Source organism: the organism of the source record quoted next, unplaced genomic scaffold (genome assembly GCF_019419815.1).
Source record: "Pyrus x bretschneideri cultivar Hongxiangsu unplaced genomic scaffold, Pyrus_bretschneideri_v1 Contig66, whole genome shotgun sequence".
Lineage (NCBI taxonomy): Eukaryota > Viridiplantae > Streptophyta > Magnoliopsida > Rosales > Rosaceae > Pyrus > Pyrus x bretschneideri.
The window spans coordinates 305,406-376,436 of NW_025999805.1; the positions used below are offsets into that span (position 1 = coordinate 305,406).

The following is a 71,031-nucleotide window of genomic DNA, read 5'->3' on the forward strand; positions in this document are numbered from 1 at the left end:
CAAATTATTTATAACAATTTCCGGCGACGGCGCCAATTTCTTGATAAGAACAAGGTAGTTGTAGTATACACGGCTCAAGTAAGGTTGTTTTCTATAGGAATTATTTAAAACAATTTATGCAAAACCAAAATCTTAGTTAATTATTTGAAAACAAAGATTGGAAAATGTTGATTTAATTACCTAAATTTAGAAAAAACAAAATTAAATAAAAAAGTTAACTAAATCTGCAATTTAAAGAAGGAAAAAGGAAACAATTTTTAGAATTCAAAGTGAGAAAGTACTAGGGTTCTACAGTCATCTTAACAATCCTATGTAGTTTTACCAATTACTTATGAATTACACATGCATCTTTGAAGGTTAGGTTTTCCTTATGCATATTCTATTTGTGTCATTCAAGCTAGAATGTATATCAAATATACAATCCGTCTGTGGTATTCAAATCAAATATAAACATGCATGACTCATTATGCTTTGTAAAAATCCTTTGAAAAATCATGCAACCCCTAAGAAGTGGCATTCGCTCTAAGTGAAATTACAACTATTAATCACAAGAAGCAATACTCAATCCTCCAGTGGCATATTGATCAAATTGTATCTGATTACTTATCTAAACATCATAATGGTATCTAAGCATTAAGATATAGAGATAGTTTAAACACAGTGATTAATAATTCAAAGTGTGCATGTATAATATCATAAGCAATTAATTAAAGACTACATATTCATGCTAAGGCTCAAGGCATTACGAACAACCATAAAACAAAAGGAATTTTATTGAAATAGAAAAAGGATAGAAAACACCTTGAAATACAAAACGTTAAAGCCTAGCTGAGTTTTCCCAAATTGATGCGTACCTATTCTAAAGGCTAAAAAGCCTTATTTATAGTACTACAAAATAAAATTTTATTTAGAAAAGGTCTTCTAAAAACTAGGAAACATAATAGAATAAGATACATAAGAAATAAAAGGTTTCCTATTTGAACTGAAATTCGGACTTCTTAGAAAATCAGACTTTTGACCGATCAAATCAACTTCGATTTGGTCTCAAAAGGTCTTTTTGAAAGCTGAAAACATTCCCTACAAATCCTCAGAAGTAATCTTCCTCAAAATATGCCATCTTGACCTTCAAAATACCCAAAATGTCCAGAAGCGTCAATCTAGGAAAGCTCCGCACTGGGTCTTCTTTTCTTCGCCACGTTCAAACGGCTTGGTAGAAAATTATGAAACTTTGATACAATCATCTAGGATAAAATATATGGTATAATATCAACTCATCACAAACCCGTATAGTGGTTTTCTAATAGGAGAGGCTTACCCCGGCGAATTCAGAGAGCACACAAGGACGACGGATTACGACACAAAACATATTAGTGAGTGAGCATTTCTTTTCAAACTAGATAATACTAGAAAAATTGCTCGCACCCTGCTGCTGCGGGTTCTCATTCTCTAATCCATTTTCAATTATATGAATCTAAAAAATGCACATCTCAACTCAACCAATCTCCAAAAAAACACAGACTCTATGTAAAACATATCAATGTTATATTCCAAACAAAAGTATTCTTACGGTAGAAAATATAACTCCATTGCGTAACATTTAGAACAATGGGTGTAAAATCCTTTGCTTTTCCTTTTTCTTGTCCTGAAATTCAATAACCAGTTTTGCATCTTCGATTGCACAGGTTAGCAAATCATGAAACTTGAGTGGCAGTAAAGTAAATGCAATTAGAATTCACCAAACACTAAAAAAATTCAGAAAATTGCATGCATTCCCTAATCTTTATAATTCCATCCGATTCAAATTTATTTGAGATCGGAAGCTCCCGTAGTTTTTCCGCACCAAATTATATAAAATGAAGAAAATTCTTTGCGATTTTTTGTTCCTCCAGTTTCTCATGGCGGCGGCGTTCATCTATATCCAGAATGATACCATACCAAAGCACCTTTGGATTTGTCCATTATGCACAGCAAAAAAATTATAGAGAATAGTATGGGGAAATTAGATTTCGATTCCTAATCACCAATTTTCTATGACTGAAATCTTGTTGAATTTCAGTTTTTAATCAAAGTCCTAGTACTTTGTACACATCAGCATTTAACTATTTACATATTTTCATGTTAGGTTTTTATTTTATTTATAAAAAAAATTTAATTTATAAATTCTCTCTCATATCACTCATTTTCACCGTCAAAATAATTGGAGATGGTTGTAACTGAAATTCTGGGGTTTCAGTCATCCAATTCAAGCTATTCCATTTCTGATTTTTACCTTTGCATTCAAATTCATAATATTATCGACGATGTGTATTGTCAAATTCAGATTTCCTCGTACTTAGGTCATGTTTAGCATTTTCTGTATACGACACTTTGATTTTGTTAACGTTTTTGCGTAACCATCGTTAGACGTCACTGTATTTTATCTATACTTTTCCCAGAATTCAATGTTTTGTTCTTTTTTTTTTTTCAATTACCTAACAGGAAGGGCATTAGTTCTTTTCAATATGGTTGTCTTCATCTAGGGCAAATTCGCTAAAATTAGGTGATCGGGTCCTTTCGTGGTGGCCCATCCTTCAAGTCTAATGTCATCTTCAAGTGGAAAATCTCTCTTGGATGAATATAGGTGTTCGGAGGATTTTCTTATGTTTTAGATTTTTCCTCTTTTGGTTCATATTTTTAAGGCGTTTGAGCCAACTGATCTCTAATATTGATATAACTTCTTAGTTTGTACAATATTTTTATATAAAAATTTACCAAACACCCTTACATTTAAAAGCACTTTTATAAAAAATATTTTTTTTTTACCAAACACTCAACTGCTTTATTTTACAGCTGTTTATTCTCATAGCACAATAAAAGCAATTTTTTTAAAAAGCACAGCAATACCAAACTAGCTCTAAATGTGCTTTCATTAGGGGATCCTATTCTAATATTCTCTTTACTTTTAGGTTTTAGTTGTGGTTAGAGTAAAAATTAATAAAGAAATTACATAATTTGAACATGGCATGATGATGAGCGTCTACAACGTGTGTAGGGTTGAGTGGTTAATTGCTCATTTGAATGTATTTTTAAAATGACTAAAAGCGTTTTTGATGAAAATATTTTTGGATACAATCCTTAGTAAAAATGCTAGTAAATCTTGAAAAAATACTTAAAGTTCTTCTTGGAAGAAGCACATAACTGGTACTTCTTGTAGAAAGCATTTAAAGTGCTTTTGGAACCTAAAAATATTTTCTCTAAGAGCGCATTTAATCATTTAAAAAAAACATCCAAACGAGCCATGTCGTTGAGTGGTTTCATCTTTTTTTCTCTCAAATCTCTCTCTGGAGTTTGTTGATGTCAATTTGAATGACAGTCTCTTCTCTCTACCTTTAGAGTCTCTCACTCTGTCTCTCTCTCTCTCTCTCTCTAACACACACTCTTTGTCTAAACCTTTTCATTCCCAATGAAATATTTAAAAAGTAATTTGTGTGCAGATTATTTCATTCATCTACTCCATCTCCTCATTTATTGTACTACTCCAACTACTGCTTTTGCACCGCACGTTGGTTTTCTCTTTAGTTCTAACTCCTCAGTGTAAAAACTCGATTTGATCTATTGAATTGGTTGGCGTGCGCTTGCACGCGCTTTGGGTTGGATTAGATTTTTTATTTTTATTTTTATCTCTTGTCCTCATTGTTAAATAAAATTATCAGGTGTCTCTTGATTAAAACTTAAAATTATGAAGTCTTTTTTCATTAGTTTTCCCTACAACTTACTCGTTATTTTGGTTGTATTTTGATACGTTGTTATATATTTCAATTGACATTTCTGAACGTTTTGGGTATTTTGAAGGTTAAAATGACATATTTTAAGAAAGGTTCCTTTTGAGAATTTGTTGGGAATGTCTTAAGCTGTAAAAAAAAAAAAAAAAAAAAACCTGTTGGGACCAAATTGGAGTTGATTTGATTGATCAAAAGTCTGATTCTCTCTATCGTCCGAATTGGACTTTAAATATAAAGCCTTTTATTTATTATTTTATTATTTTACTTAGATTTCTATATTTATTAGAAAGCCTAGTTTAGGTATGGTACGGAATAAAGCACTATAAATATAATGTATTGTGTATTAGGGTTCTCCTGGCACTTCTTTGGAGAATTCGGCATTGAAAGCTTTTGACAATTCAAGTTTATTTACAAGGTGTTTTCTATTTATGATCTTAATAATATTGTGCTTTTCAATTATGATTATGTGTAACTAACTCTCTTTTGCTAGGGTAAGACCACAAGCCTAAACAAGAATATGTAGTTTTTTTTCAATTTGCTTATATTATGCGTGTAGGTCTTGAATTATTAATCACCGTAGTTAAACTTTCTAATTGTCTTAATGCTTAATCACCATTAAGATATTTAGAAAAGTAATATGATGTAATTTTGGTTGGAGGATTGTTCCCGAAATTGAAGAAGGCTTCTTGTGATTAATAATTGTAATTTCACTTAGGATGAATACCACGTCTTAAGGGTCGCATGGCTTTTCAACAAGTTTTTATAAAGCATAATGAATCTTGCATGTTTAAATTTGATTTGAATACCACAAATAAATTGCATGTTTGATATACATTCTAAATTGGGGGCTCCAAGTAGAGCATACTTTAGGAAAACCGAACCTTCAAAATATACATGTATAAGTCATAACTAATTGAAAGAACTATGTAGAATTGTTAAAGTGACGGCGGAACGGTGCTTTTACAACTTAATTTATAAAAACCGTTTTCTTTTAGTTTATTTTACTTTTGCCGTAATTTAAATTCGTTTTTATTAATTTAGATCGTAAAATCAATCTTTTCTAAACTTTGTTTTAAATAAGCAATTAAGAATTGGTTTTAAATATAAATTGTTTTCAATAATCTATGTGGAGAACGACATTGCTTGAGTCGTTTATACTACAACTATCTTGGAATCTTGTAAATATTTTAAGTGTTTTTACCCCTGCTTTTGCATGTGGTAAAAATCCTATAATTCTTCAATTGAGTCAACTCGTAGACTTTAATATAATCTGGTAATTAGTTTTAGGATTTTCTTACGTTTTATGATTTTGTTCTTTTTCATATTTTAAAATTTAATATATTTGAATGACAATTGTGAGTCAACTCAGGCCATGTTTAGCATTTTATGTATACGACGCTTTGATAAATATTCTTAATAATTCTACGTAACCATCGTTAATTAGACGTCACTCTATTTTAGCCATACTCCCCAAAATTCAATGTTCTAGAAGACAGAAGTTTTGGTTCATATTTGATTCCAAGCGTTGTAGCCCTTGCCTAGCCCAGCCATTCCATCATCAAGTTTGGACTGAGTAAGGGCATTCCGCTAAAGTGGTTGATCACAGAATCCCTAGCTATAGCTCCTGATCTTGATTTTGTTGGTTGATCACAGAATCCCTTACCTAGACGCTTGCCTAGACCGCCTAGGTAATCATCTAAGCATGCATCTAGGCCTTTGCCCACTGCCGACTAGTGTTTTGAATGTCTACTTCAAGTATGTTGAGTCATATTCTTTCTCAACATGATTTCCTATTTGTGGGGAAAGTTTATGGTTTAAAGTGTTAGGAAAGTTCTTGGAGGTGTTCAGGTTCATTTCAGTTAAGACAATTCAGGTTTTGGCATGCTGTAAATGAAACTTTGATAGTACTAAAGTACCTGTTTTTTTATAAAACCAGCTTTTGGTGTCAATTCATATTATATCTCTAAAGTACCTTTTTTTTCAATTACTGCGTAGAAACAAAGGGATGAGTGCTTCCCCTTCTTCCAGGGCAAAGCGCTAGCGAGTCGTTGTATGACATTAGCTATGGTCCTTTCATGGGGCCCCTCCTTAATTCAGAACAAATGTCTTCAAGTGGGAAACATTTCTTCAACGTATAGAGGGGTTTGGAACATTTGTAGTGTACAGTTATGGTTGTTTTCCACTTTCTCAGTTTGTAGTGATGTTTGCCTCTAGCGTACGTGTTCGGGCTTTATAATTCATCATTTTCAAACTAAAAGAAAGAAGACAGAAAAGAACTTTGGATTATGTATGCAATTAGTTGCTCTATATATACCCAAACTTTGAGAATCCGAATGTAAAGAAACATATATGCTAGAGCAACTTAATTCCTAACCTAATGGCTTATGGCTTCCTTCTCATCCTTTTATTCTCTCACATCATCTCTACAAATGTTCATGCATGCAACCAAACTGAGCATGGCTCTCTTCTGTCCTTCGCCTCCATGCTATCTTCTCCTCCCTTAAATTGGACTTCGGTTAACTGTTGTCATTGGAAGGGCATCACTTGTAATCAGGATGGTTTGGTTACCCATTTGCTCTTATCCTCCCAAGGTCTCAAAGGAGCTATTTTCCCCTCATCATCATCACTTGGAAATCTCACACACCTCATCCACTTGAATCTCTCTCACAATTCACTTTCCGGATCACTTGAAATTGAATTCTTCTCGACTTTGAATCGTCTTGAGATCCTTGATTTGAGCTTTAATCTTCTTTCTGGAAAGCTGCCATTTTCTTTGCCATCCCACCATATCCAAACATTGGATTTATCCAACAATCGCTTCCATGGTGCAATTCCATCACCATTCTTTCAACAAGCTCGAAATTTAGGTAGTTTCAGTGTCTACAACAATTCCTTCTTAGGTTTGATTCCATCCTCTATATGTCTTCATTCTTCTCCCTTGATCAGGTTGTTGGATTTTTCCTACAATGCATTCAGTGGCAACATTTCTCCTGGACTCGGAGAGTGTTCAAAATTGCAAATTTTTCGTGCTGGTTACAATAACCTCTCAGGGTTACTTCCAAAAGATATCTACAATGCCACCAAACTTGAAGAAATTGCATTCCCTTCCAATTCACTCCATGGAGCCATAGGTGAGAGAATTTTCAACCTCACCAACCTCGCAATCCTTGACCTTTCATTTAACCAATTGACTGGCGTGCTCCCTCTCCATTTTGAAGGTTCTTTGCCGCCATCGTTGATGAATTGCATGAACCTTGTAGAAATACATGTGGCAGCCAACAACTTGGATGGAGATATCTCCATGCTCAATTTCTCGAAACTTAGTCACCTTAGTAAATTTGACCTAATTCACTGGTACATTTCCAACAAGCCTTTATTCATGCCAATCCCTAAAAGCTATTCGTTTGAGTGCAAATAATATAAGCGGACAAATACAACTTGAAATTCTTGCATTGAAATCTTTGTCATTTCTCTCACTTGGTGGCTTAACCAACATCACTGGGGCAATGGAGATATTAATGCATTGCAAAAGTCTTCAATCACTCTTCTTTTCGTATTCGTTCAAAAATGAGGAAATGCCAGCTGATGAAGCCATGGTTGATTTTGGTCGGTTCCAAAACCTTCGATTTTTGAGTTTTTTTTATTGTGAGTTCACTGGTCAGATGCCTTTGTGGTTATCAAAACTCAAAAATGTAGAGATCTTAATTTTGATAGGTAGTAAGATTACAGGGCCAATTCCTACATCGATGGGCACTCTTCCCAAACTCTTATTCTTGAGCTTGGCAGACAACCAAATTACCGGTGAATTTCCACAAGAACTTTGTGGATTACCAAGGTTGGTACATGAATTGACCACAACTCAAGTAGACGATTATATTGACCTGCCTATCCTCACTGCTGCAGATCTATTTTAGCCGCGAAGATTGTCCATCTTTCCACCAACATTAGACCTATCACTCAATCACATTCATGGTAAAATACCTACTGAGATTGGCCAAATACACCTTGTCCACAACTTGGATCTTAGTGGTAACTACCTTTTCGGCACTATTCCAGAACAAATATCCAATCTAAAAAATCTAGAGACTTTGAGCCTCTCCATGAATCATTTGTCTGGAAACATCCCGCTATCATTGGCAAGCCTTAATTTCTTGAAATCTTTCAATGTCTCGTACAATAATCTTGAAGGACCAATCCCAACAAGCACTCAACTCCAAAGTTTCAATGCTTCTGCATTTGAGGGGAATTCAAAATTGTGTGGCTCTCCACTTCCGAATGAGTGTCTACCAATTAAGAGCATTGATGCAGATAGCAAGAACAACCAAGGTGTGGACAATGAGCATGAATTTCCATGGTTGTATATTTTCACCTACACTAGGTTTCATCGTAGGATTTTGGGGAGTGTGTGGTTCTTTAATTGTTAAGAAGACATGGAGATATGCATATTTTAAATTCTTAGACAATGTACAAGATAGGCTCTATGATTAAAGTGTATGACCATGATGAAAAGAAGGCTTAGAGGAGACTAGATTGTGCTTTTTATCCTACATCTTCGATTTTCTTTTCATATGGAAGACTGCGAGGATATGTATATTATCTTTAGCATTAGGTTTTACTTTAGAGGGGTTTAGTTCTGTGTCCCCTCTTATTTTATTTTTTTCTTTTTTTGTATCTTCTTTTTTAAGAAGGGTAAGGTTTATATCCCCCCTTTTTTCTTGTATTTTTTTATTACTTTATAAGGGGTAATGTTTATGTCGCCTTACTAAGTGTAGCCTTACTAAGTGTAACTTCATTTTTTTCATATCAAAATAAATTAAACTAGGAGTGCAAACTATGGGATGAACTCTTATTACAATGTATGCAGTATTTGAGCATTGATAAACGTGCATAAATGTAAAGAATATTTATACAAAAAAAAAAAAAATAGAAAAAACTTCCTACATTATCCGAAGTGAATGTTAGAAACTGCTAGTGATTCTCGTCTCCACCAGTGTACAACTACTAACTCTTAGAGGGGTGCAAAACAAATAGGTGTGAGTGGGCAAAAGTAAAAGTTTTCTAAAACCGTGCTTTTTGGAATTAGTAACCCCTCGCTATAAAGACCAGTATGGTGGTTTTCCAAATAGGAGAGACTTACCCCGGGGGATTCAGAGGGCAGGGCACGACCAGTTATGACCCAACAACGTATTAGTGAGTGGGCTTTTGTTTTTAAACTAGGTATTATATATAAGGCTTCATAACTGTTTTTATGTAATGTTTGTAAATCTTGCCATGACTATTATCTAGAAAAATAAAAATATTGTTGTTGTTGCGATTTATGAGTTTGTGAATCCAAATATGACATGATCATACATGTATCTTTATCTGCTCATCTAAACGTACTTTCACTTGTGCTGTACCTGTTTTGCGGCTGGGAGATGCTTCGCGTGTATGTTCAACTGGTAGTTTACTGTTTTTTTTTCCTGCTTTGGCTAAATTTTCTATCAATCGTTTTGAGAGGAATAAGAATATAGACCTGGCAATATCAGCTTTTGCTTTGCTTCGTGTGTACCCTTGAAGGTGATGTGCTTCAAGCCTTCAAGGTCCTGATCTGGCTGAATCTTCCTTGACAATTGCAGGCAAGTTCTATATGGTATGCGTGTTCCTTCATTACCTTATGTTGCTGTTGAAGACTGTTTATATATTAGTTAGGCTATCAATAACCAAGTAGAAGCATGCAGTAATAACCTGGTTGTGTGATTAAGCTTTCCCTTGGTTCATTTGCGTGTTCAGAGCTTTACGGATCTTGCAATTTAACATTAGTATCTGGATGTCAAAAGACATTCTTTTGTGTTTTTCGTGGTAAATTATGAAACATTAGCGTATATCTAGAGTTTTTGGTGAAGGCTTGGACCCATAGTCACGCCTAGAATTGTTATTTATGAGAAAAAAAAAGTGTACATAATCCAAATAGCAATGAACTATTGTGCTGTTATCCTACGGTAACAGATGTCCCTTTATGAGCAGTTTTATACGCTTGTCTGACGTGCAGCCGAATCAGAACCATGCATGGGTGTTCAAATTTTCCTTGGTTATTTGCGAAGATATTTCCACTTCGTTTTGCATGAAATATGTGAAAAATATATACAGAGAGACCATCAAGTCCAAAGAAATAGGGTGATAACTGTGTAGAAGACTGGAATGACATGGTGTTTGGGAGGTGAAATGAAAATTTAGATTGACTGGAGGATAAAATACTCGTTTGATCTCTCAAAAGTTATTCAGCAGGGTTCCAAATAATGCAGGTCTTGTAAGAAATAAGTGTCATAGTTTTAGCAATTCTATGTTTAACATAAACAATAGCTTCTGACCGTTTAGTCTATAGACGTTTTGAGATTATAAATCTAGTCTTAAATTAAAAGTTCCGTCATATTGGGGATTCTTATGTGTTCGTCACTCAGTGTTGTATGGGGTTGCCTTTTGCCTACTGTGGACGCCGAACAACCATGCGTACGTTGGATTTCTATATGAGCTTATGCTGGGTCCTTAGGTTTGGTTTACCCTGGTCCACCCTTGTCTGGGCCCGTACCAAGAGGAATCAATTCAACTTCAATGGCGTAGTCGTTGGCTTTAATTTAACATTGATTACTGGCGAAGCCAGGCTTTGCCGCGAGAGAGGTACGAAATTCAAAAGAGTGCAAGTTCAACTAGGTCTGGCAATTTCTGATAAGACCCGTTAATCTAACATGACACGACACGAAATTAACGGATTTTCGGATCGACACAATAACGAATCAGGTCGTTATTGAGTAACTCGATAAGCACTTGTTCAGATAACAGGTTGGTCCAGGTATACAAGTGGATAACCTGTTACACGATAAGAAAAATAGTAATTTAATAATTTTATACCACTAAAAGAAATACTATAATTAACACCAGTAAAATTTAATCCTGAACTGAACTGAAAGTTAAATATAATATAACGGGAGAGTTTAAAATAGGGTAATTTTGTATAAATTCAATAAAAAATTACAATATTGACAGTAGATCAACAATATTTATGTTAATTATAAATAGGTCAATTATGTATTATAATACTTAAATGCATTTAAAATAAACAATAATTACAAAATCTGTCACTATAGCTATCACCCACTTAAATTGACACACTCTTTCTCATATTTTTATATTTTGGAATAGGTCAATACGAATTCATGCAGTGTCTGTTTCCTGATTCTGTTTTTCACATTTGATTCAGACGCTGCGTTGCAATGTCTATTTCCTAGTTTTGTTTTTTCCATCACTCATTGTGCGACTATTGATTTTTACATTTGAATTCAGGCATTGCAATGCAATGTTCATTTCCTAATTCAGTTTTTGCATTATTTTTACATTTGGATTCAAACACATTGCAATGCAGTGGCTATTTCTTGGTTTTTTGTTTGTTTTTTTTTTTATTATTTTTTTATACATTTGGATTCAGACACTGCAATGCAATGTTCATTTCCTAGTTCTGTTTTTATATTTTTTACATTTGGATTCAAACACTGCAATGCAGCATTCGTTTCCTAGTTCTGTTTTTTTATTATTTTTACATGTGAATTCAGACACTGCAATGTAGTGTTCATTTCTTGACTCTATTTTTTTTTTTTTTTGACATTTTGATTTAGACACTGCAATGCAGTGTCCGCTTTTTTTGGTTCTGTTTTTTATGTAGTATATGATTTGGGCTTCAATTAAAACATGTCGAAAACCAATTTGTCTTTTGTTCTCCATCCCAAACCTCTAACCCAACAAAAAAAAAACCCAAAAAAATCAACTTGCATGTTCCAAAAACAAGACCCAAATTGAAAATAAACTGATTTAATTTGTCCATTCTTTCTCCTTCCTCCATCACTTCTTTATGTGTGAATTCAATCAACAACACTCTCCCCTCTTAATCTCTCATTGTTATTATGAACTCGATTGAGAACCACTTGTCAAGCCAATGATGCAATGAGATTAGCCATGGATTAATGAAATTCAGTAGCAAATCGATGAGATATAACAGTCGAACGACAAATTTAGTGGCGGCAATGATATTTTCGTGCCCACTGCTACAACCGAAGAGATTTTTATTGATGGCCTTTCAAGTATAGATTCATGTTCATATATCAATGAGAGAGAGAGAGAGAGAGATTTTTATTGCTGAGTTTTAGTTATGGATTCATGGCTTGTATTAATTCATCAACGAGAGAGAGAGGCATTTGGGTTATCTTCACATACATAAAAGAGGATTTTTGAGAGAGATGATCATAAACCTTTTATGATTTAATTTGGGGCAAAAAAGTAATTTTATAACTATTTATATGGGCTTGAAACTCATGTAACATTCCTCATTGACCTATGTCTATTTAACAAAAATATTTCATTGATTAAGTCTAAAATAAAAATCGACCATGGATATCTGGTTTATTAGTAAAAAATTTATTGACCTTTTACTAAATTTCCTGTTTAAGATAAATATGGCAGGGGTCTGGAGAAAGAAAAATAAAAGGAAAAATAAAACTTACAAGAATAAATAAAGAAAAAAAAAAGGGGGTAAACAAACCATAAAAAATGTGGGGTCAGAAGAGAAAAAAGGGTAAGTGGGGGCAGAAGTGTTAAAAAAAGGTAGGTCAAATTTTAAGCGAAAAAAAAGGTAAACAAAGGTCGGTAGAGTTAAATCCAATTTCATTTGTCAAATGACGCCGTGTAGGTGTAGGGAACATCAAATAGATAAGCCTTCATCTTTTTTGCAAGTTCCGCCACTCTGCAACTTTTTTTTTTTTTTTTTTTTTTTTTCTGATTTCGTTCTCCAAAAATTAAAACACACCAGTCATCAGCACACCAGTGCAGCACCGCTGCACAACCAAACCCAGAAATCTGGAAAGTTCAAAAGAACAAAGGGGCGGAATTCTTACTCTTCGTGCAGATTTCCAGGGCGGCCGCCCCTCCTTGTCCCTACGTAGTTTCGCCCTATACCCATGTATCATTCCTTAATTGATTGGTAGAGCTGGATATCTTCTGCACGTATGGGAATGATAAATATAATATATCATGTTTTAGGTGGCTTTGATAATCGTTTGAGAGAAAATGTTGAGTAATTAGAGGAGCTCACAAGTCTAGCAGAAAGGGAAGGAGTTGTTGAATGAATCTCACATTGATGGGAGGAGGGACTTGCATGAGCAAGTTGGGCTATTCTCATATTGCCAAATTGGTTTTACAATAGGACCTCAATTTCTTCATGATATCGGTGTCCCACGTGTGAGGCCAAATGGCCACACGCATTTCACGTCATCCTGTTGTGTTGTCCAAGTGTGTTAAATTCATCGTACGTGAGGGCGGGGGCGTACTGTTGAAAATGAATCCTACATGCTTGGAAAGAGGGAGTCGAGGGACCTTGCAAGAGCTTATAACTAAATTAGACTACTCTCCATATTACCAATTGATTTTACGGTGAAATCCTAATTTCTTCAAGAGCGTCCAATCAAGTTTAACTTCATCACCTCTTGCTAATGCACTTCTCTCCCAATGCCTATGCTTCCTTTAAACGCCAAAGGCGAAAATTACATAATTTTGTTCTGTTGTCAGATATTGTGGGGAATATGAAATTGATAAGATATTTCAAAATGTAGGATGAACACTTTGGCATTGTACGATCTGGAGGCAATGGCTTCTCATAAACCTGGCATTGCGTGCAACAGTGGGGGCCCTGTAGAGACCGTTAAGAATGGTAAAACGAAATTTCTATGTAACTGTAACGCAAGAGAGTTCTCCTTGGTTATGGTTAAACTCATAGTTCATAACGCACCCGCAGATGGCGTCATAGTTCATGACCAAGAGAGTTATGGTCTTGGTCATGCAACTTTAATAATAAACAGTGTCACATTATGTAATTTACAAATACCATGTCCAACATGTTTAATATTTTTCATAACAAACGACAATCAATGATGTGTTCAAATTCCTTTTTAGCAATATATAATCTTTTTTAGCAAGAATCTATATATATGATTAAAAAACATGTTTAATATTTTTTTTAACAAACGACAATCAATGATGTGTTCAAATTCTGTTTTAGCAAGAATTGAACTTAAGAGAAGGATGAGCTTATCGCAACAATAAGTTAGCAATGATGGAGTTCAAATTCTTTTTTAGCAAAAATTAAACTTAAGACTTTTCACTAAGTGAAAAGAAACATCATTAAACAATAATACTAAGGGGCTCTATCAGTATAACATTTTCACTCTACAAAATATGATTAAAGGATTCTAGTAGCTGAATTCTCTGCCACATATATAAGGATTCAATTCAAAGCATCCTAATCCAACGGTAAAATAAATACGATTCTTTATTGATCAACGGTACTAATGGGAGGATACAAAACACAAAAGTTATCCATATTGTTGAACAAAAAGGTTTAACATTAAACAACCTACATACTGCTGATAGTACTCCAGACTGCAAGCAAACCAGAGTGTATACCCCAATTTACTTCCGCCAACGATCACTAACCACCATCTACCAAAACCGAAAATCAGACATTCCCATGCCGACGGTCCTGATTCATCCCCCAACCACGGACCCCAAACTGCAACTCGGCAGCTGCAATCAAGAACTCCACAGCCTGCTGTGGAGTCAGCAGTTTCACAACTTTTCTCACCTTCCTCAGCCGCAGATCATCCGCCGTCTTCAACACACTCACCAACGATCCCATATTCATATCCAGATTCGTGCATGCGCCTATCATCTCAAACGCCCCGGCTTGCCACTCTGATAACTGCTCCGATATCGCATTCCCCTCTTTCACCTACATCAAAATAATGAAGCAGCTAGTTACTCATTTCATTACGCATGTTGATTCCAATTTTTTCTTTATAAGAATATGTAAAGTTATTATAAAATCACATATGTAAAGATATTACAAAATCACATTTAGAACACTAAGTGTTTACGTTGTTCACCCCGCCAATAGCTGCTATTTAGCTGTCCAAAAATGTCATCATGCAATCTTCTGTATCGTTCTTGAGAATGAAGAGTGTAAAATAAATTATTAGTGCTGATAACAATTTCTAGTTTCCTTTGTAAATCACAAGAATTAAGTGCGAATTCCATATTTATACTGACAAATCAATAAAATATTGTTGCTATCTGCAGACATTGTAAGAGAGATTTTTCAGTGTGACCAGCACATGAGATAGTATACACATGTCACTGTACAAATAGTGAGATATGTGTGTTAAATAGTTAATAACTTAAAAAATAACATGTACCACCCATGTTCCCGTTATACTGAAAAATTTCTTGATATTGTAGAATCCTTTTTTGGTTTAACTAATTTAGAAAGTTTTAGTCATTGTTGCGATTTATATATATGAATACTACAAGAGAGATTACCTATAATATTTTTTAAACTATATACCGTAATTGTTGATAATTAATGTGCTTATTTTTTATTAATTCACATAATTTACAAATTTAATCTAAAAAATTAGTCCTCAGCATTCCTCTTACATATAATTACAGTTTTATATGTATAAAGTTTCGCATTGGACTTTATATACTTACAGTTTCGCATTGGAGTTCGCTGACGCGGCCGAACTGGTAGGGGGTGAGGTCCCCGAGGTCACCGGTGCCGTTGCCCTGGAGGATGTCGAAGATGTGAGCCTCAAAGTGGATGGAGGACTCGGAGTAGATGAGGTGGAAGGCAGTTGTGGGGCGCCAGCCGCCAATCCAGTAGAGGGAGCGCTCGAGGGTGGTGGCCCAGGGAGCAACAAAGACGGAGAGGGTGTCGCGCTCCGTGGCAAGAGACTTGACACGGTAGTACTCGGCATAGTGGGCCATGACTTTCTGGACAACGTGGAGGAGGTGGTGGTGTTGGTCGGGGTTGGTGGGAGGTATGGGACAAGTGGAGAGCTGGTAGACTAGGTGGTGGAGCTGCTCAAACCACGTCTCGTAAAAGCTGGTGAAGCTGTTCATTGTGGTGCTTTTAGAATTTTTTGTCGAAGGTTGATGAAATTGGGTTTGGAGGTTTTTGGTTATTTGGTTTTGATGCTGCTAAAATGGGTAGTCTATTGGGACGTAATGGGAATGGGTAGTGGGTTTTATGCAAAAGAAGAAACGGTGTTGGAATGACAGTAGGGCACGTACATTGCTACGTGTAAGAAGATGGAGAGATGTTTTCAGTTTTGGTAGTAATGTTTCTAGTAATTTTATTGCCATTTGGGGCTGGTGTGAAATCAAATTTTTTGGTCAAATAAAAATCGAAAAAAATTGGAAAATTTGTGATTGGCGACAACTTGGTTTAGTTATCCTATGAAGAGTATGTAAGTTTCTTTTCAGTCTAGTTTGCAGCAGGTACAGTTTTAGAACGTAGACTGGAGGTTTTTCACTTCAATTGCATACCCTCACAAGGATGGCTTGCTTCTGTTTATAACAGTTTTCAGATTACATTCAGGGCCTGTAAACCCTATTTACATGGGAAGTATGAATTTCATAATTACAGCAGAATGGAAAGTGAAGCTAACAACTATCAAACAGTATAACAACATTTGAAAACCATCGTAGACCTAGCCAACTTCTTCTCAGATAAATCATAAAGATCAACACAACAAACTCTAGTAGTTGAGGAAACTGGTGCACCTTTTTTTTTCTGGAAAAAAAGGCACCTACGCTTGAGTTTGAACTCATCATCTGGTTATATACATTATATTTATGAATCTATGATCACGGCACTAAAGAGGGAAATTAGTGTAGAAATTAGTAACTGAATGATATGTTTGAGCGAGAAGCCTTCAAGTTTTAAACAGATTGATGTCAAGTTAGTAAGAAGTGAACTACACATTTTAGATAGAGATAATTAGAAATGAAATTGACAAGCATTACAAAAGCATATAAGATGGATATTCTTCACTAGCTGGAATGAGTCATTTACAAACTCCTCATGCATGCCTTCATAATATGAAAGTGCTACTCACACATCCGTTTTTAGGTCTCACACATCCTTGTTAATTTTGGCCATTGATTTTCGTAAATTCATTCGATCTGACCGGCTGAAAATTGAGAGGGATGTGTGAAGTGAAAATGGGTGTGGATAGCACTACCCTTCATAATCTTGTGTAGTCCAGTTTTAGTTCCATTTGAATTTCTCACACATTTAGCCTCAATCGCTTAAGATTTGCAAAGTACTCGCCTAAGCACATAGTCGAAAAGGTACTAAATAAGCAGCCTCACTTTCAAGTACGGTTACCTTGTTACAACTTAACTCCAATCTCTAGCCCTACTTTTGGCACCCCTTGCGGTAAATGGATCTTTATATAGTTGATCAGTAACAATTAAGTAGAGTTCGCGGTTAATGGTTTTGTATTGAACAAGACTTTAATGATGTGTTTATACATCCGTAATCGGAATGAAAATAAAGTGTTTAATTCTAATTACGAATCATTCTTGTTTGTATTAAAATGTGGATAAATCAAGACTGTGTGGCCACATGAAAAATGGAAGTCAACTCTCCTTTTGGAGGAATTAGATTCCCTGGTGGGAGGTTAGAATTGCATTCTGAGAGTTGGGGTGTATTTATAGCAATTTGGAGATGATGACCAAAACAATAACAGGTAGGGCAATTAAAGTCTGCGTAGCAGTTTGGAGAAATGCTTAATTGTAAAGCGAAATTGCAACGGAAGAAGTCTTTTTTAAGGAAAAAAAAAAAAAAATCAGGTTTTAAAGAGGTGAAAAAGGGGCAAACAAATTATGGTTTATATTATAAAGAGGTCAAAAGTTTCTATAATTTATAAGTATATGTTGTTGTGGAAATTGTTATTACCTAGCAAATAAATTAATTTATAAGTATATGTTGTTGTGGAAATTGTTATGACCTAGCAAATAAATAAATTTTTTTAGAACATAGATAGTTTGGTAATTATACTGGTTTTAATTCAAATTCAACGACGTCATGAGCGTTTGAGGTTGTAGCTGCACGCTTGCACCAAACTTAAGCTCAATGTTTGCATGAAAGGGCAGAACATTTTGAAAGATGAGAACTTTAACGAAAAACATCCGGTACTGTTTATTTTAACAAAAAAAATCACATTTTTACATTAAAAGTCAATCTTGATACTATTCATTATACCCTTTATTTTGTCCTCATCGTTAAAATTCAAAGTCTTCAAGTTTTTTTCATTAGTTTTCCTTTGAAAAATAGCTTGCCAACAGAATTGTGTGTTTCAAAAGGTCAATGTGCGTATGATGAGTATGATGAATATTTTATTTGGATAAATCTTAGTTTACTACCCTTATAATTCGTGGTTTTCAATATTTAGTACATCAAGTTTTTTTCGTCCCAAAATCATACCTAAAGTGTTAATTTTGAGACAGTCTCGTACATCCGTTAATCAAATTGTTAAATCTGCCGTTAATTGATAACGAGACGCCTATATGGATAATGATTGGAAGCCACGTGTCATTAAGTGGTTCATGACAAGTTCGTCGGGACTGGGATGAAGGCTGGCAGAAGCGAATGGGTTTGGAATATAAAACGTGGCCGGCGCCGGAGTTGGGAACGGCCGAGGTCGCGGGTGAGCCGCACACTCCAATTGCTCCGGTGGGCATCGCCAATGAGATTCAAGCTGCTCAGAGTCAAGGTGCCGAAGTCAAATTCGGTGGCGGCGATGACGGCGAACACAGCGGCTTTGGGAATGCAAAGAATCAGAATGTAAAGCAAGCAGTGAAAATCCAACATTGTCAATGGCGACGAAGAGAACCCATCAGAAAATTTTCTGTGGTGTTTGGGGACATGATCGGCGAGATCGAGAACCGGTCAGCAAGGCGAGATCGAGAACCGCGACATGGTGGGTTGGTGCAGATGAGAGAATGGAGGGATAAGGGAGGAAGGAGGAGAGAAGGGAGGGTGGTGCAGGTTGCAGAAAAGATAAGGGAGGGAGAGGGTGCGGGGGGACGAGGGAGGTGGAAGACGGATTTTTTTTTTTTTTTTTTAATTTTGAAAATTTTAATCCCTTCTAAAAAAAATCCACGCGGTCCTTTAATGACACGTGGCGTTCAGTTATTGTCCACATAAGCGCCACGTCATTAGTTAATGGCAAACTTAACCGTTTGACTAACGGATGTATGAGACTGTTCTAAAATTAACACTTTAGATATGACTCTGAGACGAAAAAAATTTGATTTACTAAATGTTGAAAACCACGAAACATGAGGGTAGTAAACTGAGATTTACCCATTTAATTAACTTGAAATCCAATGACCCACAATCTTGTATGTTTTTTTTTTTGACAAAAAACAATAGCGATATTTCATGAATTATAATAAATAAGTATAAATGTGTCAATTGGGTATATAGCTCCAATAATCAAGACATTTAGCATGAATTTTTACAAACAATTCAGCAAGCACAAGTGCACCAATATAAATTTGTCAAAAGAACAATGAACACAATAAACTTATACTAGTGCACAAACCGATCATCGCCGAGAGTGAGGAACAATCTTGTATGTTTGTTTGTTTGACTTCTTTTTTTGTCTGATTGATGCAGTCATACGCCGGAAGTGTAACATTATGATGCCAGCAATTGCACATGCTCAAGTCCATTTTTGTTCCAAAAATGGACAATCGTCTGAGCTCATTTCACAAACTATTTTAAACGAGAACTGTCCTTTCACTTTTTTCTTGTGATGAAAAGGAAAATTTATTTTTACCAAAAACGTTTTAGTATTCAATTTAGTTTTTATACCGATTCCTAATAGTTCGTAAATACTTTGTTGAGATTCAACTTTATTATTATTCTGATTCTTGATAGTTAGTAAACATGAGAATGCCCTTTATATTTCTTTCTCACGTTGATTTCCTTGTAACGAGATTCTTGCTTATTTTGATTCCACGTATGTAAACACGCTCTTATGGTTTTTCTTATCAGTTTGAGTGTAACTTGAATTTATTATCCAACTTCCTTAGACATTCAAACATGTCATGTCCTTATTGTCCATAAAAAAGGTCATATCCTTGAAAAACCAAGGCTTGAAAGGAATTTTAGGGGCCGTTTGGTATCTTATTTGAGAATTGGACACCAAAAATTTAGTTTCTTAAAAACTCATGTTTTGATTTAAATTTTTAAAACTCAAAAACATGTTTGGTAGGTAACTTCTCAAACATCTGAACAATCAGTATTGGCTAAACTATTTTATCTCAAAGCAGTTGCAGACCCTCTGTTTTTAACAAACTCCACTCTTATAACAGAACCGATTTTGACAGTTTTCTGCAGAAATACACTGAAAGTTTTGAAGAGAAGTAGCATTACATGTAGCCTTCGTTACGTGAAGCTTGCAGAACTTAGTAGAGTAACGGCCTCATAGTACACTGTACATTTTGTGAAATTAGAAGTTAAACTTGAAAAGATTAGCGCATAATCATCCGAGAACAGTTAAACGAGCAAATTGCCTCTTTTGGTGCTATCACTAGGTTTTAAGTTCACTAATAGTCTTATAGCATTCCCGTTGTTCACATATTCGAAGATGGTTTAACGTCTAACATCAAAGCATGTTCACAAATAAAAAGTCCACAAACATAAAATCCAATTTTTCAAGACTACGAGTTGTGCCTCCACCCAACGTTTTAATATAGTGCAATGTATGATCGTCGACTGTGAAAAACTAGAACCATGCATTGCTGTGGTATTTCTATGGGATTGCCTGAACTATTCCCTACCATTATTCACCGAGCAACAAATGGCGAAAACTTCATCTTTCAACAGTCCAATAGACATGCATACACAGAGGAAGTTTGCATACTGCATGAATCAAAGTATAAGCTCCAGAAAAATTGACAGAAAAGAAAGGCTCTTGCATTATGCCGAGAATTAGTCATATTCGGTACAATTTTATACATCGAAGGATACGAATTCGTTTACTATTCGGTCGTGAAATTCAACAACCAAACTACTAAAGTTCGATCATTCTAACTGGAGTTCACAAGGAGCAGCACATATAAACTTAAAAGCTGAGACAGATTGCCAAATTTCGCGGCGAAATTCGAAAATCCGGCTCAAAACACAGCAAGATTTCATATTTACGCAAAATTTCAGAACAAATCACTCAAATTGTTACTGTTTCACACATTCAGCAAGAATTTCAAACAAAAACCTGACATCACTCAAGGGCATTTGCAGCATTTTCGGGGAGCTGCTGCTGTTGCTGTAAAGCCATGGACTTGCGCTGCATCTCGCGCTACTTACTGATTCCAACGGTGCAAATAACTACACACAAAAAAATCAGCCAAAACTTCAAATTACAACACACACTCTCTCTCTCTAAAAAAGGAAGAAGAACACTTTCTCTCTCTAGAAACCAAATTAAATTGTGAAATCTGAAAGATTATGACTTACATCCGGCGCCGACGAAATAGAGGAGACGGAGGACCTTCGGGCCTGGTGGGTCCGCTCTTTCTTCTCCACCCATTTTTCTTCCTTCGTCACAAACTCTCTCATCTGTTCTGTTTGGGAGAATCAGATTCAGAGGGGAGAAACCGCGAAAGACGACTGCTTTGGCCCGAAACTGTAAACTTGGGTGCTATATTTATGCAAAAACCCATTTCAAATGGTTTTATAATCACACAGTTTAGGTCACACCCGACCCGTTTCGGCCCAACATGTTTGAAAAGGTTTCACCTTTTGAGACCGAGAATTCTGCAGGGAATTGGGGAGAAGGGAGGAGCTGAAAAAAATGGCGGAGAAGAAAGGAGACTCCAAGTTGAACGTTGCAATCATTCATCCAGATTTGGGCATCGGTAACTTCTTCTTCTTCTCCTTTCCTTCTGTTGTTTTTGAAAATTGTGAAGGAGTTTATGGGATTGAGCTTTTTATGTTGTTAGTGTGATGGGTAGGTGGAGCTGAAAGACTGATCGTCGACGCGGCTGTCGAACTTGCATCCCATGGCCATAAATTTCTCGTTTTCACTTCCCACCACGATAAAATGCTTCGAGGAGACCGTTTCTGGTGTGTGTGGCTTTCTCTACTTCAATTTTATGCTTTGATCAAGTAAATCATTTTTTTTTTTCATCAAAGTATTAGTAGTATGAGAAATGAAACGTTGTGATTGAATTGAGGAAATAACTATTTTTCTTACTTGCCAATCTAATGGATAAAAAGTTGGACTACCAGTAGTTCGGAATAGTGAAGACAAACCTTAAATAAATAAATGAAGTTGCAGAAAGGAGATTGTAATTTCTGTTTTTGAGTTTTAATGGAAGATTTAGATGATGTCCCTGTTTACATATACGAGAAGAAAACAATACTTTTTTGTTTCTGTGTACAGAAAATAGTATGGATTGTTTTAGGAAGAAATAATTTCAAAGCGGGAAGTCCTGGTGTGTGTAATCGACGAGACAAATGATTAAAAATACATACATTCCTGTTGAGGGTGTGAATCCCATGTCGGGGAATGAAAGACTTGCATAAATGTTTTCATTATCTTGGGCCTCTCGACCTGTCGCAAATTGTTTTTGGGTTGAATGCTCACATTCTAATATGGTAAATAAGAGTTTCATCAAATAGGGTACTACGTATATAGATGGATGTTAGGCCTTGGGTTAGAAGGTGGTTTATACGTTTCACTTTTTTTAGGCCCTTTGGGAATGTATAGTGATAGGATTAAAAGCACACCACAAAGTAGCACACAAATGTCCTATTAATTTTCCTTATTAACAATAATATTTGTCAATTGTAGCATATGAAAATAAGGGTCTTTCCTGCAGAAGATTGTTTTATCTAACTACTTAAAATGTCACAAAAACTGGGCTGTTGTCCCTACTGACTAGCCACCGAAAAATAATTATTAGACCGACTTATACTTATCTAAAGTCTACGAAATTTTATATGCAGATATTAGACACATAGAGCTACACTCACACAAATTTTGGGATTTTTGGAGTTGATTTGATATTTAAATTAAATCGAACAAAAACAAGACAGAGACAGATTTTTAAGTAGTTCACAAATTAAGAAAAACGAGTTAGGGGAATTGCTATCCACCACCAAATAATCATGCAAACATGTTATGTTTCATTCAAATTCCTTTCATTTTTGGATGAAGATGCTCAAGTTGGCTCAATGTTAGAACTCAACATATTACTCTTTCTTATGTAGTATGTTAAGAGAATGGCGTTTTCAACTTAACGTAGTCCCTAACATGCAATCTCGAATGGTGTGTTCATAGATTTAACAAGTAGAAATCATTAAGAACGAAAAGAGTTTGAGTCATCATAAGGCATCGTAAGTACTAGCGTTGTCTTACTTATCCTAGAAATTGATTCACATGTTAATCGCAATTAACAAGTACTACTCTAGAACATATGTAGGTCCTCATTCAACAAGGGCAGGCACACATATATTCATAGCATTAGAATCCTAGATATGCTTACTAAGTGTGGATCCATAGAAAACACATAAAGAATTCATCAATGAGACAAGTAGTGAACCAATTTTCATCCATTCGTAAAAGTAATTCAAACGAAATGTCATAACAAACTTGCAATCATATTAGGGGCTTCAAAACAGCCCCTAACTACCAAAAATTAGTTACACATAATTCTCAAATTAAACCAAAAGAAAGACATGAGTTTGAGAAGATAAAACCGAGAGAAGAGAATGCCAAGATTTCCTCCTTCCTTTCCTTCCTTCCCCAACGCAGCAGCCTTGCCTTTTTCCCTTGCTTTGCTTCTTTTTTTTTCTATCTTTTTTTCACACCTTTTCTCCCCCTCTTTGTTGCTGCAACTTGTAGGTCTTTTCTTCTTTTCTGCTGCCACAGTTTTTTCTTCATAACTCACCCCACTAACAGCCATTTAGTGATGACAATAAGTGGGAGGAAATGCTAAAACAATTGTAACACTTTGGGCAGCCTTTATGCCCATTACTCTCACTTAATTTTTCATTTCCTCTGATATTTGAATAGATGTTTGCTGGCTTGTTCTTGGCTGCATCAGTTTTGGCTATTAGTTTTATGGGATTTATTGCTTTCAATGCTTCTTTGTCAGTTACAAACTGCTCAACCTCCTGGGAACCTTTCAGTGTTAGAACGGCCATAACTTTTTCTAGAAAAATGATATTAACAATCCGCAAAATGCTCCAGAAAATAGACATCCGTAGCTTTCCAGCATATAAGGCTCATTCTCTAATTCATTCTGAGCTGTCCGAAACTTGCTTCCAAAGTCAGCTGACCTGCACAGGCAGTTTTGACGAATTTATTACTTAAAATTCCACTTGTGTTATTTTTCTTTTCTTTACTTGACAAATCCTACAAAACACAAAAACAAAGTAAATAACTCAAAAATATAAGGAACTAACTAACAATAGACAAGTGAATTTGGTATAAAATATATATAAATATGAGCTTATCAAATACCCCCATACTTAGCTTTTGATAGTCCTCGAGCAAAACAAAGAAAACATGAAAAAGTAGCAACATGAAAAACATTAGCTCCCCACTATATGACCCTCATAGAATTTCATTCAAGAAAACAAATCATCAAGAACCTTAGCTAGCACCAAGCAAGCTAATCCAAGCTCATTTTCCATTTGAAGATGGAAAAGGTCCCATGAAATCAATGCCCCACACATCAAAGATCTCAACAATCAAAATAGAGGTTTGTGGCATTTGATTTCTTAGGCCCAAGTTACCTGTTCGTTGACAACGATCACATGTTGCACAAAACTCATACACATCCTTAAACAAACTAGGCCAATAAAAACCACTCTCTAACACCTTAAGGGCTGTCCTTTTTGCTCCAAAATGGCCGCCACATGCATAAGAATGACAAAAAGTTAGAATAGATTTAAACTCAGATTCAGGGACACACCTTCTAATCAATTGATCAGGGCAATATTTCCACAAATAAGGATCATCCCACTCGTAGTATTTGGCGGTTTTGACAAGCTTATCTTTCTGAGCACGTGTAAAATCATCCGGAATCTTTTTAGTGACCTTGTAATTGATAATATCTGCGTACCAAGGGTCAGTAACCTTTAATGAAAACAATTGCTCATCCGAAAAACTCTCACGTAAAGGGATGAAATCTTCCTCTATGTTTGAGTGCACAAGTCTGCTAAGATGATCTGCTACAACATTCTCACTCCCTTTCTTATCCTTGATCTCCAAGTCAAACTCTTGAAGCAGAAGTATCCATCGAATGAGTCGCGGTTTTGCATCTTTTTTTGTGAGTAAATACTTCAAAGCTGCATGGTCAGAAAACACAATAACTTTAGTTCCAATTAGATAAGATCTAAATTTTTCTAAAGCAAATACAACAGCTAGAAGCTCCTTCTCTGTTGTTGAATAATTCAACTGTGCATCATTGAGTGTTCGTGATGCATAATAGATGACATGTGGCACTTTGTTGACACGTTGTCCTAGAACTGCACCGACAGCATAATCTGAAGCATCGCACATTAACTCAAAAGGTAAACTCCAATCTGGTGGCATGATCATAGGAGCCGTGGATAACAACTCCTTAAGTTTGTTGAATGCTACCACACACTCTTCATTCATATCAAATATTACATCCTTTTGAAGCAAACGGCACAAGGGTCTAGAAATCATTGAGAAGTCTTTCATAAACCTACGATAGAAACCTGCATGTCCAAGAAAAGAACGAACCTCCCTGACAGTAGTAGGGAGAGGTAAAGAACTAACAAGTTTTACTTTAGATTTATCAACTTCAATTCCATTTTCAGATATGATATACCCTAAAACTAATCCATGTGAAACCATGAAATGACATTTTTCCCAATTTAAAACCAGATTAGTTTCTTGACAACTTTTTAAAACTAGGGACAGATTATGTAGACATGTATCAAAAGAATCACCATAAACTGAAAAATCATCCATGAACACTTCAATTATTTTCTCAATCATATCAGAAAAGATACTTACCATACATCTTTGAAATGTGGCGGGGGCGTTGCAAAGTCCAAACGGCATCCTCCGGTATGCAAATGTGCCAAATGGACATGTGAAAGTCGTCTTTTCTTGATCCTCCGGAGCAACTGCAATTTGATTATATCCAGAATAGCCATCAAGAAAGCAATAATGAGAATGACCAGCTAACCTTTCTAACATTTGATCAATGAATGGAACTGGAAAGTGATCCTTGCGTGTGGTGCTGTTTATCTTCCGGTAGTCTGTACAGACTCTCCAACTATTTTGCACACGTGTAGGCACTAGCTCACTAGCTTCATTCTTAACAACTGTGACTCCAGATCGCTTCGGAACTACTTGAACATGGCTCACCCACTTGCTGTCCGAGATAGGATATATAATGCCAACATCAAGAAGCTTGATAACCTCTTTCTTGACGACCTCCATCATGAGTGGGTTCAAACGGCGTTGAGCTTCCCTTGTAGGTTTTGCACCTTCCTCCAGCAGAATCCTATGCATACATGTAGCTGGATTTATACCTTTGATATATGCAATGCTCCAAGCTATGGCAGTTTTGTGATCCTTCAGTACCCGGATCAGTTTCTCCCCTTCTTCTGCTGCGAGTTGTGATGATATGATGACCAGTAATGTTTCATCCTCTCCCAAAAATGCATACTTCAAATGTTCAGGAATCGGTTTAAGCTCCAATTTGGGTGCCTGAATCACAGAAGGAAGAATTTTTTTGTTAGAAGTAGGAAGAGAAATAAAATGGGAAGAAAACTTACCACGAATTGGTGAAAGAGACTCAAGGGCTGCCACTGTCTGGATTAATTCTTCTTCAATGTGCTCGAAATAATTAAGTTTTCCATGTGTAATGCTATGCACTAACGCCTTCTCTAAATTGTCTTGTCCTACACCTTCATTAAAACAATCCTGCACAAAATAGTCAAACGCATCAATAGACAAACAAGATTCAAAATCACTAGGGTACCTCATAGCATTGAAGATTTTGAACTTGACGTTTTCTCCATCAATTTCCATGGTTAAAGTACCATCGTAGACATCAATCTTCGTATGCGCCGTTCTAAGGAATGGTCTTCCCAATATAAGAGGAAGTGCAGTAGGCATAGGGTCATGTTCCATCTCAAGAACAAAAAAATCAGCGGGAAAAATAAGTTCATTCACTTGCACAAGTACATCCTCCAATAGGCCTTTGGGATATCTATTTGAACGATCTGCCAACTGGATTACTACTTTTGTTTCCTTCAAGTCTCCAAGGTTAGTGATTCATACACTGAATATGGCATCAGATTGATGGATGCCCTTTGATCGCACAATGCTCTTCCAAACTTTTTCCCTCCAATTACACATGGAATGGTAAAGCTACCGGCATCCTTCAACTTCGATGGTAGCTTTCTCTACAAAACAGCTGATACTTCCTCGCTTAATGCCACAGTTTCTTGATCATTGAATCTTCTCTTGTTCGTACAAAGCTCTTTAAGGAACTTTGCATACTTAGGCACTTGTTTTATGGCATCTAAAAGAGGTAAGTTCACTTGGACTTTTCGGAAAGTATCCAAGATTTCCTTATCAGTTTGCTCTTTCTTAGACTTCATAAACCTACGAGGAAAAGGAAAAGGGACAATTAAATGAATTTTGAACTTCTTTACTTACCTTATCCGAATCTTTTTTGTTCAATTCTGTATCTTTATGAGACTTTTTAGTTTCTGTTGAAGCGTCATCTTGCTCAAGATTTTTGGTTTGTTGCTCCCCTTGCTCATTTGTATCTTTTCTCGTCCCTTTTTGCATCCTTGGCTGCTCAAAAACTTCTTTTCCACTCCTTAAAGTCACAACATTCATCTGTTCCGCATTTGGATTCACCACGGTTTGGCTAGGCAACCTTCGTGGTTGGTGTTGTTGCCCCATCAAACTTGCTAACTGACTCATTTGGCGCTTAAGGTTTTCAATTGCTTTGTCTGTTTTTTGTTGATGAGATTGAGTAGAGTTAGCTAAAGAAGCAATTAAATCCTCAAGAGACTTACTTGGAGCTTGTTGTTGTTGAGGCTGAAACGGTGTCTGCGGTCTTGCTTGAAAGAAGCCAGGTGGACGGTTGTAGTTGTTGGGAACAGATTGTTGTCCGTTGTCTTGATTGTTCCACTTTAAGTGTGGATGATCGCGCCACCCTGCGTTATAGTTGTTGGAGTATGGATCATACTTTTGTCTTTGTTGCCCCTGAAACCCTCCTAACGCATTAGCTTGCTCAAGACCACCTTGATCCATTAACGAAGGGCACATATCCGTGGCATGTCCCATCATTGAACAAACACCGCACACCTGTTTTGGAGCCACCATAACCTATTGCACAAGATTAGTCAAGTTAGCTAATTGTAATTCAATACTAGAGTTAGCACTTACCTCGTTAACTTTCTTAAGAGGTAGCTCATCTCTCCCTCCAAATTGTCGTGTGTTGCCAGCAATGTTCTTTAATAATGCCTTAGCATTTGTTGGTGTCTTGTCCATGAATGCTCCTCCACTTGCTGCATCAAGCATTACACGATCAGTACCACAAAATCCTTCCTAAAAATATTGTATTAAAAGATGCTCTGAAATTTGATGATTAGGACAAGATGCAACCAAATGTGTGAATCGCTCATAGTAATCTCCAAAGGGCTCTCCATGTTGTTGTCAGATTGCACATATGTCTTTCTTTATGCTTGCAGCTTTTGTGGCCGAAAAATATTGCTCCAAGAATGCTTGCTTCACCTGGTCCCATGTGTTCATTGATCCTGGAGGTAAATTATAAAGCCACTCCTTTGCCTTAGCTTCTAACGTAAATGGGAATGCCCTCAACTTGACTTGCTCCTCATCCACATTGGCTGGTCTCATTCCCGAGCATACCACATGAAACTCCATGAGATGCTTGTTGGCATCCTCTGTTGAGAAGCCATGGAACTTAGGCAAGTAGTGAATCATGCCGGACTTAAGCTCAAATCCTCCTCCTGCATTAGGATATGTGATGCACAATGGTTGTTGATCTGTATTAGGCGTTGCCAACTCCCTCAAAGTCCGGTTATCAGCCATGCCTTCTTGTGGTTCTTCCTCCTCTTCCGAACTCAAAAGTGGTGGAGAAGATGGTGGTAAAGACACCGATGCACGCTTTTGCTTGATTGTTCCTCAAAGCTTTCGAAATGTTCGTTCAACCTCAGGATCGTAGGAATCTAGATCAATGCTTTTGGACCTTCGAGTATGCATATACTACGAAGAGTACCTGAAATAAAAACAAGAACAAAAACACTAATTAGACAAGAAAAGAAAACAATAAAAGAAAATAAGCAATTAGAAATAACAATGCCCGGCGACACGACGCCAAAAATTTGATAGGATTAAAAGCACACCACAAGGTAGCACAAAAATGTCCTATTAATTTTTCTTATTAACAATAATATTTGTCAATTGTAGCATATGAAAATAAGGGTCTTTCCCGCAGAAGATTGTTTTATCTAACTACTTAAAATGTCACAAAAACTGGGCTGCTGTCCCTACTGACCAGCCACCGAAAAATAATTATTAGACCGACTTACACTTATCTAAAGTCTACGAAATTTTATATGCATATATTAGACACACAGAGCTACACTCACACAAATTTTGGGATTTTTGGAGTTGATTTGATATTTAAATTAAATCGAACAAAAACAAGACAGAGACAGATTTTTAAGTAGTTCACAAATTAAGAAAAACGAGTTAGGGGAATTGCTATCCACCACCAAATAATCATGCAAACATGTTATGTTTCATTCAAATTCCTTTCATTTTTGGATGAAGATGCTCAAGTTGGCTCAATGTTAGAACTCAACCTATTACTCTTTCTTATGTAGTATGTTAAGAGAATGGCGTTTTCAACTTAACTTAGTCCCTAACATGCAATCTCGAATGGTGTGTTCATAGATTTAACAAGTAGAAATCATTAAGAACGAAAAGAATTTGAGTCATCACAAGGCATCGTAAGTACTAGCGTTGTCTTACTTATCCTAGAAATTGATTCACATGTTAATCGCAATTAACAAATACTACTCTAGAACATATGTAGGTCCTCATTCAACAAGGGCAAGCACACACATATTCATAGCATTAGAATCCTAGATATGCTTACTAAGTGTGGATCCATAGAAAACACATAAAGAATTCATCAATGAGACAAGTAGTGAACCAATTTTCATCAATTCGTAAAAGTAATTCAAACGAAATGTCATAACAAACTTGCAATCATATTAGGGGCTTCAAAATAGCCCCTAACTACTAAAAATTAGTTACACATAATTCTAAAATTAAACCAAAAGAAAGACATGAGTTTGAGAAGATAAAACCGAGAGAAAAGAATGCCAAGATTTCCTCCTTCCTTTCCTTCCTTCCCCAACGTAGCAGCCTTGCCTTTTTCCCTTGCTTTGCTTCTTTTTTTTTCTATCTTTTTTCACACCTTTTCTCCCCCTCTTTGTTGCTGCAACTTGTAGGTCTTTTCTTCTTTTCTGCTGCCACAGTTTTTTCTCCATAACTCACCCCACTAACAGCCATTTAGTGATGACAATAAGTGGGAGGAAATGCTAAAACAATTGTAACACTTTGGGCAGCCTTTATGCCCATTACTCTCACTTAATTTTTCATTTCCTCTGATATTTGAATAGGTGTTTGCTGGCTTGTTCTTGGCTGCATCAGTTTTGGCTGTTAGTTTTATGGGATTTATTGCTTTCAATGCTTCTTTGTCAATTACAAACTGCTCATCCTCCTGGGAACCTTTCAGTGTTAGAACGGCCATAACTTTTTCTAGAAAAATGATATTAACAATCCGCAAAATGCTCCAGAAAATAGACATCCGTAGCTTTCCAGCATATAAGGCTCATTCTCTAATTCATTCTGAGCTGTCCGAAACTTGCTTCCAAAGTCAGCTGACCTGCACAGGCAGTTTTGACGAATTTATTACTTAAAATTCCACTTGTGTTATTTTTCTTTTCTTTACTTGACAAATCCTACAAAACACAAAAACAAAGTAAATAACTCAAAAATATAAGGAACTAACTAACAAAAGACAAGTGAATTTGGTATAAAATATATATAAATATGAGCTTATCATATAGAAGTTGGAACAAATAGAACATGTTTTCCTTTCTTTCGTTTTTTATTTTTCTCAGTTTCGTGTTGATCAACTGTCATTCAAGATCACTGCATAGTTTGATGTTTTACTGTCATTTGGTTTCACAGGTATCTTTCCAGTTACTGTATATGGTGCCTTCCTACCCCGACATACATTCTATCGACTCCATGCTTGGTGTGCGTATATACGGTGCCTTTTTGTTGCTCTCTGCATGCTGGTCATGTGGCCATCGTTTGATGTAATACTAACAGATAAGGTTTCCGTTGTCATCCCACTGCTGAAGCTTAAGAAGGCAACAAAGGTATTTGCACCTATTTCGTATGAATTGTTATCCGGTAGCATCTGGTATTAGAGTTGTTAAAGCATTGCATCCTTCTGTTCTGGTTTTGTTTTATTGTCATTTTCCGGATTTATTGCTGTCTCAACAGTCAACACACAACTGTTTTGAGGAGGATATATAGAAAACCCATAGACTTCATAGAAGAAATGACAACTGGTCTGATTCCATATCTGGGCTTTATGACATTCATCTAATTTTTCTTGTGCATCTTTTCAGTGTTATTTTGTTGTGGATATAGTATACACTATTTCTTACTAGATTTCCTTTTTCTTTTTGATAAATACTGCTGCAGGAATGGCAGATAAGATTCTTGTTAACAGCAAAGTCACAGCATCTATGTTTGTGAAGACATTTAAGCATCTTGACGCACGAGGGATTGAGCCAGCTGTCAATGTGAATCAGTTTAATGAACCAGCCAATTCTTACAAGTTACGAACATGTTTGTATATCTGCTGGTGCCCATTGGTTTTAATTTATACTACCTTTATAATTCTATATCTAACCATAACTTTGAACATTTTCTTCTCAGAATTTCATCGGGTATTTACTATTTTTTTTCCTCCTTTGGTTTTCTCATTCCAGGCTAAATTTTCTGTCTATCAATCGTTTTGAGAGGAAAAAGAATATAGACCTGGCAATCTCAGCTTTTGCTTTGCTTCATACGCTCGAAGGGGATATGCTTCAAGGTTCTGATCTGGCTGAAGCTTCCTTGACAATTGCAGGCAAGTTCCTACTTATTATCTCCCCTGAGTAATCTACTAATCTTAACGATTCTACACGGAAATGCATGTTCCTTCATTACTTATGTTGCTGTTGAAGACTGTTTATCTGTTAGTTAGGCTATGAATAACCAAGTAGAAGCATGCAGTAATCACCCTGGTTGTGTGATTAAGCTTTCCCTCTTAATTTGCCTGTTGAGAGCTTTACGGATCCTGCAATTTAACATTTGCATCTGGATGTGGAAAGATGTTCTTTTGTGTTTTTCTTGGTAAATTATGAAACACTAACATATATCTAGAATTTTTAGGGAAGGCTTAGACCCATAGCCAATCCTAGAATTGTAATTTATGAGAAGAAAAAAAACGTATGTGGTCGAAATAGCAATGAACTATTGTGCTGTTATCTTACAGTATCTTATGTCCCTTTAAGAACAGTTTTATAAGCTTGTCTGACGTACAGCCGAATCAGAACCCTGTATGGGGTGTTCAAATTTTCCCTTGTTCTTTGTGAAGATATTTCCACTTCGTTTTGCGTGAAATATGTGAAAATATATATATATATACACACACACATACAGAGTGACCATTAAGTCCAAAGAAATGAGCTGGAAGAAGTTTCTTGGGTTTGGTGTCAACCCTTATGTGGGTCATGTACCAAGAGGAATCAATTCTACTCCAATGGTGTACTGGTTGACTTATAACATTGATATACCCATGTATCATTCCTTAATTGATTGGTAGATCTGCATATGAACACATACGGGAATGATAAATATAATACATGTCCGATGTTTTAGGTGGCTTTGATAATCGTTTGAGAGAAAATGTTGAGTACTTGGAGGTGCTCAGAAGTCTAGCAGAAACGGAAGGAGTGTCCAATCAAGTTAACTTCATCACCTCTTGCTTGACAGCAGAAAGAAATGCACTTCTCTCCCATTGCCTATGCGTCCTTTATGCGCCAAAGGGGAAAATTACATAATTTTGTTCCGTTTATCAGATATTGTGGGGAGAATGAAATTGATGAGATATTCAAATATGCAGGATGAGCACTTTGGCATTGTACCTCTGGAGGCAATGGTTGCTCATAAACCTGTCATTGCGTGCAACAGTGGGGGCCCTGTAGAGACAGTGAAGAATGGTGAGACAGGATTTCTGTGTGACTGTAACCCAAGAGAGTTCTCTTTGGCTAAGGCTAAACTCATAACAGACCCACAGATGGCTCAGAGAAGGGGTATAGAAGCACGACGGCATGTCACAGGGTCATTCTCTACCAAAATATGTGGTCAGCACTTGAATCAATACATTGTTGATGTTGCTCGGACCAAAAGAGACTGAAGAGGGAGTTAACTCATAGACCGAAGTATAATCTGGTTAGTTTTAGGATTTTCTTATGTTTTTTTTAATTACCTAACAAGAACGGCATTAGTGCTTTTGAATGTTATTGTCTTCAACTAATTTGCTAAACATGGCCCGTCGTAGACTTTGAAGTGCTATGTTAAAAGGCCTTGCTTAGGGCCGCCATAGCCCGCTTAGGTCCTAGGCGGCTGGCCACTGACACGATTAATTCTGAGGCGTCTAAAAATAAGAAACAGCACCTAGATCTACCTAGGCACTCGTCTAGGTACCTGTCTACACTGCTTAGGTGACGACTCACTTAGATAGAAACTAGATAATTTCTATTTAGTTGAGTCAATTCAAGTTTTGGCACGCCAAATACGAAATGTTGATAATACTAACCAACATGTATGTATGAAAACCGTGTTCGGTGTCATTTCGTATTCTTCTGCTCCTCTAAATTAAATGCCCCATTTGGTTTTCCAACTACCCCCTAGAAACAAAGGGATAAGTTCTAGTCCCTTCATGGTGGCCCCTCCTTAATTCAGAATATTTGTACGGTTATGGTTGTTTGCCAATTTTTCAGATTGCTGTGATGTTTACCGCTATCGTTTTCGAGCTTTAATGATTCATCGTTTGCAGGCTGAAAAAAGAAAGAAGACAAAAGAACTTCGGATTATGCACGCAATTAGTTGCTCTATATATACCTTTGAGAATTCCGAATGTAAAGAAATATATCTATGCTAGACCAACTTGCTTTCTAACCCAATGGCTCATGGCTTTCTTCTCATCCTCTTATTCTCTCACATCATCTCTACAAATGTTCATGCATGCAACCAAACTGAGCGTGCCTCTCTTCTATCCTTCACCTCCACCCTATCTTCTCCCCCCTTAAAGTGGACTTCAGTTAACTGTTGTTGTTGGAATGGCATTACTTGTAATCAGGATGGTTTGGTCACCCATTTGCTCTTATCCTCCAAAGGTCTCAAAGGAGCTATTTTCCCCTCATCATCATCACTAGGAAATCTCACACACCTCGCCCACTTAAATCTCTCTCACAATTCACTTTCTGGATCACTTGAAACAGAATTCTTCTTGTCTTTGAATCGTCTTGAGATCCTTGATTTAAGCTTTAATCTTCTTTCTGGAAAGCTACCTTTTTCTCTACCATCCCACAATATCCAGACATTGGATTTGTCAAGCAATCGCTTCCATGGTGCAATTCCATCATCATTCTTTCAACAAGCTCGGAATTTAACTAGTTTCAACGTCCACAACAATAGCTTCTCAGGTTTGATCCCATCCTCTATATGTCTTCATTCTTCTCCCTTGATTAGGCTGTTGGATTTTTCCCTCAATGCATTCAATGGTAGCATTTCTCTTGGACTTGGGGGGTGTTCAAAACTACAAATTTTTCGTGCTGGTAACAACATCCTTTCAGGGGTACTCCCCAAAGATATCTACAATGCCACCAAACTCAAAGAAATTGCACTCCCTTCCAATTCACTCCATGGAGCCATAAGTGAGAAAATTTTCAACCTCACCAACCTCGTAATCCTTGACATCTCCTTTAATCAGTTGAGTGGAGTACTCCCTCTCCATTTTGGAAAGCTCTCTAAATTGAAACTCTTGGCTCTTGATTACAACAATTTCGAAGGTTCTTTGCCTCCATCGTTGATGAATTGCACAAACATTGTAGAAATACATATGGCAGCCAACAACTTGGGAGGAGATATCTCCATGCTTAATTTCTCGAAACTTAGTCACCTTAGTAAACTTGACCTACTTCGAAACCACTTTACTGGTACATTTCCAACAAGCCTTTATTCATGCCAATCCCTAAAAGCTATTCGTTTGACTGCAAATAATCTAAGGGGACAAATACAACCTGAAATTCTTTCATTGAAGTCTTTGTCCTTTCTTTCACTGAGTGGCTTAACCAACATCACTGGAGCAATGAAGATATTAATCCATTGCAAAAGTCTTCAAACACTCTTCCTTTCGTATTCGTTCAAAGGCGAGGAAATGCCAGCTGATGAAGGCATACTTGATTTCGGTGGGTTCCAAAATCTTCGAATGTTGACTTTTTTTTATTGTGAATTCACTGGTCAAATGCCTTTATGGTTATCAAAACTCAAGAATCTAGAGGTGTTGATTTTGAAAGGTAGTAGAATTACAGGTCCAATTCCTAGATCTTTGGGGACTCTTCCCAAGCTTTTTTACTTGAGCTTGGCAGACAACCAAATTTCAGGTGAATTTCCAAAAGAACTTTGTGGACTACCAAGGTTGGTACATGAACCGACCACAACTCAGGTAGATGATTATATTGACTTGCCAATCTTTACCCTTAACCTAATGTACCCGCAAAGATTGTCCAGCCTTCCACCAACGATAAATCTATCCCTCAATTATGTTCATGGTAGAATACCTACTGAGATCGGCCAAATATACCTTGTCCACAACTTGGAACTTAGTGGCAACTACTTTTCTGGCAACATTCCAGAACAAATATCCAACCTAAAAAATCTAGAGACTTTGCAGCTCTCCATGAATCATTTGTCTGGAAACATCCCGTTGTCATTGGGAAGTCTTAATTTTTTAAAATCCTTCAATGTCTCATACAATAATCTCGAAGGACCAATCCCAACAAGCACTCAGCTCCAAACTTTCAGTGCTTCTGCGTTTGAAGGGAATTCAAAATTGTGTGGCCCTCCACTTCTGAATGAGTGTCTACCAACTAAAGGTATTGATGCAGATAGTAAGAACAACCAAGGTGTGGACAGTGAGCATCAATTTCCATGGTTGTATATTTTCTCCGCACTAGGTTTCATCGTTGGATTTTGGGGGAGTGTGTGGTTCTTAATTGTTAAGAAGACATGGAGATGTGCAGTTTTAAATTCTTAGACAATGTACAAGATAGGCTTCATGTCAAGATTACAGTGTTTAAGACCATGATGAATAAAAGGCTTAGAGGATACTAGATTGTACTTTTTATCGTACATCTTCGGTTTTCTTTAGAGGATACTAGATTGTACTTTTTATCGTACATCTTCGGTTTTCTTTTCATAATGAAGAGTGCAAAGATATGTATATTTCTGATACCAGTTCTTTTTTTAAGTTTTATTTTAGAGTGTTTTGGCTTATATTTGCTCTTTTTTTTTTGTATTTTCTTTTTTAAAAGGGGTAAGGTGTACGTTCCTATTTTTTTTTTTTTCTTTTTAAGGAAGAGTAAGGTTTATGTCCCTTTTTTTTTTGTATGAGGGGTAATGTTTATATCCCCTTACTAAGTATAGCTTCTTTTTCTTTTCATATCAAAATTAAATTAAACTAAGAGTGCGTAGTGTGGGATTAACCCTTATTATAATGCATGCAGTATTAGAGCATTAATAAAAGTGCATATATGTAAAGAATATTTACACGTAAATAACTTCCTACATTATCGGAAGTGAACATCACAAACTGCCAGTGATCCTTGTCTCCACCAGAGTATAGCTAATAAGTCCTGGAGGAGTGCAAAACAAATAGTATGAGCGGGCAAAAATAAAAGTTTTTAAAAACTTTGTTTTTCGTAATATGGTAACCCCTTCCTGTAAAAACTCGTAGAATGATTTTTTGTAGAGGAGAACTTACTCTAAGAATTTCAAAGACAGGCAGGCACGATGGTATGTCATGCCATGACTTTGATCTAAAAAAATAGAAATATTATACATGTTGTTGTTGCTGTGATTTATGAGTTTGTGAATCTAAATATGGCATGATCATACATGTATCTTTATCTGCTCATCTACATATGCTTTCACTTGTGTTACGGTTGGGACATGCTTCACGTGTATGTTCACACTGCACTTGCACTTACGTTCATTAGGCATTCTAGGATCCAGGTGTGATGCACTTAGAGCGAGTTTCAGGTAATTGCCATACTAGAGCGTAAATTTATATACATAGCCTGTTCATGATAAAATAACTTGTGTGACTGCATTTATTGCTGATGAGCATATCATATTATACTACATTTAATTATTATTATTATTATTATTATTGAGATTTATGTGATTTACCCGTATTCTCGAAATAACTGCATATTTTTTATATTATTTGCTTTGTGTCTTCATACTTATATCTAGTGCGATTTTATTGTATGTATATAGTCAATTCATGTGCTTAGGAACAATAACTTTTGTGGTTCTCTTTTGCAACAGCATCATGCGAACCCTCCCCTGCGCCCTTTCATCACCATGTCTGCTAGAAAACTCACCTTCATCTCTCTAAAACAGAAATCAGAAGTCACAGAAGATATTCCATTGAAGACTGACCTTCATATCTCTAAAAACAAAGCAAAAACCAAGAACGAAAAAAAGGGGAAAAAATTCACTTCTTGCGCAATCAGCAGAGAAAGCAAGAAGGAAGAAAATAAGGGAATACAAGATAAAACTATAAGACAAAAGGTTTAATCGTTATATTATTCTTCTCCCTCTAGGAGGCATTATATATGAAATATATCTTGTGATACAAAAAAAAATAAAGGACTTCTAACTAAGTTAAGAAACACAACTATATTCCTAATACATAATTATTCTACTGGGGTTGACTCACGTCCACACTTCCCCTCAAGTTGGTGCATAGATATCCCCTAAGCTCAACTTGTCAAGTGAGTCTTGGAACCTGCTAGCAAAAACTGCGTGTGTTAGAACATCTACCAACTATTCTTCCGTCTTCACAAATGGAATGTCAACCAACTTAACGTCAAGTTTCTCCTTTATGAAGTGTTTATCCACCTCCACATGTTTGGTCCTATCATGTTACACCGGATTGTTAGCTATCTCCTGAGCTGCTTGATTATCACAGTACAACAACATAGACCCCTTGGGTTTAAAGCCAATCTCAGTAAGAAGAATCCGAATCCATAGGAGTTCACAAATACCATGTGTTATTCCCCTGTATTCAGCTTTTGTTGACAACCTCACCATTACATTCTGTTTTTTACTTCTCCAAGTCACAAGATTACCGGCTACGAATGTAAAATAACCTGATGCAAACTACCTATTAGTAATATTCCCATCCCAATCTAGATTAGTATACCCTTTCACCTCCATGTGTCTATGCTTTCTATACATTAGACCCTTTCCTGGAGCTCCCTTTAAATAGCTTAGGATTCGCATTACTGCTACCATGTGATCTTCACTCGGTGCATGCATAAACTGACTCACCACACTTACTACATAAGCAATGTCTGGTTTAGTGAGGGACAAGTAAATCAATCTTCCTACTAACCTTTGATATCTCTCCTTGTTTGTTGAAACTTGATCTTGATAGATCCCAAGTTGATGATTCTACACAATTAGAGTATCTGCTGGTTTGCATGCGAGCATACCTGTTTCAGATAACAAGTCCAACATATTCTTACGTTGTGACAAATATATCCTTTCTCGAGATCTAGCAGCCTCAATACCTAGGAAGTACTTGAGTCCCCCTAGATCTTTCATTTCAAACTCGGAAGCCAAGTACCTCTGTAGTAGTTCAATTTCCTTTGTATCATCCCATGTGACAATCATATCGTCCACATATATAATGAGTAAAGTAACTTTACCATCCTTGCATTTGATGAATAAAGTAAGATCTGAGTTCCCTTGTTTGTATCCGTACTTTTTCATGGCAGAGTAAATCTTCCAAACCATACTCTAGACAACTGCTTGAGACCATACAACGCCTTCCGAAGTCTACACATTTTCCCACTGGAATTTGTAGTGCCATATCTTGTTGGAATATCCATGTAGACCTCTTCTTCTAAATCCCCATATAGAAAAGCATTATTTAAGTCAAACTGTCTTAGAGACCAATCAAAATTAGCAGTAAGAGAAAACAAGATTCTAATAGTATTCATTTTTGCAACAGGAGCAAAAGTTTCCTGATAGTCAACACCGAATGTCTGTGTGTACACTTTGGCCACTAGTCTCTCCTTGTACCTATCAATTGATTTGTCAACCTTATGTTTGATGGTAAACACCCATTTGCATCCCATTGTCTTTTTTCCTTTAGGAAGTGTAACCACACTCCACGTATTACTCTTCTGTAATGCCTCCATCTCAATTTGCATTGCCTCTATCCATTTTGGATCTTTCAAGGCTTCTTCCACTCTGGTAGGTATTTTGATGGTTTCCATTTGTTGAACAAGTGCACAGTATTTCGGCGAGAGTCGACGAGTGGAGACACACTTCGCAATAGGGTATCGTACCTTCCCTTCTGGAGAGTACCTTTCTGGTGGCTTTCCTTGAATCTGTCTAGGAGGTAACACATAAAGTGGTTTAATAATTTCGGAGTGAGCACTTGCCTTAAGGATATCCGTTGGATCATAGACTCGTACTAGAAGAGTGTGAGAAGGGTTGTTTCTTGAGATGATACTCGGACAAGTGGCAGAAGGTCCATTTGGGTAAGTGTTAGCAGCGGGTAGCCTATCTAGGCTAGCGTCATCAACGGGAAGCCCATCTGGGCTGGCATTAGTGATGGTAGAGCCTCCAGCAATTGGAAAGAGCTCAAGCTCATATGGACAGGTACCATTATGTGACCCAAATGTCGCTATTTCTATTAGCAGCCCATCATCGCGCTTATCAGTAAGCCCATCATTTGTCCCATTTGTTTCCATACTCATAAGCCCACTTTCACGATCTTCAACACACCCATTGTTTGGGTAGTCGGCATGTACAGGTACATCAAACCAACCATAGTCTTCATCTAAGGTTGTCTCCCTTTGAGGAATATAGCTAGGAAGAAAAAACAATTCATTTTCGAAGAAGGTAACATCCATTGTGAGTAAACATGTTGGCTAGGTGGATGATAACATCAGGTAACCACTGTTGGATTTTTCCTTCAATGCATTCATTGGCAAGATTTCTCCTAGACTCAGGGAGTGTTCAAAATTGCAAATTTTTCATGCTGATTATATTAACTACTCAAGATTACTTCCGAATTATATCTACAATGCCACCAAACTCGAAGAAATTGCATTCCCTTCCAATTCACTCAATGAAGTTGTAGGAGAGAGAATTTTCAACCTCACCAACCTTGCAATCCTTGACCTCTCATTTAACCAATTGAGTGGCATACTCCCTCCCCATTTTGGAAAGCTCTCCAAATTGAAACACTTGCTCTTGATTACAACTATTTCGAAGGTTTTTAGGCCCCATTGTTGATGAATTGCACGAACCTTGTAGAAATACATATGGCAGCCAACAACTTGGAAGAAGATATCTCCATGCTCAATTTCTCGAAACATAGTCACCTTAGTAAACTTGACCTATTTCTAAACCACTTTACCGGTACACTTCCAACAAGCCTTTATTCATGCCAGTCCTAAAAGCTATTCGTTTGACTGCAAATAATCTAAAAAGACAAATACAACCTGAAATTCTTTCATTGAAGTCTTTGTCCTTTCTCTCACTGAGTAGCTTAACCAACATCACTGGGTCAATGAAGATATTAATGCATTGCAAAAGTCTTCAAACGCTCATCCTTTCACAGTTGTTCAATGGCAAGGAAATTCCAACTGATGAAGGCATGCTTGGTTTCAGTGGGTTCCAAAATCTTCGAATGTTGCTTTTTTTATTATTGTGAGTTTACTGGTCAAATGCCGTTATGGTTTTCAAAACTCAAGAATATAAACATCTTAATTGTGGCAGGTAGTAGAATTACTGGGCCAATTCCTAGATTGTTGGCGACTCTTCCCAAATTCTTGTTCTTGTCCTTGAAAGACAACCAAATTTCCAGTGAATTTCCAAAAGAACTTTGTGGACTAACAAGGTTGGTACATGAACCGACCACAACTCAAGTAGACGATTATGTTGACCTGCCTATCTTCACCGCTTCAAACCTAGTTTACCCACGAAGATTTTCCAACTGGCCACCAACAACAACCCTATCTCGCAATCACGTTCATGGCAAAATACCTACTGAGATCGGCCAAATACACCTTGTCCACAACTTGGATCTTAGTGGCAACTACTTTCCGGCAACATTCCAGAACAAATATCCAACCTCAAAAATCTAGAGAATTTAAGCCTCTCCATGAATCAATTGTCTGGAAACATTCCGTTGTCATTGGCAAGCCTTAATTTCTTAAAATATTTAAATGTCTCGTACAATAATCTCGAAGGACCAATCCCAACAAGCACTCAACTCCAGAGTTTCAATGCTTCTGCATTTGAGGGGAATTCAAAACTATGTGGTGCTCCACTTCCCAAAGAGTGTCCACCAATTAAGGTCATTGATGTAGATGGTAAGAACAACCAAGTTGTGGACAGTGGACATCAATTTCCATGGTTGTATATTTTCATTGCACTGGGTTTCATTGTAGGGTTTTGGGGAGTGTTTGGTTCTTTAATTGTTAAGAAGACATGGAGATATGCCTACTTTCAATTCTTAGATAATGTACAAGATAGGCTCTATGTGATGATTACACTGCGTATGACCATGATGAAAAGAAGGCTTAGAGGAGACTAGATTGTACTTTTCATTGTACATATTCGGCTTTCTTTTCATACCAAAGACGACAAGAATATGTATTTTTTTTATGCCTTCTATATGTAAAAATTAACACTAATGGTACTTGTAAATGTGATTTTGTTAAGGGTGCGTGATTGGGGAATTTATCTATATATTGAATGTCCCTAGTCTTGTGTATGAAGAAATATTATGTCATTCAAGACCCGCAGATGGCTGAGAGATTGGGTATACAAGCGCGATGGAATGACAAAGAGTTATTCTCTACAAACATATGCTCAAACAAAAAGATTTTGAAGGGAGAATTATATAGCACGATACGAAAGACTACATGACGTTGTGCATTATAAGTTGTTCAACTGAGCCAACTCAGAGACTTAAATATTAATTGGGTAAATTACACCAAATTACCTTAACTATTGGTCTCACAAAACTATTATACCTCATCTTTTAAAATTGACAATGTCATGCCTCATCTTTAGAATTTGGTCCAATGTTATACCTTCCGTTAGCTTGGCATCAATTTCTCAAATAAATGCTGACGTGACTTAATCCGAAACCCACTTTCTATAAAAAATTATTAAAATATTATTAAAAACTAAAAAAAATCATTTAATTTTTTTTAAATATTAAAATAATATAGAAAAGTTAAAAAATTTAAAATTTGAAAATAAAAACCTCAGTTTGTTCCCTCCCCCCACCCTTCTCTCTCTTCTCCCCCATCTTCATCTTCTTCCCCCTTCCTGCAAAGAAGAAAAGAAAGAAAAAAAAAAACCAATTTGTCTTCCCCTTTCCCCCTTCCCCACCCCCCCCCCCAACCCTGTCTTCTCCCTACACCCACCCACGCATCCACCCTCCCCACCCACCCTCGCACCCACCCTCTACACCCAACCTCGCACCCATCCTCTTCCCTCGACAACCATTCCCCCCATTTTCTCCGTGCCCAGGTTCTCCACCCGCGGAATCGGCCTAGCAAAGGTTTCCCAATTCTACCTTAACGGGATCTAGGTTTTTCTCTAGGTTTTTTTGTTTTGTTTTTTTTTTTTTGGGCTGCAGGTAGTGGGTGCGAGGGTGGGTGTGGAGGGTTTAGGGAAGATAGGAAGGGAAAGAAAGGAAGGGGGTCGGGGAAGATGAAGATGGGTTTTTTTTTTTTTGGGGGGGGGGGACAAATTGGTTTTTTTTTTTTCTTCTTCTTTTTTCTAGGTTGCAAGAAGGGAGAAGAAAATGAAGATGGGGGAGAAGAGAGAGAAGGGTGTTGAGGGGGGGGGAAAGGACGAACTAAGAGTTTTTTTTTTTTTTTTTTTTTAACTTTTCTTTATTATTTTAATATTTAAAAAATATTAAATGATTTTTTTTTTAGTTTTTAATCATTTTTTATTAATTTTTAATAGAAAGTGGGCCTCGGATCAAGTCACGTCAGCATTTAACTAAGAAATTCACACCAAGCTAACGGAAGGTATAACATTGGATCAAATTCTAAAGATGAGGTATGACATTGTCAATTTTAAAAGATGAGATATGATATGTAAGAATTCTATGTGGACTCAACTAGTTATAGATAAAGGAGAAATAATATGTTGGTAATACAAATTAATAAGAGTTTGGACACATGGAAAGCTACATCATATAATTGAGGGGTATACTTTCATCGTGCATTTGAAAGGAAGCACTAATCACAACCACCTCTACACGATCGGGCTTTGAAGCAAAGGAAAAATAACCAACTCTCCATGATAGATGGGAGTTGGCTGCCATTGCTTCTATAAGTGCAAGAGTTCCCTGCTCACAGAGAAATACATTCAGCATTCTTGACTCTATCACCATCTGAACATAAGGTCTCTTAGTGGGTAGAAGAAACTACTTGACATCCATGGCTTCTTCAAGTTTGAGACTAACGATCATTTGTAAATTTGAGACTAACGATGGATATATAAATATATATGTATTGTGAATTGTGATTAGAGTTTCTGTTAATTTACTTAAATTCCAACATTTGGTATCAGAGCCAAATTAACAGGCTCTAATCCTTCGAACATTCTTTGAAAAACCCTAACTCTTTTGCACCTGGACTTGAAATAAGTCACTTACAACTGGTTCTATATTTATTACTTCTCGAAAATTGAAAGTTGGGTTTTTTGTTTATCTGTACTAATCGCTGCTTCTTCAGAAAGATGAAGGTTTACTCAAAAGGAATAAGGAATAACTAATTTCCTATTTACTTTCATTGTGATTCAAAACCCATGAAATGTTCACATTCTTTTCCAAAGAGGAGAATGTATAAGTTGTCAGGTGTTTTTAATCAGTGTATAGCATCATATTGATCAGGCTACATTCTTGTCCAAAGACATGATATAATTGCATGATAAGATCATGTAGTGATGGCTGTACAATAAAGGGCAATGGCAGTTTATATCTCTTGCTCAAAGGTGTGATATAAACATGCATTTACAACCACTGACAATGTTAGCTTGGCTTCGTCAGGTATGTCTTCTAGCTCTATTTGTATCATTGTGATCTAAGGTTCATGCTAAAGATTAAGGTTTCATCAAACATGCCTGAGGCAATATGAGGCTTTTTGGTTTTCTGTTTCAATTACCAAAGTCTATATTTAGCTGGAATGAAATGTATATGCTTCTGGGTATAACTGGCTTGATTAGGTCGAAAGCAAGTTTTGGCTTTGCCCAAAATGAATTGAGCACTGGCTGTTTTGAATTTTGATCCCTTCAATATCAATGATCTGAGAGTTGATCTTGGGGTATTTTGTTCTTCATTCATTCGGTTTCATCTCGGCCGGCTGTTGTCCAATTTTTTGAGAATAAATTTGTGTTTTGGGTGCGAAGGCAGGTACCATCACATGTGATGATTGGGACTTTAGTTTCGCTCATCCATCCGTAAGCATCACGCTTTCCACTTCACTGGAACTTTATAAGTTGGAGTGAGGGGAAATATTGGGTTTCTCTTATCAGTTTAATGCCCCTTGTGATAACTCTTTACATTCTTACTTTATTCGAATTTCATGTTACATGGACACAAGGAGCAAGATTTCACTGGTTTGACTTGGGTAACTTCCTAATATTGTTTGAGTGGTATGCCGATATACAATGCAAGGCCTCTTGTAAAAGATCAAACTTAGCTTTAATTAATTCTATTTAATATGTTGTTAGTGGTGTGATTAGTTAGGCTAAGTTTGTTCTGGTAGCTAGGATAAGTTGGCAGCACAAGTGTGTGCGTTATGCTATTGTATAAATACCAAGTGTAATCTTATTATTTGTCATCAATGAAGAGATATTCTCCCAATAACTCTCAATCAAGCTAGTTAAGAGTATCTCCAAAGGAGATGTCAAATTTTAAACATAAAATTTGAATTTGACAGCCTATGTGGCATTTTGACATCTTTCAAAATTTTGCTCTCCACCCGATATGTCAAATTAAATATTATTTTATTACACTATTTTTTTTCTTTTTGTTTTATAAAACTATTATTTTCTGGGTTTGCTTGATGAGAAAGCAGCATAAACAAGACGGGTTGCGCTGCCATGGTGCTAAACTATTAAATTCCAATTAGTCCTTCTGAAAATCCAAGTCAACAAAAAAACTCAAAAAAAAAAAAAACTCAATACCAACGACCACAACAGTGAGCGGGAGTCTCCGTCTCTCAGCTGAAAAATGGACGACGACGGCGTCTCGAAAGTAGTGCCAGTGGTGGCTTGCGTTACCATGGCGCTTTTCTACGTAGCCATTCTCTACACCCCGACTGTAATCCTGTCTTCCTCCTCCTCCTTCCTTCAAGAACTTCATGATCCGACAGCTCGTATGTGCTGCCATTTCATCCGTCGTCTCTGTCATCGTCTCCACCCTCCTCCTCCCTGTAAGTCCGCTTTAACTTCCCAGTTTCGATTAACCCAGTATATATCTGATAAATATTAATAAAAAATATTTGAAATTGCTATCAAATTTAACAACAAAGGGAAAGCTGTTATTCCATGTCATGTCACATCAGATTTGACTCTTGGTTGGAGAACATTGCATCTGTCTTCTTTTACTGTTATTGCTGATTTGAACATTTTGACATCTCTTTGAAGATGGTCTAACAAGCCAAAACAAAAAAGGAATCGAAGGACACATTAAAAAATTTGCAAACTACAACTTGTTAGCACACCCCAAAAGACAAAAAGTACGAGTGCATTTTCAAAGGAAAAAAAAATACTTAATTCACATAGAAAAGAAAAGAAAAGAAAAGATGTGATAATCTAACTTGTTCCTTCTAATTATTGATTAAAACTAAACTTTCAACAAAAGTCTCTGCATAGTAGCGGAAAGGGAATTTTGTGCCAACCGGATTCGAGTTCTGTTGACTTGCTCGGTTTGAAGATTATAGAAAGCCAAATCATATCCTTCACAATTGTTTCCATGATACTCTAAAAGAGTTCATTATTTCTTCTAAACCCTAATGGAGTAGGAATCGTTCCAGAAAGAAAATGTGTGCAACTTTTCGAAGGACTGTTATCGTCGAACCCATAATCAAGATCTAAATTACCGCATCCTCGATCGAAGTCACCTGCTCGATAGGGGTATCTAGGATAAGCTGCGATGCCACCTCGTGGAGGAGAGCATAGTAACCTATAATAAGAAAATACAGATCAATATTTTTAATTTTATAAATGAAAGAAAAGCAACAGTTAAAGGAAAACTTGTATGGAGTTGCTCAGCGTCTTGCACCCAGGTCGAACATAAACTTCCTTAAACATATCAATGTACCGGAAACTTAGAAACCTAAAAACAGTAGAAGAAATTATAAAATAATCATAATAAAATTCACTATATATTAAAATTTTAAAATAATATATTGTCACCTCTCACTGCTTCTCCAATTTATAAGAGAAGGGTTTGAACGTGTGTGGTGGAGAAGTTTCCTTTTCAACCTATTGATCTTTTTGGCTTTAGATCTCTTCTGTTAAACATAATTATTTATGGGAACTGTTATTAGCACTTCAAAAACATCATTGTACACTCTTCACAAGTGTATTTTTAGTTCTAATTATAAAATGTTTAGAGTGTGAAATGAGATTTTTGAAATACTAATAACAGTTCCCTTATTTATTAGTGTATTAGATAGACATGATAATGTATTAGATAAACTATTGTATTCCTTTCCGTATCAGTTTTGTTTGCATTTTGGGTGTGTTCGAGTTTGCTTATTGTATTGGCGACCATTAACAGTAATCACTGTTTGCATGGTCAACCTTAACACGAAATAAACAAATGTCCCCCGCTTGATTAGAAAAAGTGTTTGCATACAATGATTAGAAAATGCGAAGTCATTTGATCATGGCATCTTCAAAAACTTTAACCCACGTCCTACAGTTTAACATTTACCATTTCCGTTTACTCAATCATGAAAAATTTGTAAAAGTGATGTTTAGGGGCGGGTACCGTGATAAAAAATAAATATAAATAAATAAATCTTTCACACACGTAAGACCGCGTGCAGAAAGTCTAATGGTAGATAATGCAAATGTCACTAAGATTTCGAATAGCTGTTCCAAATGTAAGTTGATTATGTTTCATCTCTGCGCTAGAGAGAGCAGAAGTCACATTGTTACGCCCCTTCCCGCATTAAAAATGGCCTCCTTTGAGACAAATAGAAGCAGAAGTCAAATGCGTGGTGATTTATTGAGAACCCGTCAAAGAATACACTCAACGTAGCAGTTTTCAGTTTACACAGTCGAAATACACAAAAGAAGCACCGTGGGCCGCCATGGCCATAGAAACTAAGAGTGCCACCACCAGTTGCATTGTTAAGAACAAAAAAGAAAACTACATAATACAAAACAAAGCTTTCTGGAGAAGAAACGTTGCTATCTATCTAACAAAAGTTCTCGAAGAATTAGCTTCGACATCGTTTTGGCCTCTTACCAGTGGCTCCACCATTCTCCTGCAATCATTTTATATGTTACAAAATCTTTCCACTTTGCAAAAAAAAAAAAAAAAAACAAATCCACTATGGAATCAATAAAACGAAAAAAAAAACACATCATCAAAAACTGACAAGAACGACTAGAACATAATATCAAAACTATGCAATCTTTCATCCCTATGGTTTCTGAAAGGCAGAAGAACTACAAGTCTAGAGCAGGAGAGAAATTCAGGAGCTTCTGCCGCACCTAAATTTTGGTTATCACATCCGGGACTCTTAAATTTTATGAGCTTCTATTTTATGTTTATAAATTCTACTACTTTAATTCTTTCAATTTTTAACTAGTTATCGTAGTTATGTTATAAAAATTAACATAATCCTTTCCTCTGATTCTGAAATTTCTTTCCTACACAACTGTTCTGTTCGGTTTTCAGCTCTGAAAGATGAACTTCATCAATGACATTGTCCTTAACATACTAGGTTATTACAAATCTTGTTTTCTCTTTCAGTTTCATTGGATTTTGAACATCTTTTCTTCACAACTGTTCTGTTTTCAGCTGTGAAAGATGAACTTTAGTGACATTGTCGTCAAAATTCCTAGGTTTTTCTAAATCTTTTTACTATCACAAAACCAGTAAACTCGAAAAAATTTCTTGATTACTGTAAGATCCAAATACATGATTTATTGAGTACAGAATTTTTTAAATAGTCATGGAGTTCAATAAGAGATAACTAAAGACATAAATTACCAACAATACCCTGAAAAAAATACATATTGTAAGCACAAACTAGAAATTTTCATCATAAAGAAAAAATGAATGGCATTTACAACGATTAAAAACAGAGAAAAAAACACTTACTATATGACCAAGTAATTCCATGGTGCCATGATAATCTGGTGCTGGAGCCAAAAACTCTATGCTATATTTGCATCGAACCTGATTCTACCAGAAGAAAAATCAGAAAAATATGTAAACCAAGTTATTAGTCTTCTCTACCTAACTTTTTTCGCCATCCTGCTGTCTGCTCAAAGCAGTTGTAGCAGTCACGGAGCCTGGACTCCCTGGTGAAGAGAAAAATGCCCCAAGAGCCTCTAGAAAGAACCTCTTATTAGGGACAATACCATCATTTTCCATGGACTTCAGCAGTTTCTCGAGAAGCTCCTTCATGTTGCCCTTAGTGTAATACTTGTATAGAAGTTTATACGTTGATACATTTGGGCGTACCCCAATACTATTTGCACTGACAAAAAGCTTATCAGCTTCCACAGGCAAACCATTCATGCAGTAAACATCAAGCATCGCATTCAAGTGTTGAAACCTTTAGCTCCCTTCCAGAATCAGCCAACCTGTCAAATACATCCCTAGCTTTTGAAACGCAATCGCAGAACCCATACATCATGATAAGACTCTCATATGTTATGAAGCTTGGCGTATACTTCATGTCAGTCATCTTCTGGAATACATGTTCCGCTTTCTCCATATGCCTTGCCTTCCCATAATTTATGATCATTGAATTAAACGTTGGAAGTGTTGGTTTCTCCTTGGAACGAAGTAAGCTCTTAAATACCTGTTCCATCTTATCGAATTGTTGCTTCTTCCCATATGAATCAATCAGCAAATTAAAGGTGATGATGTCAGGCTTACACTGATTACTTTTCATCCGAGAAAGCACGGATTCCATTTCTCTTATATTCCCATTCTTCCCATATGCATCCATTACACCATTATACGTATAAATATCAGGGGAAGCAACGCTCTCATCAAGATCCTTAAATAAAGCATTAACTTTCTCTACATTTCGAGATTGTGCAAAAGCTCTCAAAAGAATGTTGTACGTCACAATGCTGGGTTGGCATCGTTCCATTCCCTTCATCTTGTTGAAGTATCCAAGAGCTTTGTCCAAAGCCTTTGCTTTGTCCTTGGAGTTTAGGTGGGCTGAGATAAGTGCATTGTAGACAGAAGTATCAGGCCGGCACCCACTATTACGCATCTCAGAGAAAAGCCACATTGCCATCCGAGTTTGGCCCTTCTTTCCCATAACCGAGATCAATTTTGAATACACACCGTTATCAGCAACGTACCACCGCTGTCTTTGCATCCATCTGAACACCTGAGTGTGGGTTGTATAAGTGAAGGTATCTTCCATCCTATCAAAATTTCTGCTATAAAATGCTCACAGAGTAACTGACATGTCTAACATAAAATTAGCAGTCATTCGCTATCAAACGCACCAAGACTTAAAAACCCATAAAACATATGCCGTTTCCATTATTTACAATGTGAGAAAATGTAACCAAATTGCCTAATCACTAAAACCTACACATTTCTCCTTGCATTCTATATATCAAATCCACATAGGTTAGAAAGCTGATTTTCACATGCCATTTTTAGCCTCTCGCGTGGCCTCTTTATTTCTAGTTATCGGATTGAATAAATCAAACGGAAACAATAAAAAGGATTAAGCAGGGGTGCGTAGGAGGAGAAAAAGGGTGTGTGTTTATCATTTCCATATCGATTAATCAAGTTTTTGACTATAAATGGCGTCCACAGACCGAAACACAATAAACAATTCAACAATTTCAAATACCCAGAAGCTAAAATTGCAGAAAAGAAAGAAAATTGAGCTGACCTCCAAGCACTGAAGCCACTTATCAGTCTTCCCAAGCTCTTCAAAAAGCATAAAGCAATGCTCCGTCCTCACAATCTTAACGTACTTATTTAGCGTCTTCAACAACGGCTCTTTGTCACTGAAGCTCCTCATGAGCGTCCGAACCACCTCCCGGACTTCCGGGTCCTCGGTCCTTGGTCCCGGATTTCTTTTGGGTCGGGTCGAAACGCAGGAAATTTGGGTCCTAGGTCGCTTACGGATAAGCGGATGCGGAAGCCATGGCTGGGTGAAGCTGTAATTTTGGGAGGAATGAAGGTAAATTGAAATGTAGAGGGTTGGAGAGGTTGGGTGAGATTGTTAGGGACATTTTGGTTTCTGCGAATGGGGAAGGAGGGGGAGGAGGGTTTTGAGTTGGGAGTCAAGTGAGATGTGGTGTGTCGCAGTTTCGCTGGGTTGCGCTTGCGGGGGTCAAATGAGAAAATAATTTAGGAGAGAATGGGAGAAAGTACAATTTAAAGCATGCCAGCCTTTATATAATGGCATGGCTACTCCTAATTCAATAGGGAAAACCAATTGTTCAACCATTTGAGGAATTAAGAGCCTATTTAATTAAGGAATCAATGTCAAAAAGGGTACAACAGTTACACTAATTAGTGGACTAACATAAAGTCATGCAACACTTTCTCTTAGACGTTCACGAATAGCTCAGTTGATTAATCACGGGAACTCCATGTCAATGCCTTGTCCTTGTCTCTATGAAAAATGAAATGTATACTCTTTACAGGGACAACCTGTATAAATTCAAGTAGGTAGAAGAATCGGTAGTCGGCGTGGGATAAATTCGTATTCCTGTGGATTTCTCCCCTAAGAATGGCAAATCTCCTTAGGAGGACTTCTATGAATTCAAGCATGGCTCAAGTGACGAATGGTTGTTACTGTCTGGTCGGAAGACTAGTACTGGTGCCTTATTAAAAACCTTTCTAAGTAAATCCCAGTGGAAGAAAAACTTAGCAAAGGAAAATAGAGTACACGGGCTAAAGTGTTGCCATCTTCGGGATGCCTCCTCCTAACTAACACATGGTTGGGTGTTTCCTAAACAACTGCATGAACAAGACGCCTTATGCTAGGTCTAAAAGCCTGCATTACCCAATACCTCTAATGTGCTTCTAAAATGAGCTTTTAAGCAGGGATTTGATAAATAGGTTAGCATGCAATATGACAGGCCTCAATTTTCTTCTCTTGCAACTGTTCATACAAGAAGAAAAACTTGGGTGTTATGTGTATGGTGGCATCACCCTTGATAAAGCCTAACTTTAGCTAGTTGATACATGTAGTGTAGCCTTCATGGATGATCAATATGTCATTTGTAGCAGAGGTTAACTTACACGTACTTACAATATGCTCATAGCTCGTAACAAACTACACTTCCATGTAGCTTCATAAAAGGCTATGAGTTCAACATGGTTAATCGAAGTAGCAACCAACGTTATTTTATAAACGTCCAATTATAGCGGTTTTTCTGACGGTAAATACATAACCCGTATGGGAACATGCCTTTGTGTGGGTCTGATAAGTACCTAGCATCGGCGTACTCAACAAGCAATGCATCGAATTTCTAGGATGCGTAGGTATAAAACATGCCCCTCTCTGCATTGCCCTTAAGGTATTGAAAAATGTCTTTAGTGTCATTTAGTGGCGGTGTGTTGGCATGGAACTGTATCCTACCAATGTAACAAAAAAGGTATTTTTGTATTTTCACTAAGTTTGAGGATATTTTCCTTTTAAAAATGGTTTTTGGGTCTTAAATGGTGTGCCCAAGGGGCCACCCCATAATATTTGTCCCCAGTCTCCCACCTCTCCTCTCTCTCAATTCTTATCTCTCCATCTCAACAACTCTCTCAACCCTTTCTCCCTAGAGAAACAACACACACACACAGACAAGCACCACTCCCCATCTTCACCCTTTGGACTCGTGAGCTCCACGGATCCTGAAGCAAGGAAGAGCACTTAACCCTCCTCATATTGCGTACACTGGGACTACACTACTGTGTAGTCTCTTCTCCAGCGAATAGTCGGCCTAGGTGAGTCCATGAACCTCTTGGGTTGTGTTTTGGGGTTAGAATGAAGTAGTTGTTGAGTGGTTTCACTCATTAATTGCAAAGAACAATTAAGACTAAAGGAATCCAGTTTTTCGGCAAGCACCGTGACTTTCGAGGCAATTTCCGGCCATTAGAATGAAGTAGTTGTTGAGTGGTTTCACTCATTAATTGCAGAGAACAATCGGGACTAGAGGAATCCAGTTTTTTGGCAAGCACCATCACTTTAGAGGTAATTTCCGGCCAAACCACGGCGAGTTGAAGGGCATGCAAGGTATCAATCTCTTCATCTCGCTAAGTACTACAACTTTCCTTTTTGTTTCACCCAATTTCATAGAGTATTGAAGAAGTTATATCCATTTGAATCTTACCCAATTTCAAGTGACCTTAGTGGCTTTTGAGGCATTTTTCGGCCAAACACAATGAGTTAGACGATGTGTGAGTTACCATTCTCTTCGTCTTGTTGAAAACTATGATTTTCGTTTTTGAATCACTCGATTTCATTGAGTATTTACAAAATTATGAACGTTTAAAGTTTATCTAATTTCCCGTCGAATTTCAGCCTTTTTCTTCTTGAGGTCCGGCAACCCACCAAACTCCTGGCCCTTCGGGCCATTCCTGCCAAGCCCAAAACCTTGGGCAGCCCAACCCAACCCTTTTTATTTCTTTTTGTTTCAATTTAAAAGCCTATGAGCCATTTCCCTTTAAGGTCTTAGGCCCGTGCACTTTAAACCCTAAACCCTTTGGACAAAGGCTTTTAGGCCACACCAAACCAGGCCTCCAGCCCTCCAGCCCGTATGATACCAAGCCCAAACCTGGTGAAATATTCCGCTATTGACTTTTCAGAAATTTAACCAGAATCTTTCTTAAGGTAATTCGACGTCCTGAATTCGTTTTTGACGGCCGTTTCCCCAAATTCAATTGCTATTATATAGTTTTATTAATTGTACACTTTATGTGCTTAGGGGTAATTAATCGTGGCATTTCAGTCTTCGCTAGTTGCGTGGCTTTTTGGCGACGAAGTATTGTGAGTGTACCCCTTCTAAAATGCATGTTTTAATAGTTGAAATGCATACATGAAAAGCATGATTTAATGATTACATTTTATGAGACAATATGTTTATTGAGGCTAGTTTGAATTATTACTATTTTTCTATAACTCGTGTTCTTTATAGAATATCTGATGGATGACGATATAATATTTAAAACATGTTTCAGACACCTCTTTATAGTATAGATGATGGATGACTTTATACTATGAAGTTGCCTTTCAAATAAATGTATGTTCAATGGCTTTGTACTTACCTAGTGGTCCCTATTCCGTTATGGGGCAAGGGATAGATTCTGTCTTGGGTGACGGTTACGGTGTTGGCATAGGACCTGAAGATGATTTTCCTCAAGCTATTAGCATAGGGTCGGGTAGCTGGCACAGGGCCTAGGGGTAATTTTCCTCTAGCAATTGGCACAAAAATGGGGAGCTGGCATGGGGCCTGGGGGTTATCGGACATTCACTAGTGATTATTATATCTACGAGATATGTTTTGAGACATTGCATGGCATGCTAGGCTTCGGAAAACCTATTTTTATCATGATATATGTGTTTTCATAAAACCTAGGGTTAGTATGTTGATAAATGTTTTATTATATATATATCAACTTGGTCCACTCATATTTGTTTTGCGCTCCTTCAGAACTTAGAATCGAGGCATACAATCCCGGCGTCAAGGCACTTCCGCATTGGCATCTTCGAGTCCTCTCGATGTAGGATCCATCCTTTGTTTCATTCAATCTATATATTTCTTTTAGTGTTTTAGTTAGTTGTATGCTCTGAACACGTTCCTTATCTGCATATTAATTACCATTAAATTCATAAGTCTTATTTATTTCTCGTTCTTATGCATTTCTAAATGGCTTTCGTCACCTCGGATGTCGGCCAGCACGTGCCTATCCTAGTATTCGAGGAATATCAGGATCGAGGCGTGTCAGCCAAATATTCACATTAAATGAGATGTCTGGTCTAGTATACTGGCTAAGTATAAAAAGCTTTAATAACACTAAGATAGGGGAATTCTAATCCCAAGATCTCCTCGTCATCTTCCTTAGAATGAAAAGGGTCTTTCTTAGGATCTAAAGATCGAACGACAATAAGATGATTGGATGACTTTGCTTCTAGGAAGTTAGATCAATGCAACACTTTCTAGTGTAGTTCGATTGGTGGACTAAGATCCCACTTTCACGATACTCGAACTGTAGGTCAATACAATACTTAGTCTTACCTAGATCCTTCATCTCAAATTCCTTCTTCAGGTGCATAGCATTCATTTGGATCTCTCCTGGAGTTTCATTGAGGTTCATATTATTGACATATACTAACAATTACCACAAAGCCAAAATTGGTGAGCTTAATAAACACGCATAGGTGCAATTCGTTGCTCATATATCCTATTCTGATCAAGTACTCGCAATTCGTTTCAAACTATATAGTAAATGCTTCAACCTAATTAAAAACGTGTATTGTTGTCTGGAACACATTGATTCAAGTATTACCAATCCTGATGGAACTTTCACATAAAATCTCTGTATCCAGATCTCTATAAAGATATGTATTGACCATGTCCATAAATTAGATACTAGTTTTTCGAAACTACTAACTGATCCTCATTATTCTCATTATGCTTCCTTCAAATACCCATTTAAAGCCTATGGTTTTTTGTTCTTTTTTTTTTTATATTTAACATAAAAAGAATGAAACCTTTTTTTTGTTTTATCATTAGATACAACTAAATATAATTCAATTAAGTTCTTATTATTCCTTGTCTACAAATATCCAATTTTTTATGCCTAATGCCCCCTAGATAGTTTGAACTACATAGGAACAATAATCAATCTTAGCTCCAATGGTTTATAGAACTCTACCTTTTTGAAGTCTATTCAACACGTGCGATTTCAACGTTTAAGGGTGTTGAAATGACTGGTCCAAACACCCAACGGTTTTGCTAAGAAATCAAGTTTGACTTGGACTGCCTCTATTCGTTTTGGCTAGTCATATCTACAATGTGCTTCAACAACCGATCATGGTTCAATTTAATCGCCCTTTACTGTTTGGACGACCACAACAAAAGAAAACACATCATCGATGATGATCTCGTTTCATTTCCACATGTCTTCCAGGCAAGTGTAGTTAGAAAGTGATCCTAGAATCCTTAAGATAGAATTCTCATGCCCTTCATCCAGGACATTCCCATAATCCAGAACAATGTCAAGTTATGGAACGAACGAGGTAGCGACAGATAGACCAATATCAGATGACTGATGTTATCTTTTATGTGATGTTACTCATAATTTTTGTGAATTTCCTTGAACCAATGGGTCTGCCTCACTTTAGGGAAGGGACCCTAGCTGCCAATGTCATTCTTCATTCTTCAGAAACTACATATTCTTTGGGAACACAATGCCTGACTGAGACAACTTTAGGAACAACATGCTTATAAGGACCTTTGCAATAGGAATGTGTGATTTTGTGACTGTCGCTAGATCAGTAAAGGCATCTGGCAGATTCTAAGCAACGCTCTAAAGATCTAGGGTTCTATGCGCTTTGACTTTGCATTTTACAATTCATGATCAAGATGAGTCAAAGTGGTGGCAAGCCACATCAAATCTTAGCATTCTTCATGAACACAAGTGCGACCTTCTTCCTCTAGTGATAGGAAGGTTGCATAGCCCCAAGCAGAAATCAGGAGCTTAGACCACATTACCAAGGTTTAAGCCACTATTTGGATACATTTGATAAATGATTCTGCCTAGACCATTTTAAGTGTATATGCAACTAGATGTTCAATTTCAATATCGAAACTCATGCAATAATTGTCAAACATTTTCAAAGCAAACTCTACGGCATTATCCAGTCTTATATATTTTATTGGATAATATGGGTGATACGCTCTTAACTTAATGATCTGATTAAGGAGTCTTGCAAATGTAGCATTCCTTATGGACAACAGGGCCACGTGTGATAATCAAGTTGATGCATCAACCAAAACCATAAAGTAGCAAAAGGATATGTGCTTGGATCGGTCCACTAATATCTCATTAGATCATTTCCAAGAAAGTGTTGTGCTCTTTAGAGTTGTTTGCATGCAAAGGCTTATGGCTACCTTTACCTAGCGAGCAAGTTTCACATGGTGTGATCAACTGGATCACGTATGTCATATTTTCCAGTGGTTGACCATGTGATGTACGAAGTATGCGACACATCATATCCCTCTAGGGTATTCAAGATGATCTTCATAGTTTCACATTGTAATTTGTTAGCCTCGAATGTCCTTAAAAATCAACAACATTCGACTAGAACAAGGTGAATATAAGGCCTTGTTAATGGTAAGCAAAGTACCATTAGGCAATATGAGTTGGGCTTTCCATGCCCCTATATCAATAGTGTTGAGCCACTAACTGTTGTCACTGAAGATTCAGTAAGTGTGAAGTTGAAAGTAAACGTGATTACGTAAAACAGTGTCTGTGGTAGCACTATTGGCCAAACAATCAACTTCATGGAACATGTCTATAAAAATATACGTTAAGTCATACAACAAGTGTTCCAAGGTAAACTCATTGCCAAAAAATATTAGCGAACAAAAATTCCAAAAGAAAGAAAACAATAACCATAAGGGGCCTAAGAAACCAATGGTTTGCCCAAAATGGCCTAATAATCTGAAAATAAAATAGAAACTATCTGAAAACCATTAAGAAAAATTGTAAGTTAGTGACGTGTCAATCACATCCACTAGTAGCCATCTTGCTCCATAAGATCTTAAAAGACTAAAGTTGTGTCACTCTGGACAACTTCAGTTTCCATGTTGTCATGCTCGACGAGGTGGCTTCACTTTGACAACAGTTGTGATAGCAATGATCTAAAAATCGCAAGGCACTAGTCAGACTGTGAACAGGGGTTTAGCGTCTAGGCGCCTAGCTTAAGCCTAGGCGGATTTAAGTAAATTTATTGTGTACCATATAAATAAGTGTCTCTTTACACTAAAAAAAAAAAAAACAACTATACCTGTACTGAGAATGAAATAAAGATAAAATGCAAAATAGAAGTAGAAAAATACATAAATGACTATAAGCATAATGAATGTTATTGGTCTAGATGATACATCATATATGCATCCAACAAGTTTACAATTTTAAAACACATGAAGTGAAGGAATAAGGATATATTATAATATAAGATACTTGCAAAGCTAGAAAGCCAGGCCTCAATCTTTTCTTCTCCATATCCCTCTAAGGCTCTCTTTGTGTCGGACTCAAACTCAACTTCCTCATCATCTTCTTCTTCTTCCATGTCCTCATCCGATACAAAATATTCTTCATGAAGTTCTCTCACTTCAAAATTTCTAGAACTATCCACCTTAGATGCCTCTCTATCCATTTCGGAACCAAACTTAACTTCTTCATCACCACCCTCCACAATCCATCCTTGCGTTATAATAACTTCACTAGCAAGTAGTATATCCACTTTTTTCTCCTTCTATGTGCTCTTTTTATCCATGATTCTTGCATTTGATTGTCCACAAGTTGAATTATTTAATCTTGTTGTATTTAATCTATTACTTTTCTTCGTATGTATCTGTTGGAGTTTTTAGTAGAAATCTCATTACCCCACATTGCTCAACATCAAAAGTTTCTCACATTTATAATACTTAGTCCTTTTTACAATGTGACTGAAAAGGGCTTTTTAATCATAATTAATACATGTAGTAATATAAACAATTAGTTATTTATGAGTTACCGTGTATCACCACATGAAAACAAAACCTAATTAGTTTAAGAAACCATTTTCCTTTCATTCAAAAAGATAACATCAACAAGGAAAGGCAACCTTTCTGTGCCTAAAAGCAGAGAGGAATGAAATTATGAAAGACATTTTGATGCCTTTTGTGATTATTAATTGCAGAGGAGAGATTCGACCCAAAAAAAGTGCAGAGGAGAGAGACAAGAACCACACCTTCGGGAGAGGGCATTCGGCTCTCCTATTTGGAAACAGAGCAGTCGGCTCTCTCATTTTGAGAGATAGAAGCAGACGCAATGTGCGAAAAAAACAAGGGGCACTATTTGTAGAAGGTAGCATATGCTCTTTGGTGCTCTCCTTGGGCTACATTATTTGTGATGTTCTTTGAGCAACCACTCATATTGATGCTATGTTCTGTAGCTATTAGGGAAAGGTATTTACTGTGTATGTTTGTCTTCACACAAATCGAAAACCAATTCATACCAACCTGCCACTTTTAGTTAACCAACCTTGTCGGTTTTAGACCCAGCTTAGTCTGTTTCGGTTTGTAATTTTGGCCCAACCCACTAAGTCGGTTGGTTTTGGTTTTGGTCCAAAATTGACTCAAACTAACCCATGCCCACCCCTGGAAAAGATGGACTATAGAGAGCAAACATAGTGTTTATACTCTGAGTTCGAGCTTTAAGGTGTGATAATTATAAATATAATTAAAATATATTTAATTGTCAAAAGAAGAGCCTTGGGCTCTTAAATCTAGGTTTATTATTAAATTCAACAACTAAATTATAATCTTGAATTTAAGTTTTATTATTTTGTTATTCCAATAGACTCATTATTTTGTTATGCCAATAGACTCATTATTTTGTTTATGAGCAAAAGTGAACATTAAAAATTTAAATTTAAAATTTAAAATAAATTCGAATTCGATACCAAATTAGGTTGCTCATTATGTGGTTTAGCCTAACTCTTCATCCCCTTAGTATAAAAATATCGATGTACTAAAAAAAATTAAAAAATAAACCTAAACCTTTCTCTCTCCACCATTCACTCCATAACACCACCTCCTCCATTTCCTCACCCACTGAACTCAAATTCCGCAAGTTCCCTCCGCCCCCAACGCCTAATGATCAAGTGTACATATTCGTCCATAAAAGTACAACACACCAAATTACCAATAATCGAAACACCAAAAAATGCTATCATTTTATCTCATTAATTTGGATAGCATTTTCTTTATGCCAGGCATATTGTCTAAAAAAAATTACACTATATTTGGATGAAGAAATTTAAGATTACTAAAAAATTTTAAAATGATGGAAATCAAAATGATGTGATTTTATTTTTTAGAATTTATGAATTTTCTTATTTAGTTAACCTAAAATGACAGTGGACTTGAATACGAAATTTGTTATTTTTAAACTCTCGATCACAAAAATTCGAAAATGACATCTATTTACATGAATTTTAAACTTGAGAATTGAAAGTTCCAAATTCCAAGTTTTTTTTTCCACTTAGAAATTCTAAATTTCTATGTTTATGAATCCAAACAAAATAATTGATGTATGCCAATCTATAAATCATAACTTTTATCTAAATTTCAAATTTATTTTCCATGTCCACACCTAATGTTAAGTGAGATTAGTTCTTCTTCTCTCCTTAACACAGAAAATAATAATAATAATTACACCCAGAACCCCTCCACTTCGACCACATTTTTATAAATTTAATGCAGATAAAATATAAATTTATTTAAGAAAAGAACAAGGACTGCAGTGGCTGCAATGGCCCACTTTGAAAAGCCTTTAATGCTGGCGGCGTTTTTAATTGGACATATTCTCGTAATAACTGCTATTATATTCAAAATTTTGCTGAATAATTTTGTGGAAAAGGCCGCAATAGCAAGAGTGATCGCCAAGTAAAAAAAAGGAAAGAGAAAACAACTGAACTCGAATGAACGAAGAAAGTCCTACTTGCGCACCACGACATACAACAGAACTCGAATGGACGAAGAAGGTCGTACTTGCGCACCACGATATCATGCGTGATGGAATGCATGTGCGGGTGTGTCCCATTTCCTACTTGTGCACCGATAAGTGCACGTGTATGATGTGACCAGTTTATGTAACACCAAACCGACTGAGTTGCAGTAATGTTGGAGATATCCATTCGTGGACTAATTTGAAATTTGTATGTGTAAAAATACGTGAAATGCAATTATTATTCAAAGGTAAATTAGAAAACATTTATTTTTTTTTTTCTTTTTCAAAATTTTGTTTATATACCTTGTGTTTCGATGTTGTTGGATGCGTAAACACACGAGAGAGGAAAAAAAATTAAAAATGAAGATATCCGAGGTAAAGTAAAAGTAGCCGCAATTGAAAATGAGGTGAAAGAAAATCGGTTAATATGGTTTGGACAATTGAACCGAAGACCTGTAAATGCTTCGGTTAGAAGATGGAACTATGAGACTGAGGTCAGGGCAAAATGAGTAGAGGAAGACCTATGAAGATCCTCATGGATGTCATTCATACCCTTTTTAGCTTTTTGCACACCATGTTCTATCTATGACCGTCAAATAAATCAAATGAAAAAATAGAAAAAAAAAATAAAACAGAAGTGTGTAAGAAGTTAAAAAGAATGTGCGTATATCATTTATCCTATTTTATTTTCGACATGTAACATGTTTAGGACTCCTGCTAGTTGAATTTCCAACTATAGCATTCATGTCGAAAAATCCTACAGTAATATTCAAGTCTATCCGTTGAACCGTCCACTCTTCCAAATCCATTTAAGCCAATTATCAGCATCCACTAAACACAACGAAACAAGGACCTTCGTTTCTTCTCTCTAAAGTAAAACAGAGTTCAGAGAGCTCTTATCTTAAACAGTTAGGCGGCAAACACAATGGTGGTTTGGATTTGGGCAACAATGGCGTTGCTTACAGTTGTTCACATCCTGCGAGCATGGATATGGAAAAGCAATAACAAGAAGATGTTACCTCCTGGTCCAAGAGGGTTTCCTATTTTCGGCAGCCTCTACTCGTTGGGGCAGTTCCCAAACAAAGATCTTCATCGGTTAGCCCAAAAATACGGCGATATCATGTACCTGCGGTTAGGTCTTATGCCTACCATTGTTGTCTCATCCCCACAAGCGGCTGAGCTGTTCCTCAAAACGCATGACCTTGTTTTTGCAAGTAGGCCACCTCATGAGGGTGCAAAACACATATCCTTCGGGCAAAGAAACGTGAGCTTTGCTGAGTATGGCTCATATTGGCGTGACATCCGAAAGATGTGCACACTTGAATTACTAAGCAACCACAAAATCAACTCTTTCAAGTCTATGAGGAAAGAAGAGGTTGCTCTCTTAATTCAGTCTATTAAAGAGGCTGCCAATAATCGACGTGTTGCTGTCGATCTCAGTGACAAGGTCTCAACTCTTAGTGTTGACATGACCTGCCGGATGGTGATTGGGAAGAAGTACAAGGATGAAGAGTTTGATGAGAGGGGTTTCAAGTCTGTGATCAAAGAGGGTATCCAATTAGCAGCAGCCCCTAACTTGGGAGATTATATTCCTTGGATTGCACCACTTGACCTCCAAGGGTTCACTAAGAGGATGAAGGCTGTTAACAAGGCATTTGATAAATTTTTTGAGAAGGTGATTGGTGAGCATCTTCAATCCAAGGATGAAGAAAGACCGAAGGACTTTGTTGATGCCATGGTGGCGTTCATGTTCTCTGAAGAATCTGACTACCGAATCGAACGCACCCATATCAAAGCTATATTGTTGGTAAGTATGCATAAAATCTATACCATAGCATATGGCGACCAAGTATTACATTGGACTAATCCTTCATTTTACCTTATTTGTATTCTTACTCTTGCTTGGCAGCAAATTAAAACAGAATTGTATCTTGTCCGAAATTTAACATGTTATTGGTTTATTAGTTGTGAATCGCAACAATTAGTTATGTTAAATCTGCCTACTGATGTGTTGTTTAGGTTGACAGTTTGATAGCATAACAGATGCCATTTAAATTTGTATTTATGCCCTGATTTTGTGATTTGTTTTTCGAATGTACTATTGGCAGGACATGCTTGTGGCCTCAATGGACACATCATCAACATCGATTGAGTGGGCGTTCTCCGAACTCATGAGGAATCCACAGGTAATGAAAAAAGTCCAGAAAGAACTAGAAAACGTTGTAGGCCTCAAAAGAATGGTGGAGGAATCAGACTTGGAAAAATTAGAGTACTTGGACATGGTAGTAAAGGAAACACTAAGGCTACATCCAGTGGTACCATTGTTGGTTCCTCATGCAGCCAGGGAAGATTGCACTGTCCATGGCTACCACATACCCAAAAAGTCACGCATTATCATAAACGCTTGGGCAATTGGGAGAGACCCAAGTGCTTGGACGGATGCAGAGAAGTTCATACCAGAGAGGTTTGTGGGTAATAACATTGATGTTAGAGGAAATCACTTCCAGCTTATCCCATTTGGCTCTGGTAGAAGACGTTGCCCTGGAATTCAGTTAGGCCTTACTGTGGTCCAGTTAGTGTTGGCACAACTTGTGCAGTGTTTTGATTGGGAACTTCCAAATAACATGTTGCCAAATGAGTTGGATATGACTGAGGAGTTCGGTTTAACGGTTCCGAGGGCTAACCATCTACTCCTTATTCCTTCCTACCGCCTTCAGAAATGACCATTGTTATTGTGTCTGTAATGTCTCATTTCCTACTTGTATGCTGTAATATTGTGTGGACTATCTTTTCTACTGTTTTACATTTGTTTTGTTCATACGAGGAAAACCAGAAATGGAATAAATTGGTGTCAAATTAATTGTCAATAACCGATATGAAAGTCTCTCTCCAAATTCTGGGCTCTTTCTCCTTTGAAACTAGCAAGCTTATGTCCAAAAGGGCCCGCAAGAGCCTGTTGTATATCCTTAAGTAGAAGGCCAGTTGCTGAGATAAACCCAAATTTGGAAAACACACGTCCTAAAAGTCCTTTATGATAAATCTTGCAGCCCAAGTGGCCATGTCTGTATAGTTAACAAGCCCAGTAGCATGTTCTATCTTTTCTATAAACAGTTATCTAATTAGAACTTTTTTCTCAAAGGAGAGAACCAACTTTCATTAAAGCCTAACTGTACCAACAGCGACATGATCTTCTCTAAACCCTAGTAGTTAAAACTGACTAATCCTTACAGAAAAAAAAAAAGAAAAAAAAAGGATTGTAATGTCCACACATCCTTTTTTACTTCTCACACACCTCTGATTAATTTCTGTCATTTGATCTTCTTCAATCCATTCGATCAGACGGTCAAAAATTAGAAGGACGTGTGATAAGTAAAAAAAGATTTGTGGATAGCCGACCCCAAAAAATATCAATCATAACTACCAAACACGCATTACCTAATTATATTTAGGCCATAACACATCATTTTTTACTTCTCACACACCCCTTATTAAGCAGCCAAGGACTAAGGGGAGGTGGTGCTTGCCAAAGACTTTTCGACAGTCAAATTAGTAAGCAATATTATGAGACTCAAGCAGTGGGTAAGAGAATAAGCGTGTGCAATTGTTTTACGCAAGATGAACCCTAGAATGATGTATTTACACCGGAGGATGTCTAAGAGAAGATATTGCATCCTCTTAGAAGTTGAATTACTTGGGTCTCACACCAATCCCTAGATTGTAGGAACTCCAAGAATATAGGAAACCTGGTTCATTTCATACTGGATCAGGTTAATGGATCAGGATTCCGTATCTTGCGAAACAAGCATAACCAATCTCAGATAAGTCGTCGAACTTCACCCACTGCTCCAGAACAGGATGATGGTGGCATCGCTAATCTATATGTGTAACTTTGTGATGGAAGCTGTTGCATCCATGACCAAACTTCTAAAGTAATAATATTTCGATCCGCCTTACTACAATCTAAAAAATTATGATCTCACACATACGTAAATTAGAAATTTAATTTAAACTAATTATTTCTATCCATAATTTTTTTTTGTATGATTTCCCTCATCTGAATTTTTTCTTGTTTTTGGGTAAACTTACATGTTAATGTCGCTATCCTATTCATAACTTCCTGACGACATGCATCCTTTTCAATGCATGACTCAATGGTGAGTCGATTGGCACCCTATGGATGATGGAGCTCTATCATGCAATAAAAAGTTGTGGCTGCTTATTGTCTCTTTTCTTGTTACGTGCATGCATAGAGTTTATTCTCTGTTCTCTCAGATGACTCTGACAACCATTTCCAAGGCCTACACCCACGTGGACAGTTGGGCTCAATACTCAAGGAGTATCTTTGTCACGAGACTACTACTATCACAGGAGTGTAATTATTTATAATAATAGTTGCCACCTTTTATATATGAATTATAAACAGGCTTCCACACAAAAAGGAGAAAACTAAACAAATTTTTATAAGAGCTATAGCATTATCATGTTCTCAGTGGCAACTAGCAATACATTACTTCCTACCCCTAGTTTGAGGGAGTGGCCTCTAGGTAGAATATTCATTGGTGTACCTCGGGATGAAAATTTTGAAATACTAAGAGTCTGTTTGGTATTCTATTTGAAATTTTTTATCATTTCTCAAAATATTTCTAAGAATATTTCTTGAAAACAATTTTTTTTAAGACTCAAAAACTTGATTGGTTGCAATTTAAAAATTTTAAATCTTATGACTTAAACTAGACAAAGAGATTGAAAAAGAGGGGGTCGCAAGAGAGGGAGAAAGAGGAGAAATGAGGAAAGAAGGTAAGAGATGATTGAAGGAAAGAGAAAGAAGAGAGTGGATCGGACGAGATAGAGAGGAAGATGAGTGAGAAAAAGAATTGAGAGAATGAGCGGATTGGAGGAGAGACGAAAAAGGTAAAAAAAAAAAAAAAAGAGAAGAGAGAAATAAGAAAAGAGAGAGATAGATTTGGAGTGATAGGGGAGGAGGGAGAGAAAACAAAGGAATGAGTTTAAGTTAAAAAACTCACTTTTTATGTTTTTAGATAATAGACTATATTTTTGAGTTAGTCTTGAATTCAGTTTTTTAAAATAGTCATACCAAACAAGTTTTTAAGGAATTAAAAATTGTTTTTAAGTTTAAAAAATTAGATTCAAGTAGAGTACCAAACAAGCCCTAAACAACTACAGTCTACAGACCAATCATACTAATGATTAACTATAAAGATCTATTTAGCTTTATTTATCATAATGGTAGTGATATTGGGAGGTGGATTGTCTGCCCTCCCATTTCCATACTTTCCCCAAGCCTTCCTGTGATGTGTGGTCACGGTTAAGCCATATCAACATTTTATATTAATTTTTTTATAGGAATAATAAAACAAAAAGTAACAGGAATATAAAATGTTGACGTGACTTAACCGTGACCACACAAATAAAAGGACATGGGAAGAGTATAAAAATGGAAGGGTAGACAATCCACCTCTAGTGATATTAGTAATGGTAATGATGGTATAATACATTATTACGGAGAAATCAAACTAAAAGCGAAGGCCGTTGTGGATCCACGTACGCTTGATCTCGAGAAAGCCTATATGACTTATTAGATTGGGACTTTATCTCGAGAAAGTCTATGTACAGAAACAATCAACCTAGCTTTATAAATTTGTACCATGAATGAGATGGTGAATGGTGTTGATACCTCAGATGATTAGAGTTGGGGAGATGAGAAGGAAAGATTCAGTTGATACATGAGAGGAAAAAAAAAAAAAAAGGAGGTATAAGCGTGTGCACCGTAAGAGAAATGTGGTTACGTTAGGGTTTATGTAAAGTATATTAGTACTTTCGTGTGAACATTTGATTAAAATTATTGTACATTAAAAGGGTTGCTAAAACTCTATATATATTGGACCAGAATTTTGGTTATCAATCATATTCAGCAAGCTCGAGCACCTGGTTACAGTTTCTATGAATATAAGAAATAGAAACTTTGGATGCGGTCTCTGACCACGAATATTCTTTAATTAATCTTGTTAGTTTATAATTTTTTATCAAATCCCTTTCACTCTGTACACATCAGCTTATTAGTATTAATAGATTTTCATGTCAGTTTTTTTATTTTTTAAATTAAATAAATGTATTTGTTGCAAGTACCCATTCAACCACCAAAAAAGAATATGTGTCATTACATACTCCTGGAAAACAATGTGCCCATTATGTACTCCTGAAAAAAAAAAAATGATCCCATTGAGAATGAAACTTATCCTTTTTTGTCAAATAAAATCAAGGGCATGTACCCATATGAAACTGATTAGCCCACAAAAAGAAAAAAAGACAGACTACAAAAGCTACGTCTGTGTGTACTGGAGGGAGAGATAGAGAGGTGATCTTTTCGGATGAGAGCTTACAAGCATAGGTGAGGCAAGTGGTCATGGAGTAAAAAGATGACAGGAGGAAGAACAGTTTGACTTTAATTTGCACAAAAGAGAGACATTGATTTCAAATGGACATTCTGATTTTAACTTAATTATAATTTATTTTGCCTAAATTGTGGGAGGAGATGAGATCTCAATTCATAGTATCAAATTTTGAAAATTAATATGCATAAATGAGTCCATACAATAATATATTTGATGGGTTGTTTAGGTTAACAAAAAAATAAAAATATTTAAGCAAAATGGTGACATGTCATGTTTTAAATGCAAAAAAGTTGATGTGGAGAAAGTCAAGAGATCTAGGTCAAAAATTGAAAATCAAGGGAGACTTTGGATGCGAATATGAATATTCTTTGATTGAAACCTTATTGGTTTTCAATTTTTGATCGAAATCCCTAAAATTAATGTGATAATTTATTTTTATGTATGTTACTATATTTTTTAAATTAAAAATTAAAATTTATAGTTGTTTATATTAATGAGATTTTAAATAAAAAACCATAATTTGTGTAATTAAAAATATTAAAATATAAATTATACTATTGTGTGTGTGTGCACGCATATATATAAACATGGGTGCATTCATCTAAATTAATCAAAAAATTATTGTACCAAAACATGGGTACATTTTTCAAAATCACAAAAAAAAAAAAATGTATAGGCTTAATAACATTAGTAAATTTTTTCGATTAAACTTGAGATGGATACATTCTCAAATCAAAGAAAAAAGAATGTACCCATATAAGTTTAAAAATGGATTAGAAAAAAAATTGAATAGATTTTATATATATAAAAAAAAAGTACATTTTACATATAACAAATTGGTATATTTAATAATGAGTACATTTTAAGATTAAAATTTTGAAAAAAAAAAAACATGAATAGGTACATATAAGATTAAAAACTTGAAAACATTTTTTTTTTAAAAAGCTAATGGGTACAAACTTATTCTAATTTTTTTATTTATTTTGGAATGTTTTGAATTGAAAATTAGTTAGGAGTTTAATAAAGGTGTGAGTATTAAAATTCTAAATCTATTGTTAATTTTTATTTAAACAAATTATGTAATGGATATGTAAATTCATTATTACATTAATGTTAGGAATTTGGATCAAAATCTAAAAACTAATAAGATTTCAGTCAATGAATATTAGTAACTAGGGACGGATACTAATTTTTCCATCTAAGAAATTACTATACATCTCATGATTTTATGAATAAGCAAATCGTTTATTGGATGAGTGATTTTGCAATTTAAATACATGACAAGCATCTACGTAACGAGTGACGCAATTAGGGCATGTTTACTAATCCGTAATCAGATTGAGGGGAATTGAATTTAGGAGGAATTGGAATGAGTTGGAATCAGAATTAGATTACTGTTGAAGTTGTTTACCAAAACTGTCTGGAATTGGAGTAGAAATGGCATTGATCTATATAAACTGTTTACTAATTCATATGAATCGGAATAAAATCTAATATAATTACTAAAGTACCAATGCTTAACTAATCTATTTTATTTGCTAATCATTTTTAGTAAAAATTTTAGTACAAATTTAATATGAAAGAATATTTTTTATTTTCTTCTACATATTTGACAAGATTCTTAATCACCCTAATTTATTTCCTCTTCTCTCTCTCCCCCTCTCCCCAATCTTTCTCAGGAACCGCACCATCCTCTCCAATACCCACCAACACCACCGTCTCTCCACCCTCCTCTCCTCACCCATCCTCTTCTCTCTCACCCTCCACTACCTCAACTCACTCCCCCTCACCCACAAGACTCCTCATTGCCAACCACGTTGGTTTGGTATGGGGGCTTGATTTTTGACATTTTGTTCATAAAATACCTACTAAAATTGCAGCAAGATTCTTCTTGGTTTGTGGTTTGATCTACTTTTGTGGTTTAATTGTTGTGGAAGATGATGATGGCCGTGTCTGTATCCTGGGAAGGCAAGGGATGTGTGACCGTGGTGAGGGAGAATGAGAGGGATAACATTGGGGATGAGAGCTTGGGTTTCTTTGGAATTTCAACTTTTATGTGAGGGCACAATGAGTAAGAAAAATGGATTCCTGACCCCCTCAATCCTCCGGAATCCAAAGACCATCTAATTGTTAGGAGTCCAATTCCTCCAAATTTTGGAATTGGATTCCAAAATTTGTGTGGAACCCACTAAATTTTTATTCCTTCAGATTAAGTAAACACCGAAGTATTCAGTAATCAAAATTCAATTCCGTTTCCTGATGCCGTTTACCTTATATAAACGTGCCCTTAAAACTTTATATTGATTGGAAGAGAGTATCGTTTATGCAGACCAAACTGAAGTAATGCCTTCTTTTCTGTTTTTTTTTTTTTTTTTTTTTTTTTCTATGTGCTCTCCTCTTTTCTCAGAAAGTGTTGAATGAAAAGTGACTACTTGCGTGATGCCAAAGATGATTCTGAACTTGGGATAAGAGTCATTGACTGGTATAAAAATTAGTCACAAGGTGTTGAATAATTGGTAAGACATTAGGGGCGTTTGTTTGCCCTCACTAGGTTGGACTGGACTGGACTGGACTAGCTATTAGTCCAATACTGTGTTTGTTCCATGCTGGGACTAACATTAATGAGACTAAAGGGGACTAGCATGGACAAAACCCTTCACTGAGAGGTCTTAGTGAGACCCCCCAATAACCATGGGACTAGCTAAGACTATCCTCTCTTTCTCATCCTTTTCATGCTCAACGACCACTCCCGACAAACTCCTCGTCATCTCCAGTCACCTAGATCAATCATTAACTTTCCGACTCTCTTTCAGATCCATTTCACAACCAACTTTCATATAAAATATACCAAATTGAAGTTGGGAGTGACAAGATTACGATTTTACCTGAATCGAGGCCAAAATGTGGTCGAATGTGGCCGGAAAATGGCCTGGAAGTCTTGGCCTATTTGGGCTTCTTCAAATCCATGACAGATTCGAGCATTCAAAGCTAAGATCTCGGTCTAGGGATGGTGATGAATTTTTTGGCGGTGCTAACTTCATCCAATTTAACAAGGGTTGGCCGGAAAACACATCGGGAAACCTGCAACTCGTCGGGAAAATTGGAGCCGTGAGGTTCCATTCGAACAACGCATAGCTAGAGAGGGAGGGAGGACAGAGAAATAGAGACTGGAATCAATAAGGAGTTTGACTAGGAATGAGAAAGAGACATGAATTGAGAGGTCTAAGAGGAAAAAAAAGAGGGAGAGGGTGGGACGATGAGAGAAGAGGAAAAGAGTGGGACGGAAATGGTAGGAAAAGATGAAGAAAAAGATAAGATCATAATAAAATATTAATAATTTATATATTAAATAATATAATATTAGAATTTGTTATTATCCAGCTTCTTAGTCCAATACTGCACCAAACGCTTCACTAAGTTAGTCCAGTTTAGTCTAGTCTAAGCCAGTCCAGCTTAGTCCTTGAAGCTAATCCAGTCCGAGATAGTCCGGCGCAACAAACGCCCCCTAAAAATACCTTTCCAACGTCAAAGACTGCTAGTTGTTGAAACAAAAAGATTCAGAGTTGTTGCAAAAAATAAAAAATAAAAACAGATGGTTGGCGTGGCTTGTCAACCAAGATATTAATCTTGTGGTGCTCTGTCGAAGAAAGTCAAACTAAATATTTCCTCTGCAAATAATTCTTTTTTTTTTTTTTTTTTTTTTTTCTACTTCAAAGTATGTTTGAAAAACAAAATAGATGTTAATATTATATATTGTCTCTGTTAAAAGTAGAAGATATATGTCATGAAATATACTTTTTCTTTCGCTTTAATAGAATTGCAGAGAATGAGTTCCGGTCATGAATAATTTATATTCTATCTTCGACTTAGACATGAAATGAAGGTGGACATCCCTTTATTAATTCAAATGTAGATATTTTTGTATTTGATCCAACGATATTTTACATTAAGAAGTAGGAGTATTTAGGCTAAGTCGTTGTATAAGTCCAACATAATAAGATGATATTTGTTGCAAGACATCCGTCCACTAATTGGTAATGAATAGGCCATTGATATCTCAAATGAACAGGTCATTTATTTCTTAATTAGCTGCTGTAATTGTTAGGTTATTTATTCCTCAATTGATTAGGCAACTGATTCTTACTACTGAAATAAGGGTATTTGTGTAATTTGCCAGAATAGCCCCACCACTATATAAAATCGGCTATGACTTACATTGTAAAATACCAAGAATTACTCTAATAAAATTCTCTCGTTCTCTCTCAAAATATTTTCCTTCACAACACGTTATTAACACTTTTGATCTTAACAGAATTAAAATTTGCAGTTTTATTTTTTTACCTTTTTAGCAACAATCCTCGAAATTTTGAAAGTAGGATCATCTTTGTGTTTTGAAGTATTTCGTACCACTTAAAAAGCATCGGAATTGACGACAGCATCAAATTCCCAAAATATCTTACATGGAATTCGGAATCGACATGCAATCAGGATGTACCACTTGACAATTGACATGCTTA

At 36.4% G+C, this 71,031-nt stretch overlaps 4 protein-coding genes, 1 long non-coding RNA gene and 1 pseudogene across 5 annotated transcripts; 3 read left to right on the top strand and 3 right to left on the bottom strand.

Moving 5' to 3' along the window:
- Nucleotides 1–14,298: 14,298 nt before the first annotated feature.
- LOC125472195 (protein DOG1-like 4) lies at nt 14,299–15,953 on the bottom strand. Its single transcript, XM_048573358.1, has 2 exons — nt 15,330–15,953; nt 14,299–14,571 (listed from the first exon to the last, which is right to left on the bottom strand). Exons 1-2 carry the CDS (start codon nt 15,738–15,740, stop codon nt 14,299–14,301), a joined length of 684 nt encoding a protein of 227 aa, XP_048429315.1. The 5' UTR covers nt 15,741–15,953.
- Nucleotides 15,954–20,591: 4,638 nt separating this feature from the next.
- Nucleotides 20,592–21,378, bottom strand: LOC108866443. Its single transcript, XR_001952308.2, has 2 exons — nt 21,154–21,378; nt 20,592–21,024 (listed from the first exon to the last, which is right to left on the bottom strand). It is a non-coding gene; the product is annotated as an uncharacterized LOC108866443 (long non-coding RNA).
- Nucleotides 21,379–21,473: 95 nt separating this feature from the next.
- On the top strand, nt 21,474–33,373 carry LOC103937598 (annotated as a pseudogene).
- Nucleotides 33,374–33,968: 595 nt separating this feature from the next.
- On the top strand, nt 33,969–36,344 carry LOC103937599 (receptor-like protein 2). The gene has a single exon (XM_048573326.1). The coding sequence runs from the start codon at nt 33,990–33,992 to the stop codon at nt 36,123–36,125; it is 2,136 nt and encodes a 711-aa protein (XP_048429283.1). The 5' UTR covers nt 33,969–33,989; the 3' UTR covers nt 36,126–36,344.
- Nucleotides 36,345–47,364: 11,020 nt separating this feature from the next.
- Nucleotides 47,365–50,731, bottom strand: LOC103937595 (pentatricopeptide repeat-containing protein At4g39620, chloroplastic). The gene is given in 6 exon segments (XM_048573328.1): nt 47,365–47,649; nt 48,492–48,941; nt 48,943–49,743; nt 50,263–50,555; nt 50,558–50,584; nt 50,587–50,731. Coding segments are annotated over 5 exon segments (1,455 nt in total). The 5' UTR covers nt 50,609–50,731; the 3' UTR covers nt 47,365–47,649; nt 48,492–48,629.
- Nucleotides 50,732–60,916: 10,185 nt separating this feature from the next.
- On the top strand, nt 60,917–62,971 carry LOC125472191 (cytochrome P450 71AU50-like). The gene is made up of 2 exons (XM_048573327.1): nt 60,917–61,908; nt 62,210–62,971. The coding sequence occupies exons 1-2, from the start codon at nt 61,027–61,029 to the stop codon at nt 62,822–62,824; spliced, it is 1,497 nt and encodes a 498-aa protein (XP_048429284.1). The 5' UTR covers nt 60,917–61,026; the 3' UTR covers nt 62,825–62,971.
- The last annotated feature ends 8,060 nt before the right edge of the window (nt 62,972–71,031 follow it).

Bases quoted from the DNA above. Each gene is read 5' to 3' on its own strand.
- LOC125472195 (XM_048573358.1), bottom strand. From the start codon at position 15,740: ATGAACAGCTTCACCAGCTTTTACGAGACGTGGTTTGAGCAGCTCCAC. The intron at 14,572-15,329 runs GTAAGTATATAA...ATTTTGATGTAG, and splicing joins GCGAACTCCAATGCGAAACT to GTGAAAGAGGGGAATGCGAT.
- LOC103937599 (XM_048573326.1), top strand. From the start codon at position 33,990: ATGGCTCATGGCTTTCTTCTCATCCTCTTATTCTCTCACATCATCTCT.
- LOC125472191 (XM_048573327.1), top strand. From the start codon at position 61,027: ATGGTGGTTTGGATTTGGGCAACAATGGCGTTGCTTACAGTTGTTCAC. The intron at 61,909-62,209 runs GTAAGTATGCAT...TACTATTGGCAG, and splicing joins ATATCAAAGCTATATTGTTG to GACATGCTTGTGGCCTCAAT.